Here is a 72,089-nt window from a genome sequence, read left to right as displayed (position 1 = left end):
TTTTTTATTTTACGACCGGGTTTCGATCTATTACATCATAATCAGGACCTGATGATGATGTAATAGATCGAAATCCGGTCGTAAAATAACAAAAATTTTATCAAGTGGAAAAGTGCTTCGATCAGTTATTCATTATGTTCGAATTCCACCACATCACGCCCGAAGTTACTCAATGGTTTGAAATATTGAAAACGGAGAGATAATTGATTTCCAGAGAAGATGAACCGTATAGAGCTCACTGCTCTAATTGTAAAAAATATTAAAAAGGCTGCTACCATTTTGGATGGGTCTGATAGCGTATGGATCATCCATAGGATAAGCGGGCAATGTGCCGACCACGCGCCGTTCAAACGGCACGGGGGCGTTCGCGCGCTGGTTTTTCCACGGTTGAAGTTGATGTCACAGTAACAAGATAAGGAGATTATTTTGAACACTATCACCGCAAACGAAACCTGTGTGCGTCATACACTGCCCTCGAGAGCAAGCAGCAAGCCTCTGCGAGGAAACCTCCGGCATCACTAACACCAAAAAATGCCAAAATGGTGGCTTCTGCTGGGATAGCGATAGTCATCTTTCGATAGTAGGGAATCATCAGGCCATACTAGCACATAGAAATGTAAACGGAGCATATGATAGGGATAAATTGTTTATTCTTTAACGTCACCTCAATCGAAAGATGCAAGGCAACTCCACATACACTTCAAGGCAAGAGGCTGGTTGCCCTGGACGATAGCCCACGGCTGCAAATCGCATTATGCTCTTGCTGAATGAATAACTTGTGAGAATTAATGTAAACTGTATCCCTCATCCTTTCTATAGTCCAGACCAATATTGAAACTGTATTCTATTGAGGATTCTCCTGACATTTCTTTTAGGAATCCGATTTTTCGTTGATTTCTAGAGATGACTTTTCTTTTTCAATTATCCTAGACATATTGAGATGCATACAATCGGTCAGGAAAAACACGGGTCACTCTTATGAAGGCATGGAGAATGAATAGACCAATGTATTGAGAATAATATGAATAACCCGATTGTATGCGAAGTGAAATGGCAGCAATGAGGGAATCATTCGAAATATTCCGGGAAGATTACAAAAATTTTAAAAATACTAGGTATTACTGCATCTAATTCATCTCGTATTTTGTAGTAAGTGGCAAAGATGTCGGTAGTATTCGTCATATGTCTCAACGAATTTTAATTGCTAAAAAATTGAAACTTAATAAATATGAGGGTAAAAAGAAGCTTAACATTTCCACCATAAATATTTAATATTTCACACGACCATGTTTTCCATGATGCACAGCATCGAAACCACGGTGGTGAAATATTAAATCCTTTTGGTGGAAATGTTAAGTTTTCTTTTACCCTCATAATGAAGAATTTCAACAAATTTAAACCTGAAACTGTTTTGATTACTTATTAACTAGTTTAATTAGGTACAATGAATAAAGTAATGATTTTTTACTACACAACTATAATGGAAAAGCTATCATAGGTAACCTGTTGAATGCACTTTGTTGCACTTATTCAAATTCCTCATTAAAAAGCGTCCAAATTCAACCCTTTCCCAGCTCTCTATTTCCTCCACCACTTTGTATCCCTTTTCTATTAACAATATTTTTAAAGGAAGCATTGGAAAACTTCCCCTCAAACTTGCCGTGGCGCAAGAGCTTGTGCGTACCAATGACCACGACAGATGCACTACCGGGAGACCCACGCCAGGTAGGTCGAAGGTTATGAGCCAGACGAAAGGTAGTCCACGCAGCATCTGTTCCTCTGTGAGGAGGTTGTAAAGGCGTATGACCCGAGTGGGGAGTTCATAGGATGATTGTGTCACGTTAAAAATACTACTGAGGAAGGCACGTCGGAAACCACCTCAATTATTATTTGTAAGGCTTTATGATGGACAGAATAGTAAATATGAGTCCTGGCAACTACAGGGCTCGCCCCAATCCGCCGTGCTTCGTGCCCGGCAGCGGAGGAGGCAAGGCTTCCGCGGTCGTCATCCCACGAAACTCTTGCGGGAGAAAACGACAGCAGCAGGACAGAAGACGCAAGAGAAGAAGACCAAATTAGTGATAAAAGGAATTTGGAATGCTGGGACAACATAGAGGTCTGGAAAATAAGAAAATATGAAGCAAGAGATGAAAAGAGGTGATGTGCAAGATGGTGGAGAGAGTTCATTCCTCGACTGAGGCTAGTGGACCATTAGCGAATCCCTGAGTCACTTTCCCTATCGTCTAGTATCATCGTCATATGACGGAGCAAGCGGAGTGAGTGGTTGGCCATGATAATGACGACGGAGTTAACTGCCGCCATCGACTCTTGAAGAATACCTGAGTCGCCAAACCTGCAATCGGACGTCATGATAATGATTAAGGAATGACTGAAACTCCCAGGGTTGAAGGAGGCAGTCGGGGACTCGCAACAGGGCGACACGGTCCCCTCACGGGGCAGCGCTAAATGTTTGTGTAATTGTTACATTTGCCCATTTCCTAATTAAAGTCTGGGGTTAAATCAGAGCATCGTTGGACTCTTTATTTTCCGATTTTCTTTCCAATACCCACCTAAATCAAGACCCTCAATTACCCGTGAGGCTGCCACATGACTCGTTGGGTAACTTCAAATTGTCGTCCATATCCCACGCGAGGATGCAGGGACAGAGGAAATACAAAGCAGTTTTGTCGGAATGACGTGATGTAGAATACATGTTTACGTAATTGAAGAGCAGCTTAATGTATACTGAGTCGTCGGTGTTTATCTTTTAACTCGAAAAATTAGAAATGAAGCGAAGATTACCTGTATTCCCCGTCCATCCAAGACCTACCTGAAGCTGTCCATAAAATACCAATTATAATCATCTACATATTTTATAATTCGTTAACCACTGGCATTGGCGTTCCAATGATGAAACACTGGTTTGGAAACACTTAATCTTGTGGAAGGGTAACACGTACGCACGAAGGAACACGTAATCGTGGAAGGGTACAATGATTATTCCCTCAATAACAGTTACCAAGTGTCGAAAACGGACAACAATTCTCCACAGGTTACCTCGATCCAATAGGCGGGCACCTTCTTAACAGACGCCTTCAAATTCTCCCTCTTGTCCGATACTCCCGGAAGAAAACACCCGATTCCCCACTCACCAAACACTCCCGCACCCCGCCGAACTCATGCCAAATACTCGCGTTACTCCCTCACCAGGTCAGTCCTCGCCCCTCACCAGGTCAGTCCCCGCCCGCGGAGCGGTCCGCAGAGAAGCTAGGCCAGTTTGGATTCGGATCCATGCGCATCAATTCATTCCCGATGATCGCATTATTTTTAGTCGCCGTAGCTACGGAAATAGCTGCGATACGCACGGGCGTTTAAGGATGCAGACCACGTCGTCTCCAGCGTGGAGTCGGCCCAATGTTTTCCCCGAGGAGCCGTCAGCTGCTCTCCCGGCGCGGTGAGTAATGCGCCCCGCCGACGCGCATTCGCCTCGAACTCACCCACCCCCTCGCCATTCATGCCCCGGGCTGCCATCGGCCGGGCGGAGGACCAGTCACTGACCCGCCGATCCCAATTCACGGGTTCGTGTCGAGGAGATGGCAAACCTCCCGTTCACTTGGTCCCGGCTCATTACTCATTATCGGACGTGGTGCCTAAATCTGGGATTTCAATGTTATGTGAGGCATGTACTGTGAACTGCAAAACAGGGATTCAGGGTACAGACAAAAAAATGGCATATGATATCAATGCACCTCCATGATTAATTAAAAAATTGGCATTTGACCCGTTTTAAAAATTAGATAGCAATGAAATGAATGGATAATTATTTTTATTCAAAATGCATCTGATGGTACTGATACATATTACATGGCAAAGGAATAAATTAGATATGTTTCTCTGAGATTTGGAAATATTGTGATAAAATGCAATGGCAGTGCAATTAACTAACTTATTAAACGCAACGCCAAATGAGCAAGCAGTGGCATTCCCGTATAGAAGTAAAGGGAAAAATAAAAACACGGTCGCTAATGAATAAGTAGCAGAGCATATATTTTGAACTGTCTAAAAGTATCAAGACACTCTAGAAGCCGTAACTGAAAAGAATAGAGCGAAATAACGTCTCCGCCAACGCCCTTGACGAGAACCAAGGGACTAATGCGCACTTGCTTTTAGACCAAAAACAAAATGACCTTCAGAAGCACTCCTGGTGGCATGTAGAGGTAACATTCCCCCTTAACACGCATGCGCATGTTTGATGTCGTTACATTCATCCAGTGTATTTCGAGAAGCGGAAGTATGGAGACGTGTTCTAGCGCTATGTCAACGCGAGTTAAAATGGCTGCTGTTATCGCATTCCGCCTTTAGAAGATGACGAATAACATCGGGGCGGTTTTGGATATCTATTCAAAAGGAATACATTTGACAAGAAGTCGACATATTTATCTAGGATCTTCAAAGAGAAATAAGTCACAGAAGTAGGCAAAGAAAATAGTTCGATTATTTTGACTATTCTAATGAAAAACACTGGCATCTTTCCAATTTTGCAAATTTATTATCAAATTACCATGACTGGCGAAGCATGAAAGCAGACATGAAAGCAGGCATGAAAGCAGACCCGAGGCGGACTTGTCGAGTTTTGAAACTCAAGATCCCATTATTTCCTTAATTATTATTTCATTATATATTATATTAATTATCATAATTGCCATCTGTTCATTCCCCAGACCCGGTTATGGCTTCCCATGCAGATGCGGCACCCGAAAAATCACACAGTTTGGATAAAGCTGAGGGTACCTAAAGCGGCGTGCTAAGGAATCGAACCCGGGTCCTCCGGTCAGTAGTGCACTCCCTATACTACCAAGTTCCCTTTTTATCTATATCATTAATTATTTGATTGAAGTTACCGAAAGAGTGCATCATTAAAAATAAAACAATTACTAAAGAAAAATTTCATTCCATACTATATCCGTGAATAATCCTTCTAACCGTGTACCAATTATTTAAAAAGAGGTTAAAGGTTTAAACTGAGTCCCCAAACAGTCGTAAGTAACTACCGCTGATTATCTGAATAGGTTATGTGCAAGTCGGCAGAGAATATGACAGTTGACTTTTAATTGAGAAAGAGTTCAGAATGAAGAGGATGTTCTGAATATTAATCATTCTGAGGAGTAGTCACAGAAGAAAGAAATCATCAGACTAAGATTGCAAAATAATAAAAGATTATGTTCAACTATAGTTTCAGCAAAAATGAGCTTTATTATATTACATTTCCTGCAGAAATTATCTAATTTTAAATTCACAGGATATCGTGATCGAAGGAAACGTAGGAGTTACTTGCGGGAGGAGGTCTAATGTCGTAAGATGAATTCCAAGAAGAGTATGCCTCATCTCAAGGATCTACAAAGGAAGGAAGAGCTTGCCTGTCAACAAGATATCTGCATAGCTGCCAAAAATCAATCCTTCAATTGATAAAAACACGAATGGTAGAATATTTACAATTTAGAACGAATATTTACAATTTCACCAAAAACTAGTAATAACGCGAAAGGAAAAATTTGCAATTCTTTATGCTTTGAGGCAATTATCTGATAAAAAGCTGCGGGTATTTCTTTAACGTTAATGAAGCCCAAACAAAGTACAAGACTATAGCATTTAAAGTGTTAGAATCCGAGGCGTTTTCACAAAGTCCCTTCGCTACGGTTGTGCACAAAACATGAACCGATGTACTTTCGATTGTTGAATCATTACAGATATAATATTTCAGGCGTAGATATTCCGGTCATGTATCATTTCTATTGGCCCAATCGAATGAATGAAAACTGTTGGCATCTACACCAATGAACCACAAAATTAAATTCTCTAAACTCGCGAAAAATGGCGAATTTCATTGCTTTAAACACGGGCGTAGTCCCGACTTCCGCTCCCAATTTATTTTTGAATCGAGAGCACTTGCCCTCTCTCCCTCAGACCCGTATTCCTTGGCTTCGCAATAAGGGTACCGAAGCCGAATTATTCTGAAAGAAACAAATATAGTCCACGCGTGTAAGCGGGAGGAGGGGAGGGAATGGGACGGATGGAAATAACGAAAGAAGAGGGAAGGAAATAACGGTGGGGACCACGTGCGCAAGCTCAGTGACTCAGGGACTGGAAGTGAAGAGCTGGCTTAAATTATGGCCGACGGAATAAGAGGTCGGAGACGGTGTTTCTCCCCCACATGCCTCGGAGGGGTGGATAACGTAGTGTCGGGGTGGAGGGCTCACGACTTCCTTAAAGTTGCGTGGGCGAAAGTTATTGGGTCTCTGGAGCAGACGAAACAAAAAAATAACACATTTGCCTTTCCCAATCATAATACCCGACGCCAGTGGGTGGATGTTTACGTTGCGTTCTGCTCCATTGAGTCTCCTTGAGAGCGTCTCCCCGGGCGACACGCGGGACGAGTTATCCCCGGCGATGGGGGTCTGCCTTGGGGTGGGGGGGGGGACCACGCACTTAGAATGGGCACCGGAATCGAAATCGCTGACACAGCTGCACGTGAGTATACGGGATGACTGATGAAATAATAATCATAAGATACCGCGATTTAATTTTCTCAATACAAAATACAATATCGTATCAAATTACGAGTATTATCAGTTGGCAACGTAGAATACGCCCAACTATTTTGATAGGATAGCTTTTTCATTACTGTGAAATACTTCAGCGAATAACGTAACATTTGTTTATTAGATTAATAATTTCATTTATTTAATGCTCATTTCAAATTTTTATAAACATTACCACGTGGACGGCAGGCAGAACCATTTAAGTACACTCGCATTATTTGTACAGTGCTATTTATATTATATTTATATTATTTATGCCATTTATAAACATTCTCCATAAAACGGTCCTCCCCCACTCACTCAAAAACCTTCCCTCTTGCCTCCGCTCTCCCTTCATCACCCGCCAGCCCTGCCAACAATCCCGACTGCGCTCCGGACCATTCCGACCCACGCATACCACTGCGGGGCGTGCCACCTTCATAAATTCTGTACCAAGTACTCCATGCCCACGAGAATGTTCCATTCGATTTCCTTTTATATACCAACTCGCTAATTGTGGTCTAATTGATGACTCGTAATCCGACAAAGGCATCCGCTGTGCACGCGTTATTATGTTAAATTATAACATTTGAAAGACTTGTACATCAAATTAAAAGCTGAAGCAAAATTGCGAGGTTTGACAGGTATAACAGGAAGAGAGACGAGGAGCGGGCGGGCGTGCGTTCGTTTGCAATCGTATACGCACGTGCTCGTTTAAAAAAGTTTGGCGTTCAATTCAAGCCAAATCCCGAATAAAATATCAAAATCAATTGATCAATGTTAATCGAGCATTCGAGTTGATAATTACCAGATTCTAATAGAATGAAAAATGCCTTTCCATGGGATTTCTATCGATTCTTATCGGATCTCCATAGTTCAGCTTCCGCCCCCCTCCCATAGACCCCACTCCACCACCCCGTGGAATCACTCAAAGACTAAGTTTCTTCGCCCCCGCCGAAGATACCCCCCCCCCGCTCCCCTCTCCGAGGCGGCGGGGGAGCAGGGACAGAGCCTAACCGCACCACCCGAACCCTAACCCTCTGCTCGGTTAATGGTGATCCACGGCTCGTCAGAGAAAATGATTACTGCCACGCCAGCGACAGAGAATACGTTCATTTTTGGTGGAAGTTTTACATATTTTCATAATACTACATTTTCTTACTCTTATTTTCTAATAAATACGTAAAAATAATTAAAATAGTACATGTAAATATTACTACAGGTAAATGCACAGTTATTTTATCCTTTATCAAAAATTCTCGTGGCTTAGCTGTAGTGTCGTCCGTATCAACTGGAATTATATTCATTTCATCGAATTGCTGTCTCGAGATGTGAACACTGATGAAGCAAATGAACCTCCACTCACTCCATTTCGTATGTCATCATATTTTGATGGCTCGATAAACTGAACCGTACGTTACAAGTAAATCTGTGGAAAAGTGCAAATTTGTTTTTCTCAAATTGCCATTTTATGCAAGACCTAGGTTCGTCAAACGGACCACCGGATTGAAAACTATTTTTTTTCCTGGGTGCACGTCACCAAATTGCTCTTTGGTATCTTAGAGCGGTAGTCGGTGGAATCTGAACCGTAAGGGATGCCCTGGCGGCGTTATATTGTCTGTGGAACGCGTGATTCGGGCGCAGGAAAGGCGTTGAAGGCGGCGCTTGCTAACAGTGAAAATAAGGTCGGAGGCCGAGTACGTATTTGATTGTTTTACATTTATGAGCTACATGGCGTGCTATTCAATGAATGGTATTTGCAATCATCACAATTGCACTAAACGTCATTTCTTTTTAACACTAATGGTATTTATTTATTAAATATACCCTGCAAGCCACCGCCAAGGAGTGTCGCAGGGGGTGAATACACACCAGAATAATTTTACCCGGAGATAACCCTACCGTTGTCGAACGGTAATAATACATTTTCAACATCACCGCTAAAGAGACCTCCTTCCACTTTACGCAAGAGATTTAATCTGTAATTTAACTTTCGCTTTGTGAGTGATTCCCAGCCTATGTGCTCTAATAATTTGCATAATCTGCTAATTTTATCAAAGAAAACGTTTTACAAAACTAGCTCCTCTACGATGTGTGCGATTCAATTCGGCAAATAACCCAACTTCGTGAGGGTCCCATGCACATGCACTCGCAGCATATTCTAAATGAGGCCAAACCAGCAACAGATAACATTCACACAAATAAATGAGGGATTCTGGCATAGCTTAATTGGGGTTGGGTACCGTTAAGGTCATGAGTTCATTGTTGAATGTGAGAGGGGATCACTGATTGATTCTTTTGAAGACGGCATAATTGTATAGAGTTTTGTGATTGGTTATTTACTAAACATACATCCTTCGAACCCAGTGATTGGCCAAAAATTAAGGAGACGCCATATCCCACAAATTACCGCAAGAGTTCCAGTTATTTCAGTGTAGGTTATTACAAGTAGGCGCTTGTCAAGGTTTTAGTCCATGGAATGATGAGAATTAATATGTTTTGGAAAATCTTATGTTTTCCGTTAGACTTCAGGGAAAAAAAGCCATGATAAAATCGAGAAAGGATGATTTTCAATCATAGCAGCCTCCAGCAGTGTGGAAGAGAGTTACGGGGTGGAAGTATGCGCCCTTCGTTAGCATTCAATGATTTTTTAACGGACATTTGTCCAGGTAACATCTTTTTAGAATATTTATGCCGTTTTATTTATTTTCCTTGTATAAGTGAAGTGTTAAAATAATACAATGGCTTAGGAATCCGCCATCTTGGCTTGTACGAAAACCTTGGTACAATCGAGCAAGAATAAAAAGCGACGTGGACACTGCAGCGGTGGTCATGGGCGGCCTAGCCTCGTGGTGACAGTGGATCTAACAGTGAAAATCAACGAAAATATTCGCAAAAATCGCCGATTTACGACTACGGATCTCTCGATAGACGTAGCTTGCAACACAGCGCTTTGGCAGTGGAGCAGAATTGCATGCTGGTTTAAACAAGTGGTCAAAATTTAAGGCTGTTGATTTCTTAAGAGACTGAATTGAAATGCTCGTGTATCGTTATGATAAATGCCTCAATTCGAATGGCGACTATGTAGAAAAACAGTTTAAAAAGGCGCTTTTTAAATGTATACAATAAAACTTTCTTTTGTCACTAGGCTTATATTTTTATTTCAAAACGTAAGTTACCTTCTAGACAGCTCTCCTGCATTAAGAGCGTCATGATTTTAACCATATGCACACATATCTGCACGTGCGCATAAAACTCTAAATCTGCCATGAGGGCGTGTTACTGCCTTGTTGCTGCCTTGGTCACCAGTCATTAGAAATATGTGTACATAGTAATTATTAAAGTTTCGTTCGGTTTATATGGGAGCTTGAATTTGAAATCCGCACGACGACGGAAGTATGGGGAAAGATCTAGAGAACAAGCTGATTAAAAGAATTAAGTTTAAAGTTAGTCTGGCTCTAAGAGAACGTTGGGTTAAGGAATTTCAATGAAGAGGGCAAATATCAATGGATGATAGAAGATGGGAGTGCCAATATTTTTGCAGACGGGACAATAGTGGTTGGTGGTTAGGAGTGGAAGACAAGAAGTGAAGAACGCATATTAGTGAGAGAAAGAGAGAGCCTGGAGCCCGGTCATCCGAGGAACTAACAGCTTTCCAAGCAAGCAATGCCAAGCGGAAGCCGTGACAGAGCAGGAGAGATTTCTAGGCATTTCAGCAATAGACACCATGGTCTCTTAAATGCTTACCTACTCATGTTTGCTCCGGAAAATAACGAAATATTTAGTAAACCTAAACCTACCAACTAATCCTAAATAAACCAACAAATCCACGATGAAAACATTTCCACTTATGATAATCACAATGGTAAATATAAACATGGGTTAATATACATTCTCAATACCGCAGACATTTGCGTTTTTACGACCTAGAATATTTTTGATAAAATATGAGTTTCAGTTTCATAAATGACAGTAAAAATCAACGGTATAGGGTGCAAGAACGCAAAGAATACGACCTAGCGTGTCAACTGGTGATAAAATCCTATCAGCAATCAATTAATTTAGAAATGAAATCAATTCAGCACGCACGCAAGGCAGGTGGTGACCTCGTGAATCCTACTCACTAACGAACTAAATTTAGCGGACACGGAAGCAATCCGCAAATACGACTACTATCAACTAGTAGTGCCCCGGGGGGACTTCGTTCGCCCTCCTTTCCTCGCCGAGTCTTTTTTATACCGAAGAGTAGTATTGTTCAATGCCGCAGAACACAGACGATCACCACAAGCACCAGCCAACGGGATGGGATTCTCAAACCCAACTCTGGGCGTGTCTCAAAGAGCGAAGAATGCCACGCTTTCCACTGTTCATCAGTTCGCCAAATTGGTGGAATACAAATTATGATGATGCCTAATGACATAATGAAAACTTCGTTGCAATTTTCCACAGTTAAAACTTTATTGCCGACCATGGTTTCGATACACTGTATCATCTTCAGGTATTGGTATAGGTATGTGGACGACATACTATGTTGTTGGTGTGGTAGTGAAAGGCAGTTGGGCCAATTTGTGCAGTTCCTAAACAACAGGCATAATTCAATTAATTTCACTATGGAAATGGGAGTGAACCAGTCAATAAATTTCTTGGACCTCGGGATTGAAATCAAAGAGAGCCAACATGTCTTTTCCATCTATAGGAAACCCACGTATACGGACCTAGTGATTCCTTCTGATTCTTGCCATCCCATTTCCCATAAGCTGGCAAGCTTCCACTGCATGCTTCACAGATTAATTAGCATTCCAATGCCTAAAACTTCCTTTGACCGAGAACTCACCACCATCAAGTTCATTGCAGAGAGGAATGGCTACAACGACGACCTCATTGATTCCCTATTAAGGAAAAAACTGAGAAAAAGTGCCGTCGAGCTCCACACAACCCTCCTGCCATACTCCAACCCCTCGAGTAAATGGTGCAAAATCCCCTTCTCAAACTCTTTGTCCTATAGAATTGCCAACATTCTACCCAAGGATAAATTCCGTGTTTCATTTTACACCCCTTTTTCCATATCCAAAGCACTCTGCTTAAACAAAGATAAATTTGACATCGAAAAACAGTGTGGTGTTTATGAATTAAAGTGCCAATGTAATGCGACTTATGTGGGACAGACTGGACGAAATTTCGCCACACGCATCAAGGAGCATCGGAAATGTTATACGTTAGGCAACACCACATCCATCTTTGCCACCCACCTCTTGGAGAAGAACCATTCCCCGGATTTTGAATTTAAGCCGTTGCACAAATTCCAAAAGAGCAAGAAATTGGACGCTCTCGAGAGTTTAGAGATTATCCAACGCAGAAACCAGAAGATAGAGCTACTTAACGACATTCAGTTCCTCTCTTGCCCCTCCCCACTTTTGTCCATTAACTTCCCTCAGAGCCCTTTATGACGACACCTTTCCCCCCCCCTCCTCCCCCCGAAGAGTGAGCTGCCCGCACTTCGGGGGTTCCATTGGTTTTTCCTGCCTTTCTTTTTATGACAACCCCCCCCTTCCCCCCCGCTCCCTCCTCCCCTACAAAAAAAAAAACACCTGAAGATGATACAGTGTATCGAAACCATGGTCGGCAATAAAGTTTTAACTGTGGAAAATTGCAACGAAGTTTTCATTATGTCTCGATTCCACAATATCACGCCTGACTCTTCACTTTTCGTATGCCTAATGACATATCGCAGGACATCGTTTCTACGTACTCCGACATATTTCTACTGCTAGACTGTAATCGGTCAGTTGTTTGGATATTTTCCATTTGGTGTTTAATATTGAACTCGTTGGCTCTCCTCCAGTCGATACTCTAGCCAACCAAAGGTATTTCTCTCGAGCGACCTAAAATCTTACACACTATTACGTAGCATACAAAGGACGACAATCAACCATCTATCACTGGAAACTCATTTCATTACATTTCAATATAAAAGTATTACTTGTAAATTAACTCGATAAAACCACATAAAAATAAGAAATTTATGAAAATTGCCAACCTCCGCTATCATTCATCTACATCTACATCTACATCTACATAATACCCCGCAAGCTGCCGCAAGGGCGTGTGGCGGGGGGTGCTAGGTCACCAACCGTAAAAAAGAAAAATACCACATGCAAAAAAAAAAAAACAACACGGAAAATTACACCCTCACATTCTAGTCTGTGATAACAAGTGTTATTCACGGTGATTCCCCAGTCTATAATTGGTGTTCTTTTCCAGATTACAGAACCAATATTTTCACAGATTTTATTCATTTTTTCGGTTTATATCACGAAAAAATTATTTTTTTGTAATTTAACAAAATTTACGGCTGTAAACTTAAAATATCAACGTCTGCTCCAGTAAATATTTGCGCTTTTTTGGAAAAATATCCCATTCCTTTTCTGTTATCATAGATTTTGATTTTTTTATAAGAATTCAATTTCCTCCTTCATTTTGAAATTCGAGAATGATTTCTTGAGTGACTATTTCTTGAGGTATGTGTTTTTCCATAAAGTGAAAGGCTAAGCTAAACATTAAAATAGGACAGTTTACGTATCTCGGTAGTGTTTTGGACCAACACGGTCAAAGTAGTAGGGACGTAAGGAGAAGAATTGCGCTAGGCAAAGAGGCTTTCACAAGGAGGAGGGAGGTGATGACAGGGACTTTGAGTAAGGATGTTAAGAAAAGACTCGTAAAAACTTGAAATGGAGCGTAGCTATGTACGGTGCGGAAACGTGGTCATTAAAGCAGGAGGATAGACGTAGACTGGAGGCTTTTGAAAAGTGCATGTGGAGAAGAATGGAGAAGGTGAAATGGACGGAAAGGAAAACAATTGAGGGCATTGCGGGGGAGGAGATATATCCAAAGGATGCAGTAAATATGAATTCGGAGTATTTGGATTGGCAATGGGATGTTGAAGATGGTAATAGAAGGGAGAATGTTATGAAAATACAAAAGTAATGGAATATTAAGAAAAAAACCCGGGCATTACACATCTGCACTGCTTATTTCGTTACAGCGCCAGCTAAAAAAATAATTTCTACGTTATGCAATGATGTCGACCGTTTTCCGAAGCACAGGCGCATCGACAACTTCGATTCTCGTCTCGCCCGGTTCTGAAGTGACGGAAGGTGGACCCGGCCCCTCCATCCCTCTCGCCTGCCCTCCTGCCTCCAATCGCGTGCACCACGCTCGCTCGGGTAACTCCATTCTCGCATGTGGTGCATGACGTGACCTTCCCGCATGCTCGAGAGCAGAGACACGAGTTCCCGGGGCCAAAATTCTTAATTTAACGGGAAAGGGAGGCGGATGTGGACACGCGGAGTTCCAGAGGCGATGGGCACCCGCTTGAATCATACGTGCCCATGAATATGTATGCACGGAATCGTGCACGTCTTCCGTCGATCATAAACCGCGAAGGAGAAGTGCAGACGGACATCAGCGAGTCCGTGCCCGACACACCCACGCCTGATAGGGTTCTCCGCGTGGGAGATCTCATTTATTGGGCAAAAGGTTGTCAACGCGGCCCGTTTTTTCGGGGGCGGATAGCATATTAGCGCCATGGCATATTTTTGGCACCAAGGATCTACTCGTCAAGGAACCATTGCATTCACTACCTAAGAAAATAATGTAGCGACGGTGATATCTACTTGATTCTGAAATACGTCCCCAGGAGACCATGTTGACGTAGAATTCATACCCGCAGAGTGTTTTATTTTCGATTTAAATGACGGATGACATTTGTATAAAAGTCATTCCATCAATAATTACACCTTGATGAGTGAGCATCCCTACTATCTTAAGGGAAAACAGTGCCCGGCTGCAATCACGTGAATCTTTTTTCCACTTTTTCTATTTTTGAAACTGCGTAAAACTCAAGTACTAGGATGCTCTGATATTTGGAACATGTGGTGATATGACCATGTAATTCGGTAGTTTGGTAACTGGCTGTGAAAAAGAATTATTTCGAGAATTATAAGCGGGGAAAAAGAATTCCTTTCGAAGGGGTTGTTCATGAGAGTACTCACTGATATCGTGGTCGCTCCTGCAGATGTCGCCATGCGACTAGAATCAGTCCCGTCAGTTGTCGACATTCAAGTCGTATGATTTTGACAAACATAATTTTTGTCAGACGGAGATGAAATCCTAAGAAAAGTAGGACCGATTGTAACATAAATATTTTTTTAAATTGCATCAAGTAGCAGAAGTCGTGAGTGAGAGAGGCAACTCTCGAATGAAGCGCAACAATTAGCAATTGTGAATCACTCGGCATGGTTCCAGAGCATCAGAAGAGGCCTCAGCTCCTTTCAATTGAAAGATCATGGAGATAAGATAGCGAGCATATTTCACAATCGAAACACACTCGAGGAACTTTGTGAATTAAGGAGACGGGATTGCTGCACTCGCTTGATGCATGGAGGGACGCGTGTGACAAAACTGCGGGAGAGCTGGGAAGGGTGGCGCGGATCCGTGCGCGCACGTACAGAGAGAATGGAAAAGAGGATAAAGCATTTTGAAATGAAGCATGCAGGCGAGATAATGCTCTTGATTGGCCTCGCTAAATGATACGAGTTGTTTGTTGGAGACTCACAAATAATAACTAACGATTGAAGGGATATTTTGAATGTTTTACTCGCCATATATGATATTTGGTACCAAATTGATAAATAATGCGTGATCCCGAACCCGAGGACTGAAAATAATTCAAGGGAGAAACATAGGCTTCCGGCGCATCCAAGCAACGAATTTACTAAAGCAAATAAAATCCCGAGAAAAGCTTTTGCGGGGAGGATCGTCACTTACTCAGCTAAAGACGGCTATGGCTCACACATGTGGAGAAGGTTTTGGGGAAAATGTTGGTGAAAATATTTTAGAGGGTATTCGTGACGCATGAAATACTTTGATACATTTCAAAAATATTAATACAAACGTCCAACCTGACTGGACTGACTCTCCTCAATTTGGATTCATAATTTCTTTCGTGCTGCGGACACAATATTCGGCCGTAGAGTCCAGTTTGTTCGCCCAAGGAAACGGAGGCTTATCGAGACGCAACGTGCACGTGGACGATGATTCTCCAGGCTTCAAAAAATGCTGCCCTCCTCCACTAATCTGTCGACCTATCAGACATTGGACATCCTCCTGAATCAATGTTACTTTTTCATCACATAATCCCAGTCTAATAAGAATCCTCGTTCACGCCATAGTTCATCTAAGCCAGGAAATTAATACTTCATCGCCGTCTATTATCCACGATGATAGATTGCAGTTTCTAATTAATCTCCTTTTTTTCTTTTTGGATGATTTTACAGCATATGGCAGATCTTGAACGAACACATTCAAATCAAATACGAATGTCAAAATCCGAGGGTCAGCAGTCATATATTCCCATCGCGAGCTTGCTTGAGTAACTGATTGAAGAATATAATAATCTGAGCAAATATCATTTGAATTATTTCTGAACGTGACCATTCCAAAAGAATTATTGATAAGATTTAAGAAACACTTTATTTGCGAAATACATCTAAGAATTCCCCTATGGAATAGGAAGGTGAGGGGGTGAAATCCGATGCTTTCAGGGTTACTATAGAGAGAGGGGAACCAGGTTTATCCCCTTGGAAATATCCCCTTAAAGATGCCCACAAACAATCTTACGAGGGGGAATTTCATCCCTCTCCCTAATGCGTGCAAATTTCGAATGTTGGATTTTCGATAGAGGATTACGCCTACTATTACTCTCGAGCCGCGCCCACTGCATATCGTAAACAAATAGGAATATTGGTCGCTCGAGTGTACTTCTCACAGCAGTAGTTCTTATAACAAACGCAGGTGCGGAAGATAGGAATTACCCGGCCCAGGACACTAAATCCTATTTATCGCGGGTTAGAAGCCACTGCTGTATCATTCAAACTACGGTTTATAGTCCAAGGACCTCAGTCATACAATGCCATGATAATTAGGTCTCCTATTGCTAGAGGTAGCCTTTTGAAATAAGTTGAAAAGATTAGGTTTTCCCGTGTAGCTATAAAACACTTTTATGCAGGCTAAACTCCTCATCCCCTCGCGTCATTTTTTCTCCATCTACCCAAGCGTCCAACCACCTCCAATTCATTAGGAGTGCCTTTTCTTCACATACAATTTATGCGCTTACAAATGCAACAATTTCCCAATCGCATCCTTGATACATTGATTTTAAGAGAAAAATAACTAACCACAGGATACATAAGACTCACACAATAACCACAGTTCTATAATTAACATAAATGATTGTATGAGGATAGGAAAAGATCGTTGTAAAGCCAAAACATCAAACATCGGTGAATTTTCCAACCGCAAACACCGAGAGAAGAGGTTTGGGGAGAGAGAAGCAGGATTCATTATTTTTTGGAATCAATGTTTGCAATAATTTTTCCGACCAAATTCAATTTAAACTCTTAAACAGTTTCAACTCGTCTTTCTTCTCATTTTAAAAATCGAATTTAAAGTATTTCGAAATTTCTTTTGATCTGGATAAAGCATTTGGAAACCTGGCCCGAAATAGAATGTATTTTTTCAAATTAAATTCGAATAAACTATGAGAGCACAAAATCCAATTTTAATATAAAGATGTCGAATTCACGCACAAGCATTGGATAAAGCCGCCTATTCGTTCCCATACTCCTTAAACAAATACACGGGTCGTATTCGAAAGTACGACAGCGAACACAACTTAGCTCTCCTGGTTCTCCTTTAACGTCATCCCTCTTGTTTCCTCGCGGTTAATCCTCATCTCAATATAACTGCATTCCCGTGGCTGCGTCTTGATTCACTATTGCTTGATCATAAGCAACCCTGATTTAATGTCGCCTACACCTTTTATTCCCAGGTCAAACCCTTCCCATGCCACCCTAATATTTCCCTGGCTTATATACCATTCAAGTACCAGAAATAACGGGTAACCCCACCCCACACCGCCGACAATCACTTTCCCCCCATCTCCATCTCGTCCGTCACACTTACTCCTTTTTCTCTTCACGTGCCAGATTCGAACAAGGATTTAGACATATTACCATAGGAGAGCATAATGGAGTACTAAATCTATTGAGGTTTCCTTTAAAATATACTATTGTTTCTCTCTCATGTATTTCTCTATTGCTGTATTTCCTATCCATGAGAAAGCAGTTGTTATGCGTCCTGCAATACCTCTTGGTATCCCTCCAGTCCGCTCTAATCACATGACATGGGCTCTCGCCCATCGCCCCGGTGTCGGCGGGGTGACGTCCACCCAGAGGTCGTGGGTTCGATTCCCACCTAGATGGATTTTCCTCCATCTAGGGTTTTGGTTGTGTGTAATGTCCAAGGGTTAGGTGGAAGGAGGGACTTCCAGTCTCAACCTCGCTCAATTAAGTCGATAAATAAAATAAATAGAAATCACATCTCGCAATATTTCCCTGGAGTTCGTCCACTCTACGAAGCATTCGAATGCCTTTTTAAAACCCACCAATCACGCCAACACATGCTTATTATATTCGCTAATTCTAATACTCTCATCACTGCCATGGCAACGCGCCTTACTTCTCCGAACTCAACATGGCCTTCGCCTTCGCGGTTGTTTTTACTCTTCCGTCGATCGCGAAGAGCACGCTAGCCTATATCAAGTCTGGTATGAAAGAGTTTAACCTCAAAATAAGCAGATTTAAAATAAGAAAATGGCCTTTGGGTGAACTTAGGAAGGTTAGATAGTAGAACTGCAGCACGCACTGAAAATATACCTACGCCAAAGTGGCACGGTGTACTTAAATGTTTCGGCTTTGCTGATTAGAGGTCCTTGGGATGAATTGATTCCCAAAGTATACCTTGCTACTTTGGCCGATAGAATTAAAATGCAAAAAGTCAATTTGGTTACAAAGCGTCTCATGCCTATTTCACAACATTTGATCTTTTAAAATTCTTTCCGTCCATGAGAGAGGGTGAATTTCCGTCAATTTATCAGTGGAAGCCGATAGGATTTCATAGTTAAAGATTAATGCAGCAGATTTTTTTCAAATATCATATGGCATATGCTGGTTTATTAGTTTTATTAAATAAAGTTTTCTTAGTAGAACTGTGTGTTCTGTGCCCTTCGTGATTGGCATGTTGAAATGAATGCCTTCTGCATTCGCAAGACTTCCTTCGACCATATGTGTATGTATATGGCAAAATTCTGGCAAGAACTGCGCCTGTAGTTCTACGGTTTCTAGCATTTGAAATTTAACTAGTTGGTTTTAGAAATGGATGGCTGTTTCTTAAAGTTTCCAACTCACCAATAGCGCTGGTAACGTTCCCTTAGTCATTACTTTGTAAATCAACTTTGCCTTTAACTTCTTATCAATATTATTACCTGATTTTAAATACAATAAAGCTCTTATCTAATAAACGCGAATTATTATACACTACCTTTGCAGTTGCTATATTTGCGGTGGTGACATAGACAGCTGGAAAACTGTTTTTTTATTACCGATGCATTATTCCTTTAACCTCTGCTCTTTAACTATAATAATGGAAATAACATATTTCCGACGCCTTTACTTCACGAGTAGACTCACGTGGAGGTAGATACTAGAACGACGGTTATTATAACGGAGAGAATTCATTAGCACCGGAGCAAAATTAAAACATTGTCCAGAGCTAATGATTGGTCACGGTGGCCTTCAATAAAAGTGACGTACAAGATCTGTGAGACAAGTGTACATCATGACGCACACAGTCATTAGGTCGGATGAGAGGCATCGAAACCAGCATCACAATTCAATATGAATATTTTCGTTACAAAGTAATTGTTCTGTGTTTCATTAAAATAGCACCCTTCCGTGCTGTGCATCGATGAAGTATACCTCCCGTTGATGCATAGTAGGCGCATAGCTCATTTCTCCCGTTGTGACGCCTATCCGATTCATCGTGACGCGAGTACGAAGGTGAGCAGGGAGTCTGGAGGAGGGGCGTGGGAGGGATGGGGGAGGAGGGGTGGGAGAAAAGGGGTCGGGGGAGAAGTATGGAGAGCCAATCATATCGCGGCGGCGAAATTGGTTCTTGCATATGTGACATGGTTTGCGATCGCCTTCCTCTCTTTCGACATTCATCGGGATTCGCGATGCGGCTTCTCTCGATGGCGGCCCGCCACCGCGACGACGTGCCGCACCCCCGTCCCCCATACCGCAAGCCAAGCGCCTCCACCCCTCTACACCCAGGGGACATGGAGTGGACACATCATTTCAAGGACTCCCCCCCTCACACCGTGACCGTTGACTGATCAGCGTTTTTCGGGACGGGACTCTTGGAGAGGCCGAGCGATAGAGCGGGTGGCTGTTGCCACGAAGAGACGGCGATTATAAGGATGAGTCCAGTCGATAACATGTATGGGCGCATGGCGTCCGGGCCGACATTGGGGCCTCGGAATCAAGGGAAAAAATATTTTACCATGCAATGTAAGTTAAAGAGAGGTGTTACTTCACTCTGGTTAGGCCACATTTAGAATCCGCCGTAAGTATTTGGATCCTTGGGAGATAATGCTGATAGAAGAATTAGATTAAGTCCTGAAAAAATCCGCCAGATTCGCTAAAACTTTTTTAATACGAAGGCAGGTGCGAGAGGCCTTTTAGAGGAAATAGGCTGGGAGATGCGAAGGGAACAAGCGAGACATATGACTTTTGAAAAGGTTCAGAACAAACGAGTCTAACGATGACACTAATTAAGGAATTATTATGGCCCACACTACTTTGGATCGATGAGATAACAAAAATAATATATAAGGGAGATAGACTCCAGTACCGATAGATTCAAATACTCGTCTTTTCCTCGAACAATCAGAAATCATAATAGCAAGAAACTATAGTCACCATAGGCATTTTAAATACATTTAATTTTTAATACAGGACAAGATTAAACGTTGTATAGAGATAAGGAATATTCGTTGGCGCATGTGTATGTCAGTTGATTGAATATATATTTGAGTGTCTGAAACCATTGTTTTCGCATGAATACACATATTCGCCTCTGTGTGTGTCTGTGACTTGGTATGAATTTGCTATTTTTGCATGTGGTTTTTTTTCGATTTACGGGTGGTGACCTAACATACCCAGCCAAACACCTTCACGGCGGCTTATTGGGTAGAGTGCAGTTGTAGAGCATTAATTTCTAACTCAGCCCATCGTGTTGCCTATTTTTTTAACATCGCGTCTTTGTAGGTCAGTCACCAAGTTAAGCTACTAAACATTAAACAATAGTCTCAAATACTTCCCTCAACCTATGTATTAGACAATACCAAATTGTTCGCCTGTAGAATTAACAGCAAAATCATCCAGAGGCGGATAAATACAATATCGCGTACATATTTAATGTTGTCAGTATCCTAATATCCCTCATTCCTAACATCCCTATAATAATGCCTCATTCACACTATCCTAATATCCCTCATTCCTAACATCCCTATAATAATGCCTCATTCACAGTATCCTAATATCCCTCATTCCTAACATCCCTATAATAATGCCTCATTCACAATATCCTAATATCCCTTGTCACGTGCAGTAGCGCCAGGCAACAGACCAATTTATATTTAGCCACAAAAAGATTACAGGAATTCAATTTTCAATAAATGGGAACACATAAGTCAATTACGGGGATGGAGATGGTGCGGTGGCTATCATACTGTCTTCTCACCTAGAGGGCCCGGGTTCATATCCCGGCGGTGTTGAATATTTTTCAGTGGTATCTTGATCCCTACTTGAGGTGCTTTGTGGAGGGCACTTTGAGTGAGCACGCCGTCCGTCGGATGGGACGTAAAGCTGCGGACCCCTTGGTGCCTTTCGTAAAGATTAGGCTAATGCCGACGCCGGGTTTCTCTCCACCCTTCATCTTATCCTGTCCATCCCTAACGGCGCAAATGACCTCAGCTGGCGGTCGCCTCCCCTAAATACTACTACTACTAGATCTAGACTACCGTTGGTTGAAATACAGATTTAATTCACTGGGTAAATTTGCGGCAGGTTACTCATCTGAGGATGTTTAAGACTTATCACAGGCGTCGACTTACTCGTGCAGATCAGATCTCCAACGTAAAATCAGGGAGATAGATAGTAGAACGGTTTGGTTTCAAGTAGCGCTTTTTCTCGTACCATTAGAGATCAAAATAGATATAACCGCAGGTGCAAAGGAGATAATTAGCAGTGGTAGTACTTATATTTCGTCGATATCCTGCATTTTTTATTATAACCCTTCTTCCGTGTGACTTCAATATACGTATTTCTCCGGAAACAGTCTCAGAAGAGGTTCGTGTTTTTGGTGTCGTAAACATACATAAGATATGTACTGTGTCTCGATGTCGCAATCAAATGCAGAAAGCATCATATTTGATCCATGCACTTACGAAAAGGGATACGGATTTTGCTGAATATATTGAACCAAATGACGCCATATACTCGCTATTGACTCTCCGTTGTTTCTATCAACCATTAAGCCAACATTATGTTCGGTAATCATGTTATAAAAACAGGCCAGATGGTATTTGATCCTAGATTTTAATTGGTATGTCCGAAGCTTTCCACCCTGCTATGGCATAGCAACCGTGTTGCGGCATGCGTAGAGCCTCCATCATCCTCTTAACATATTTCTGCTTAGCTGTGAGAGGGTCTTTTTACCCTTAATCCTACACCTGTTCCCGAAGGGTTTTACGACGATGGACACACTAGAACAATTCGAAATTGTCATCAGAGGATCATAATATATTTTTCAATACATTATGATCCTCTGATAATATATACGTCAATATATGCCGCGAAAAAATATTTCCTCACCCCTCCCCATTACTTCCAGCGAAACCAAGAGCATAGCGCAAACAGAAACACCCCTCAACCTTCCACTCACTGCCCTTCCAACAATTCCCCTCTATGGACCCTCCTGCTTACCCGACTATCTAGACCCTAATTGCGTCTTCCCAAAATATCTGTGAAAAAATAGATCTTTTTTTATATTTTGATACGAATATTCAAACATTTCACTACCTAAAGCCTGAAAGAGTGGAGTTTATTTTGATAATTTTTAAGTTCTTCTTCTTCCACATGAATTATTTCATTCACTGACGAACATGCTTTAGAGATAACTATTTTTCCTCATATTCCGGTGAGAGCGCCATCAAAATTATGATCGAAGACAGTGGATTCGCATCAGAGCGCCCTGCACGGTTTGAATTGATTCGATGTCGCTGAATTGTGTCAGCTTATGTTATAACTCGAGGCGAGGGTACACCAGAGCTAACGTGTCTGCCTATGGAGCCGAAGGTCGCTGGTTCGATCCCCGTTAACGGTGAAAATCAGCTGCCACAGCTGCGGACGAGAGTGAAGTTCATGGTATCGGCCATAATACTGCGATGTGGAAGGCAACGGGAAACCACCACATTATTCTCCTCCCTAGAATATGCAGCCTTGCAGAATGTAGTAGCTGCAGTAAACCAGTTTACACACTGATGATGATATTATAACTCACCAGTTCGCAGAAACCCTTTACGCATAGCATGGACTCCGGTGGAAACTTACCTGAAAAGAGAAGAAGCACATCATATTAATAACTGTCACGATAAAATAATGTTTGAAGGTAGTGTTTTCCTAGACTTTACAATCTAATCTAGTAATAATTTAAGTCTAATAGCTAATAGCTCACAGAGTTATAAACCTGCAGAATTGATAAAAATATCCTCGGCTGAATGAAAGCCTTTTGGATTGGTCGAGTGCAAAGGGTGGCCATAGCTGGCGATGTCTAGTGCAACGTAAGCCTCTTCATGGGTTACCCAGAGAATGACCACTTTCATTCCATCTTAAGGCAGAACACATTAAAACCGTGGTTAACAGTAAAATGGGCTTAATAGCCGAAGGCGCAGGGATTTTCAGAGATATCCGAAATCCTGAAGAAAAAGTAGCAGGAGCCGACGACCTTGAAAGAAATACTTGAACTGCAAATGAAATACAAAGTTGTGCGACACTTGGCAATCAGGATACAGCGTAAAAAAGTGTGCGGTGATGAAGTTTTGGAATAGTTTCCTCTTTTCGAACTAGCGTGCCAGGAAGAGGAAAGACTAGAGGAATCAGGTTGCCAAGATTATAACAGACTCTAGGTCGGGAAACACTCATGGCACCAAGGTTTAGATTACGAAATAAATCTCTTGCATAAATTTTGAAACAGATGCCTCCAGCGCTTATAACGAAAATGCATTAACAGTCCCATCTTACTACCGCACGAGAGATCATGTCTCTGGAATGCAGAGATTTAGTACAGAACCGCCAGATTTAAGACGTCATTTTTTTCAATAAAGATAAAGGATCAGAATTTGTACAAACGACCGCGATAGGAATAAGAAGTATTTTCACCCTAATTATCCGAGTATGTTTTCATTTTTTATTTGATCACTTTTTTAGTTCTCTATTAGTTTACAACGGGTAATCTCACATGCGTCGAGAAGAGTTTCACTCTTAAATACCGCAGTTCATGCATTTGTAATTGACATCGTCTCGATTATTAGAAATATCGTACCTTTATATTTCAACTAATAAATAATTAAAGCTATATTTGTTGTTTTTGATATTGATTCTTGAATATTTTTCATCTTTCTCACGCAACCTAACGCCAGCTTGCAGGATATCATGTAGAATAGCATTTTAAAAGGGGCATAACTAGGGCCGGTACATCTCAAACTAATCTTTGTAATGGACTTGATATTAATTACCCATTAGTTTACAATCATAAGATTAGAAAGATAGACTGCAAGGCTGACCGGTTTAACATGTCATTTTTTCAAAAACAACACGAGACCAGAATGCATGAGGTCGAATCCCCCAGAGTCACAGTTCGACACAATAAGTATCATCCTACAAGGTAAGGGCCTGCGCATGGTTTATATATATATATATATATATATATATATATATATATATATATATATATATATATATATACATATATATATATATCCAGCATCAACTCACCCACTGAACGAATCTCCGCATTAATAGACTACCACATTCAACCAATAGCCACGCACTCCCTTCTTACATCAGTGATTCGCACCCCTTTCTGAAACGCCTACACTCAATCCCAATTCCATACAACACGACCATTCTCATTGGCCACGATAGACGTCACATCTCTGTACACCTCCATTCCCCGCAAAGAAGGCTTAGAAGCCCTGAAATATTACCTCTCCCTACGATCCACACCACACACCCCATCCACAGATTTCCTCATCGAACTGAGCCAAATAGATCTCACCAAAAAAGCTTTTCAATTCAACGACAAAATATATTTACAAATAAAAGGTCCTGCAATGGGCACGCGTATGGCTCCTGTATACGCCAATCTTTTTATGGGTAAACTAGAATATGATTTTCTGCATCAACAAACCCTCAAACCATTCTTCTGGGCCCGCTATATCGATGACATTTTCCTCCTTTGGTCCCACGGACGCGAAACTTAATCATCCTTTATTTCCTCTCTCAACTCCTCCTCCTCGGTATCTTTCACTTCTTCTATATCTTACTCGAATATCACTTTCCTGGATATTGACATTCACCTCCAGAACAATACTTTTTACACCTCAGTCCACATTAAACAAACTAATAAGCAACATTATCTTCATTTCGACAGCTGCCATTCACCTCATACAAAGCGCTCCATCCCATTCTCACTCTCAGTCCGTGGCTTCCGTCTCTGCAACAACACCCCCTCCCAACAGAAATACTTGGACCAGCTGCATGACTCTCTCAGAAAATGTGGGTACCCTGAAAAACTACTGAACAGTAAAATCCTCAAACCGTCAACCCAATACACTCCCCTCCCCAAAACAAACCGCCCAAAATGCCCTAATCTTATCACCACTTTCTTCCCCGGAACACACAAAATTAAACGTTTGATCCGTGACCTCTTCCCAATTATTAATAACACTCAGTCCACACCACTTTTATTCCCACACTGTCCCTCTGTTTCATTTAAACGCCCGCCGAACGTGCGAGACATTTTCAAGTTCACAAAACCAACTACGAACACCCCCGTCTCTCCCCCGCCCTTATCCACACCATGCAACCGCCCCAGCTACAAATGTTGTCATCTTCTATGACCCTCCCCTTCGCTCAGTACAAAACTCCCAACCGGTCGCCACCCGTACCTCAAAAAATATTATTTACCGCCTCTCCTGAAAATTCTGCCCTGTCTTCTACGTGGGCGAATGCACGACCGCACTTTCCCTCTACATGCATAACCACCGATATTCCACCAAATCTGCCACCTTCCTCAATTATCCCATCCCTACTCACACTGCTTCCCGCGATCAATCTTTTGATGACTGATTTTTTTTATATTTGATATATATATATACATATATATATATATATATATATATATATATATATATATATATATATATATATATATATATATATGTAAAGAATTCCCTCCCCGGACTACAACCTTGACGTGGTGGGAGGGCTTATGCGTTCCGATGACCCCTAGAGCTGTGCTGGCGGGGGTAATAAAAATTGCTCCTGGTAGGGTCACGCATGCCAGATAGGTCGAAGGTTAGGAGCCAGACGAAATGTAGTCCACGCAGCGTCTGTTCTTCAGTGAGGCGGCTGCAATGGCGTCTGACCCCAGTGGGGCGGCCAGTAAGTGATGGTGTCACGTTAAGAACACTATTGAGGAAGGCAACGGGAAACCACCTCAATTATCATTCCCAAGAAAAATATGATGGACAATAGAGATATTTTGAGTCCTGGCAACCACGGGGCTCGGCCAAATCGGCCGTGTGTCGTGCCCGGCAGCGGGGGAGGCAACGCGTCCGCGGTCGTCATCCCACGAAACCCTTGCAAGGGAAAACCAGCAGCAGCAGGACAGAAGACGCAGGAGAAGAAGACCAAATTAGTTAGAATAGGAACGTGGAATGTTAGGACAGTGATGAGGACGGAAATTGGAGAATGTTAAGCGAGACATGGAAAAGGGAAATATAGTATAGATATTTTAGGTCTATGCGAGGTGAGATGGAAAGATAGCGGGGATTACTGGAGTGATAAGTATAGAATAATATACAGCGGTGGGGACGAGAGCCAACGAGGGGTTGCCATAGTATTAAATGAAGAGGTAGGAAGAAGCGTAGTCAACATAGAGCAGGTAACGGATAGAATACTACTAGTGGAGATAAAACAGAACCGACGAACTTAGTTATTATTCAGGTATACATGCCACCGAGCAACCATAAGGAAGAAGAGGTCGATAGGATATACGACCAGTTAGAGGACATGATCACGTGTGTTCCTGCAGGGAAACATTTGATAGTGATGGGGGATTGGAATGCGACGGTAGGCGAAGTAAGAGATGGTGATGAGGTGGGGGACTACGGTTTAGGCACGAGGAATGACCGCGGGGAGAAAGCAGTTGAGTTCTGCTGGAGACAGGGGTTGGTCATCACCTTTATACGAGGTGTGTTCAAAACGAAAGGTGACTTTAAATTTAAATGAAAGAATATTTATTTATTCTTCAATATTCAAGTTGTACCCTTCAAAGTAATCCTCCCCAGATATAATACACTTATGCCAACGCTTTGTCCGTCCTTTCATAGGTCTCTTCAGTTTTGGAAAGAGGAAAAAGCCACAGGGGGCCAAATCCGGTGAATATGGTGGCCGAGGCATCATTGTAGTGTTGTTTTTGGCCAAAAAAACCTCTAAAAAACTTTCTCTCATGCTGCGGTTCTTCCGGTCAAAATTAAGTCGTTTCGGAACGAAGTTCGTTGACACACGTCTCATGCCCAAACCATCCGAAAACATTGCTAGGCACGAGCCAACAAATGTGCCAACATCCTCCGCAACTTCTTTAGTAGTGATTTGTCGTTTTTTCAAAACAATTTTCTTTACTGCTTCAACGTTTTCATCTGTTTTTGACGTGCTGGGGCGTCCAGAGCGAGGCCCTTCATTGGAATCTTCTCGGCCATCTTGGAAGAGCTTGTCCCACTTATAAGCATTTTTGTTACTCAAAGCAGACTCGCCGCATGTCACTTAACACTATTTTTTGCACAAATGTTGATGCGAATTCTTTGATCCATTTTTTATAGCAGAAAATCGCCGAGTATACAAAAACACGTCTTAAATGTGCATATATCAAAAACAAACTAAACACGCTATACTATTGACACTGTAAACAGATATTTGAGACATGTGTACCAATAAAAACAAACAAAAAAATCGAATGTATGTTGCCCGCAAGATTTGAGAATTTACCTTAATTTTTGAACACACGTCGTATAACATAACGGAGTTCACTATCTGCACAGCCATCGAACACACACTTACTTTTGTTAACTATAACTTTTAACGGAGTCGTCCGCTAAATGTGTATTACGATTCGATAATTTCATAGTGTAAAACCAATCGCCTTGACCGGGAATCGAACCCAGATCCCTCGACTTCCGGCCGTGTGCTTTAGACAGTTAAGCTATCAAAGCGTCCTGTTGCACTTAGAAATTTTGGCGGCTTCAATGGAGCAAGAAATTGTGACGAAATACCGTGCTCACAATATCACGGGCATTCGCAGTCGTGCGAGATGCGCCACAGTCCACGAGGTTAAAGCCAACCTAAAAGACTTAGGCAGTTTTTACCTTTGACAAATTCCAAGAAACTGCGGCAGATTTCGCGACAGTAACTTTTAACGAGGTCATCTGCTAACCTTACATTACTATGCGACAATTTCAGAGGCAGTCAAGGCGAATAATTTTTACGCCATGGAATTGTTGCATTGTATTGTTGATAAATTATTTCAAACCTTTAGTTTTGCGCCCCTAAAATAGTACACTGGTGGATATCAATAGAATAGTACGGTCAGTATCCTTGTGGGTCGCGGTCCTTCAGGGAGTAGAGATTTGGACTGCTGAACGGAGGGTCCCGGGTTCGATTCCCGGGTAAGTCACTCTGGGCACCTACAGCTTCACCCAAGCTGAAGTGATTTTTCGGGTACCAGATCTTCCTGGGAAACCATAACCGGTAAAGGAAAAGGAACTGGCCCCCCTACCCCGATGTGTGAATTTCACACGCCGTCGGGCTTAGTACTGGGTGATCTCTACCATCACCTACCAAACCGACCTTCGGGTTGATTACTGAGTTCATGATATTTTTTATTAGTTCACTTATCGAAAATTCGTGGTAACTTTAAAGGCTACCATCGATTCATCTATTCCTTGGTCCTGGAACGCATTTTCTAAAGGGAACGCGTTTCATTCATCGAATCTCCAACTCGGAAATGGATGCTTATAGTATAGTTTCGGACAAAGCGAACGACACCCCGCGATATCAGTGACGTCCGAGCCACGGACACTTGCTTCCCCCCTCCCTTGCGCGGACGGACGGAATGCCTTTCGACGTGGGAAGGGTGTCATATCCGTCAATATCTGCGGCCTGGTCTTTGGCGCCTGGTCATCTCCGGCTACCCCTTTGTCGCAGGGAAAAAACACCTCCCGGAAGTGTCTTCAGATGGGCGTTCTCTCGGGGGAGGGGGAGGAGAGGCGTTGGTCGGAAGGGTCCAGCACACCCACAGCGCTTCGCCCCCAATCGCTTGCTCTCTGCCCGCCAATGGTCTCTCCAGCAGGAAGGAGCGGAGGAGGGGAAGGGGGGGCGGGTAAGTCGAAGGTCAGCGTTTCCCACCCCCCTTCGTCCCATATCGAGAGAGCAGGCATTTTTCGGAAGAGATTCCCGCCTGCCCTCCCTTTCCCTCGGCGCTCCGTTCGCAGGTTTTGCACCCCATTCAATTCGGGTCCCGCCCGACGAAAATTATGTAGTGCGGAGGATATTGGCCTCCTAAAGTCCGTAGGAAGAAACGACGCCAAATCATCGATTGCGTAAAGGAACCCCAGAGGACAGAGGGAATTCAAAGGGAATCTGGGTGAGTTTGAATGGAAGGTGCGGACGGTTTCCTGCTACAAAAAAATGGCGTTCATTGAAGCAAAAGGAATTTCTTTATACGATTTCAAACTTATGGGTTGCTGAGACAGGGAAGATTTATCGTGTGGTCCAGACTTAGGCGCGAGGGATTAAATATGCGAGTGGAATACCGCAAGGGTAAGTGGATTATAAAGCACCTTTTGAATTCAGTACTATTAGAATTTGCGTCTGACCTCTCGCAGGCGACGGAATCATTCCACATTAAAAAGTAAGAGTGTCAACTCCGCCCACTTTCGTCAAATATGAGAGATCATAACGCAAGCGGGCTCCAAATGGATATGCATGTATGCATCATTCTTCGGGAATTCCACCGCCTACGAGTCTGCACGCGCATCTATGGATTCAGCGTGGATTCAACCGGAGCCTCCTTCCCTCCCGCGCTCCAAAATTAGCGCTTTTTAATCAGAGCCGCGCGAGCCAAGCACTTGGGTCTCCGATACGTGCGATGCTTTTGAGATCCCTTGTGTGTTCTACGCCGCTCTAGTTCGGAGAGATTTATTTCCTCAAGCTTCCTGGATTCCGAACGATAACCAGCCAATAAAAGACTTATCGCAGCGCGGTGAGATGGAAAAAACGAAAAAGGGAAACGAAGGTGATAAATCACGGCGAGTCAATTTCTCGCCCCTTGGCCGCCGATGGAAATCCGGCGATGGGCGTCCGTCGCCGCGGGGACGGAGGCCAATTGCCGACGACGCGACGCGGTTCGCACCTCCGCTCATTACCGCCTCGCGGCCATTATTAGACGAGAATTAATCGAAATGAAATAAAAACACACCCGCACACTTCGATCGGACGATACCATTCCGCTGCCCTCGTGCATATCAATCAACAGGTTCGGATTATCTAACATGATTTATTGCTCCCCAATCATTTCCCCCTTGCCACTCACCACAGTAATCCTCACGATCTCCACTCGCCTCCTCCCGTTATGCTCCGTCCATCTTCTCCGAGAGGACGGACAGAGTCGGTCGCATGGGACGTAATTCGTATTATCTAGAGTTTTAACCGACTTTTCGAACGGTTGAGACTCGTAGCTGATAAAAGTCGTGAATATTTTGCGGCCGATGATGAATTATCAATCTGAAATTGCTGGCGGCCTCAAATCATTATGTATTCATTTGGCAATGTATTACCCGGATGAAAGAGTGAAATAATTAACGTTGATCTCCCTTTATTCAGTTCACTTTTTTTCTTAAAGCGTCGACTCACTCCGAGGTTTAAGCGTATTAGTTTAATATTTTTCTTAGTCTAAATGCAACACTTATTTCAGTTAAATGTCCAGTCGCAAGTAATCAGAGTTAAAACTTTATAGCGATTAAACGCAAATTTTAACTGCATAATTTTGACCCACATATTGCTATCCAATAATTGAGGCAAGATACTTAGTGCAGAGTGATCATTGCTCTTTTACACCCTTGGGAAGAGGAAACATAATTGTATAATGTCACATGCGTGTCTCTTCAATCACAATTTGCGTCTACTGCTTTTACGAGAGCATTTCTAAGTAATTCACAGGATTGGTTACTTTGCTTTTTATAATAGCAATACAGTTAGTATGAAAAAGATACTGCGGCTATGAAAAAAGGGCTCCCATGATTGTTCATGTAAAAGAAGAATCATTGGTGATGTTTTTGGAGAACAAACTCTTTGAATGCGTTTCATTGTATCATTATTGTACCTACGTTAATCGTGCATGATTTTTATGAATTGAAGATACTATTCATAGCAATGATACCATAAATGTGTGCAATTAGTTACTTCTTGAAACAGCGCCAAAGGCGACTACGTCGAGTTCATTCTTCAGGCTAATTATTTATCTCGTTCGCAACAGTGATCCCTCTCAGAACGGAAGCATTTATTTATATTAACATGAGGGTAGTTTAAATTTATAGCACTACTGCAGTTCTTGAGATATCATTATCTCTATAAGACCTATAGCCTGGTGGCTAATAAATCTTCACCGACCGCCCGCTTCCAGCGCCCCCTGCTGCTTTCCCTTGCCTCCCGAACAAACCACCAAACTATTTTCAACGAAGCATCTCTCCCTTGCTTGTAAATATACATCCGGCCCCCTACTTTGGTGCGTCTACGCCCAACACCCGTACCTGAAACATTTACGGCGAGTACCGTGCGTTGGTGCACGGCTGTGCATGCATGCGTGCGTGCGTGTGTGTGGGAGAGAGGGAGGGAGTGTATCCTCTCGGCTCAGTCTCTCCCAGAGTTCAAGTGCCAACATCATAAGGAGTGGAGAAGCAAGGGTTTTCATATGACTGGCAAGTTTTCGCATAGGCGTTCGCAAAACAGGAACCAACGAAACATTTCTACCCTTGTAATTTCACTTCAAGATCGGTTGGCTGCGATCTGAGGCGGCAGAATTTCATGCCGAAGGAATTTGAAACCTAGTTCTGACATATGACAAATATTTAAATCTATTTAGCGAATATGTATGAAAATAGTAGAGATATGCAGTTTTGAGATGAAAATAATAGAGTTTCTGCATTTATTCCTGCGTATTTTTCATAGCATAACGAAGGTCACTTTCTGCACAGCCATCAAATATACACTTAATTTTGTTAACTATAACTTTTAACGTATTCGTCCGCTGAATGTGTATTACAATTCGATAATTTCATAGTGTAAAACCATTCGTCTTGACCGGAATTCGAACCCGGATCCATCAATGTCCGGCCGAGTGCTTTAGCCAGCTGAGCTCTGGGATTCCGGCGGCTTTAAAGGAACAAGATTTTGTGACGAAATACCGTGCATACAGTGTCGCAGGCATTCGTAATCGTGCACCACAGTCCACGAGATTAAAACCAACTTAATTACACTAAGGCTGTTTTTCACCTCCGAAATACTCCAAGAAGCTGCGGGAGATGTCGCAACAGTAACTTGCAGCGATATCAGAGGTGGTTATGGAAAATGATTTTATACCATGAAATTTTTGCATTGTACATTTGATAAATTGCTTCAAACACAAAACAAAACACGTAATCAAAAAATATTTATTTCAATGTTTACGTTATATAGATTTTAAATGACAGCTCTTACGATGGAAAACACTTATTCGAGAATGCGTCTAATCTGCACGACTGAAAAAAACATTAAATACGTAATCTACAACGGCACCTAAATGTTTGATTGCTTACTCTTCCTTGAGATAATAAGCGAACTGAAAAAAACCGAGTGCGCGCACCACAGCGTTCGTAATGGAGAAACCTTCTCGTTTTCCTCCGGTGAGCGATTTCCCCAAATGAGATTGGTGCACGTGCATCCCAGGCCTAATGAGCGCCGCCACGCTTTTTCGGATTCATTTCCTTCAAGGCACTAATTAAGAGAAAGTGGCGACTGAGTGCTCCCACTTCGAAGCCTGGGATATGAAATGTCTTTAAAAATCCATACAAGTTCCCCAGGATGAAATTGACGTCCTATTTTAGTTCAACCCTTCCCTTGCCACCAATCCACTTTCCTGATTCCCACCCTTCACCTCTATTTCACAACAAATCGAACTCTCTCATATTCTGCGGATAGAAAAGTCACCGCATTAAAAATATTGTATTGAAAAAGAAAAAATTACCCACGTGTAAACTTAGTGTCTCTGTCAAACACAGCTCGCCGAAAAATTCATTCTGACACTTTGCTTAACCCCCTACCGCCTTCGTTTTATCTTAATATACCGGTTAAAGTAAAATAATGGCAGTTAATTGAAAGGTTTTATGCACTGTGGGTACAACGTTTTCCTTTTCATTCTATTATTATCTAGAAAATTATTATTTCAAATGAAGTGGAAGATTTTAAATGTCAATTCAATTAATTTTCCATGGATGTTTACCTGAAGGAGCAGATTATGAGATATTCTTCACTCGACTTGGAATTTGAAGTGCAGTGATTTACTATTTATGTTATTCGTCAATGGAAGACCCCATTCATCCGTTATCACGCTCGCACGCCCAGTGGATACTTATCAGTGAAAAATAAAATTACCATCAGCCCTATTGAGTTTGTTAAATTTCTTATAAACATAAAGAGGAAGGAAATGAATCGTGGGAACAAGAAACAGATAATATTGACTTAAGTTTTATTTTTAAATTAATGAGCGAATTTCATTAAATCTTCAAGAAAAATGCTATCCAATTTAATTTTGCACTGAATATGTCCCATGCTGATTCAGAAAATATTATCCTTTTCAGTGAAAATATTTTAACACTCAATTTCTTTTCAGCACGCTGTACCATAGATATACTATATGTACACGCCTTGTGCGGATGTATGAAAAACTGGAAAAGGTGCAAAGAAAGGCTGCCCGATATGTACTGGGGAAGCATAGGAGGATGGAGAGTGTGTCTGACATGCTAGAAACGCTGGGCTGGGAACCTCTAGAATCTAGAAGAAAAGTAAGCAGACTTTGTGGAATGTTCCGAATTTTGAAGGGGGAGAAAGCTTGGGCAGATCTTAGGAAAGAGGCGGGAAATCCAAATTTTATCGGCAGAAATGATCACAAATATAAGATAAAATGCCGGGCACAGAGGACAATTAAAAAAAAATTTTCTTTTCTAAATAGAACAATTGTTGAGTGGAACACCTTACCTGCAAAAATATTCGAGCCCTTTCCTAACAGAGTGTATACTTTTAAGAATAGATGTAAGGCATATATGTAATAATTTGATTGATGTGTGGTGTATTGTATTAGATGTAATAGCTTAATTTTTTTTTTTTAATTTATCTTTTTTTTTCTTGCTGATAAATGGTTGTAAATGGGATGGGGATTCACTTGTTTTGTTAAAGAGATTTGTGTTTTGAAGTCTAGTTTTATGTATTATCTTTTGCAATTATTTGGGACTTGTGTGCCACCTGACAATGTCTATCAGCACATGTGTATTTTTAATAATAATAATAATAATAAACCACATTTAGTTAATTATTACAAAGTGTAACACGACAAACATGACACCTTCAGGTTTAACTTTGTGGGATTCCTTCACTATGAGGGTAAAAAGAAACTTAACATTTCCACCAAAAGTATTCAATATTTCTCCCCCCCCTCCCCTTGCCCACTAATAGGCTGCTGCACCTGAACTCAACTTACCCCTTCTCCCTTACTCCCCCTACATTACCCCCTCTCCTCTCCCCTACTCCCCCCTCTTGTAGCCAGACTGTATAAGTTGAAAACATGTTGATGTACGTTACCTGATTGATGATGCGCACCATCGAAACCATGGTCGTGAAATATTAAATCCTTTTGGTGGAAATGTTTCCTTTTACCCTCATAGTGTAGCACGATGTTTACTCGAAGACCCACACGAAAACTTCCGTTTTACGCACATCTGTGAACGTAATGAATTACAGGAGCTCCATTGTAGTGTTTGCTCGTACTTAATATGCGTTTAGCTACTCCGAACTGGATGATGTTTTGCCGACAAAATCCTCGAGTCTAAACTTGTAACACCATCAAACATTGTATATTTTGTGAATCAGTAATATATCAATACTATGCATAGTATGATTCGGAGATATTTTACACCAGCCGTATGTTCTGATGATAACACTTTGACCGTCTGCAAATACAGCTCCTACAGCTCTGACTGACGTGAAATAATTGCAGCATTGCTCTAAGGTAATTAAGTAAAATAAAAATTATTTCTTTTTCGGCTGTAGATGAATCAGCAATAGGTCTGACGTGGGTGCGATGGGACGCCGATGGTGGCAATTTGCAAACGCACGAATTAAAATGGCAAATGACATAAGAGTGCAAAATCACGGCATCAAGAGCGTTTTCAAAATAGCACTCTTAGGAGAGAAGGGGAGAAAGCGCCCTTCTGTTGCAATCGACTCCAGTCTCCAATCTCCCGGAGAGAGAAGCATTTGACGGAGCGATGGACCACATCAGATTAAGAAAAAGGAAATAGCGAGGGAGTGGCGATGCACGGAAAATATTACCAAGAGCACGAGAAGAAAAAACAAAAAGCAACAACGGGCCAAGGTAATTGGTTCCCTCCGATTCGAACCCGATACCGCGAGCAGCCCCTTCCCCCCCCTCATATGAGTGGGGTACGTACAATGGCGATATCTGCGATCCGGCAATTAAGATGTGGCTATTTTTAAACCAAAGAGAGAATCCCATCATCCACTTCCTTGCAGTCAATCGAGGCGTTTCGAGAGCGCCACGCCTCTTCTTCCATCTTCTCTCTCTCTCTCTATCCCTCCCCCCGCCCCACCCACGCACTCAGCCTCGGAGAGGATCCAGCTTTCTCTCTCACGTCCCCCGGGGCCCCGCCGCGCCCTCTCCCCCTCCTCCTGGAGGCACGCGAACGGAGGAGGGCTCACATACCACGACGAACAGCGTCCACGCGACCTACGTCTCCCGGCGAACATTTAAAAAAATCAAAGGGCCATTCAATATTTCCACTCAACCCTCAACCAATACAGGTAGATAAACGAAAAAGAATAATTTGCGCCTTGCACTTCAAAACATAATTTTCCAAAAAAAATCATTACCCAAATGCAGGTTACAGTCAGGCACGACCCGGGTTTCATAAGCCTTAGCGATATGACTGTGACGTCATTATTATGATATTTTAGCATTGAAGTCCTGGGCGCGGCTGATTAAAATCTTTAATTTTGTAAAAGTTCCTGCAAATAGGTAAATAGTAAATTTTGGAATGCCGCAAAGTTACCCAGATGTTTCCGTTCATTGCATGTGAATGCCTGAATTCGCTGGTCTTCGGCGTGTGAAAAACTCACTTCACATCTGAACACTAAAAGATCTATCCATCCTATTGAGGAGAGAGACGAAATAAAAAAATGAGGGGAGGGAAGAGAGAAAAGAATGTCAGTCCGCCTCGGAAAACCGCATACGTGTAACGTAACGGCTGAGAGACATAGCAAAAACGTCTGCTGGCGAATTACGAAAGAGAGCATAAAATCGGGGAGGAATTGAAAGGAACCGTTCATCAAAGCGTTTTCTTGGGCCTATAATAAGAGCTTTACCAATAAAATTATTCATTTCCAGGGAAGGTAGGATTTGAGGACATTTGTTCCCCGATGTAAATGCAGCTATCATATGCTTAAAATCCCATTGCTACTGTAATACATTGCTGTATATGTCCATTACGTATTCTCTTCTCTAAAGTTTAGCATTCCGATTCATTAAAATAGAATAATTTATTCCCATTAGTTGATATAACTTATTTCTACATAAGTACGAATACCTTTATGTTGATTATTTATTAGTAAAATGTCTTGGCTCCAAAATGCCACCCAATATTTTCCAAATTTACGCGGGAGCTAAATTCAGAGTCAACTGTGTTCCTGAAATACGCACGTACGTACACCATTTACACCTTCAATTGAACTTGTGATATCCCAAAAAAACTGAATATTCTTGTCAACGGTTAGTTTTTATATTAACACATTTATTTAATAAAAAATTAATTTATCCGAAATATTGATCATTTTTATTTTGGATTGCATATATGACACACTGAGAAAAATTAAACGAATTTAACCTAGTAAAGTACATCCATTCACAACATGCATATGTAAATGTGGAGTATTTCCCACGGCTTTAAAATTAGACTATAAATGCTAATGTAGAACCTTAACGTACACTGTTTCTATTTGGTTAAGTCAAATGTTATTATAACCTAATTTATGAAAAGCTAACGTCGATATTCCGTAAATTTAACCTAATCAATCCTACTCATCCACATACTCCATTTTGCTCCAGATAGTTATAGACGTTCATAGTTTGCGTACAAAGTATCGGGTAATGTTCCGGAAAAATATATGTAAATCAGATTTTGCTACAGTGCCTCTAAATTCTTCAAAGTACATCCCTTGAAAGCGCCGACACACATTTGCCCAAGCGGCTTTTCCACAACTCAAAGGCTCCCTGGTGGTTGGCGGATTCCGGAAGGTCCTTGAGGGTACGCGTGCAAGCTTCTTTGACGGAACTTAGGGTCAAATGGTGGTGTCCTTTAAGGGAGGAGTTCACTTTTGGGAATAAGAAATGGCCTATTGGTGCCAAGTCGCAGGGATTGTAAGGATGTAGGGGGAATCGTCGCGATGCCATTGCAGAAGGTCTTCGCAAGTAGACACTCAACTCCGCTCTCTTTGACGTCCATCCAAATACCTTTGGGAGGACGAGTTGAGCGCAGATTTCTTGCACCGCTAAGTTTTAAGTGATTATGGTTTGCCCTATCATCTCATCAAAACCAATACAATCTGCGATCATACGCACACTTAACCAACAGTCTGAATTTAGCACTTCACGCACACGCAAGGAAAAACTGCTATCGATATTTTTTACACAAACCTTGCAATCTTCCGGAGTTGGGACATGCAATCACGAAGGGGATGATGTTGATTGGGGATGTGTTTTCTTCAACTTCTCCGCCTTGCATATAAACACAAACGTTTTTATAAATGTAAACGCAAACAGAAATCGCGAGGGTAGATTCCTTTAAATACTTGGGTGTAACAATTACTCACGATCTGTCCTGGGGAAAGCACATACGGGAAATATGCGGTCGTGCTGATAAAAAATTGGGATTTGTAAAAAGAGTGCTGGGTAAATGTGACAAAAAGTGAAGGAACGATGTTTTCTTGCCCTAGTTAGGCCCCACCTAGAGTATGCTGCCAGTACATGGGATCCTCAAGAGATAAATTTAATTTCGGAATTGAATCGAGTTCAGCGGAGGGGGGCTAGATTTGTCAAAAATTGTTATGACCAACGCAGTAGCGTAAGCAGCCAGACGAAAGGTAGTCCACGCAGCGTCTGTTCCTCAGTGAGGTGGCTGCAATGGCATCTGACCCCAGTGGGGCGGCCAATAAGTGATGGTGTCACGCTAAGAACACTCTTGAGGAAGGCAACTGGAAACCACCTCAATTATCATTCCCAAGATTTACATGATGGACAAAAAAGAGATTTTGACTCCTGGCAACTACGGGGCTCGGCCCACTCGGCTGTGTGTCGTGCCCGGCAGCGGGGGAGGCAAGGCTTCCGCGGTCGTCATCCCACGAAACCCTTGAAAGGGAAAACCAGCAGCAGCAGGACAGAAGACGCAGGAGAAGAAGACCAAATTAATTAGAATTGGAACGTGGAATGTAAGGACGATGATGTGGATGGGGAAATTGGAGAATATTAAGCGAGAGATGGAAAGGGGAAAAAAAGATACTTTAGGTCTATGCGAGGTTAGATGGAAAGATAGCGGGGATTACTGGAGTGATAAGTATAGAATAATATACAGCGGCGGGGACGAAAGCCAACGAAGGGTTGTCGGAGTATTAAATGAAGAAGCAGGAAGAAGCGTAGTCAACATAGAGCAGGTAACGGATAGATTATCAATAGTAGAGATAAAAGCAGAACCAACGAACTTGATTATCATTCAGGTATACTTGCCACCGAGCAACAATACGGAGGAAGAGGTCGATAGGATATACGACCAGTTAGAGGACATAATCGCGTGTGTTCCCACAGGGAAACATTTGATAGTGATGGGGGTTTGGAATGCAACGGTAGGCGAAGGAAAAGATGGTGATGAGGTCAAGGACTACGGTTTAGGCACGAGGAATGACCGCGGGGAGAAAGCAGTTGAGTCCTGCAGAAGACAGGGGTTGGTCATCACCAACAATTGGTTTAGACACCACAAAGGACGCATGTATACATGGAAAATGCCAGGTGACTCATAAAAGTATCAGCTAGATTATATCCTGGTTAGACACAGGTTTAGGAACAGTGTTATAAATTCGCACAGCTTCCCGGGAACGGATACGGACTCTGACCACAATTTAGTTGTTATGAAATGTAGCGTCCGTTTCAAAAAGATAAGGCGGAGGCGGCGGGTTAGAAAATGCAATGTAGAAGCATTTATTGGTTTGAAAATGAAGGAATACAAACAGGCGGTAGAGGAAATCATGGAGGATGGTAAAGAGCTAAGCACTATCGAAGAAAAATGAGAAAGTATCAAGAAAGGGTTATCGAAAGCCGCAATAGACACTATTGGAACCGTTAACGCTAAAAGGACTAGGAAACCATGGATCACGCATGAGATGATTACAAAAATGGATGAGAGGAGAAAATGGAAGAATGAAAATGCAGAGTTAGGCAAAATGAAATACGAAGAATAAAACAATAAATTTAGGTAGGCAACAAATAGGGCAAGGGAATCTTGGTGGAAGACGCAGTGCGGGGATATGCAAAGTCTGCAGAGGAAGTTTGAAATCGGTGCGCTATACAGCAAAGTTAAATCTTTATCGGGAAGTAAGAAAGGGAGGTCCATACAAACAGTTAGAGATGAGTCGGGTAAGATAATAGTTGACATAGGAAAGATCCAAGAGAGTTGGAAAGAGTATATAGAAGAAATGTATAGAAAAGAACTTCGACCAACAAAGTTAGAAACTGAAAAGGAACATGACGTAGAGGAAGATAACTTAAAACTTAGCAAATAAAAAATTGGGATTCATTAGACGCATTGTCGGCAAAAGTGACTCGAAGGTCAAGGAACGTTGTTACCACGCTCTTGTAAGGCCTCATTTAGAATACGCATGCAGCGTGTGGGATCCGAGTGAAAAAGGTCTCATTCGGGAAATTGAGAAGGTTCAACGCCGGACAGCCCGTTTTGTAAAAAATTCCTACGATAAAACGCAAAGCGTTACCGAAATGCTCATGGATTTGGGGTGGGAATCATTAGAAGAGAGACGATTCAATGCAAGACTGAAATTATTAAATAAATTCAGATCCGCATGTTTCAGCACCGAGGTCTCGCAGATTACATCTACATCTACATCTACATAATACCCCGCAAGCCGCCGCAAGGGCGTGTGGCGGGGGGTGTTAGGTCACCAACCGTAAAAACGAAAAATACCACATGCAAAAAACAACACGGAAAATTACACCCCAGCAGCGCACACACTCATGCAAAACTCCCTCCATCCAATACTCATGCAAACACATACACCGCCAAACAACAAAAAACTGCACCCCAGGATACAGCACGAAAGCCATCCTAAAACACGCAAGCCAGGACACAACAAGCAAGAATGTGAAACATCACTACCACATGAAAATGCACCACAAAACACTCAACCCCCCAAAGAGACAGTAAAAGGAAGGGAATTCGACCCAACGTTGCAGGTAGCAGGAATTTCCCCCCGCCGGGAGGGAAGAGGGACTGAAAGGGAAACTTAAAAACAGATGAACAGAACACGAATGATATCATGCGGAAAGAATGGGTTATTATAACAAAACACATAAGGTTAGTGGAGGAGCATGCATTTAAGTAGAACTAATTATTTTTTAGACACTGAGGGTGGCAAGTGGAATTTTTACTATCTATAATCCTACAGTTGCTATCCCGTATTGTCCGTGGGAAGAAGGAGTCCTTGAGTCGGCTAGTCCTGGCATCTATTTCCCGAATTTTATATGCATGATCCAAGCGACCAATGTATGTAGGAGTACGAATAATCTGCGAGACCTCGGTGCTGAAACATGCGGATCTGAATTTATTTAATAATTTCAGTCTTGCATTGAATCGTCTCTCTTCTAATGATTCCCACCCCAAATCCATGAGCATTTCGGTAACGCTTTGCGTTTTATCGTAGGAATTTTTTACAAAACGGGCTGCCCGGCGTTGAACCTTCTCAATTTCCCGAATGAGACCTTTTTCACTCGGGTCCCACACGCTGCATGCGTATTCTAAATGAGGCCTTACAAGAGCGTGGTAACAGCGTTCCTTGACCTTTGAGTCACTTTTGCCGACAATGCGTCTAATGAATCCCAATTTTTTATTTGCTTGACCGCAGACTTTACGTATGTGAGTCCCCCAAGTTAAGTCTTTTGTGAATGTGACACCTAGGTATTTTACCGTATCAACTACTGCTAGGTCACCTCCAGCTAATTTGTAAGCAAATCCCGTTGATCTTTTAAAGAAATTTACCACTGAACATTTATTATAATTTAGAGTCAATCCCCAGTTAGAACACCATTTAGTAATGCAATCTAAATCCTGCGCTAGAATAAAACGATCCTCATCCCCAGATATCTCCCGATAGATCACCGTGTCATCCGCAAACATCCTAATGTTACTTTTCACTTCGCGGTTCAAATCGTTAACAAAAATCAAGAAAAGTAACGGCCCGATCACACTTCCCTGAGGTACCCCCGACGTGACTCGAACGCTGTCGGAACTAGCGCCATCAAGGACTACCCTCTGTTCCCGCTCTGAAAGAAAATCTTTAACCCAACTTATAGCGCCCTTGTTTATACCCGCGACCTTTAATTTATGAATGAGTTTACCATGTGGGACCTTATCAAATGCCTTTTGAAAATCTAAGAAGATGGCATCCACTTGCCTACCTCTCTCACCAGATACAAGTAAATCATGTGTAAATAATCCTAATTGGGTTTCGCAGGAGCGGGTTTTCCTGAATCCGTGTTGATTGTCACTTAAAAAGTTAATGTTGTCAAGGTGTCTCATTATTGAACTGACAATTATGTGCTCTAATATTTTACAACAGATAGAAGTGAGAGATATAGGTCTGTAATTACTGGGATCCTCCCTGTCACCACTTTTAAAAATAGGCGTTATTTGCGCGGTTTTCCAAATCTTAGGTACTTTGCACTCTGTGAGGGATTTGTTAAATATAAATTCAAGGTACGGGGCAATGTTTGGAGCTAAATGTTTTATCACCCTAGCTGGTATATTTTCGGGACCCGGGGATTTGTTGGGTTTAATCTCATTAAGTAATTTTAGAATTCCTTGTTGGTCCACTGTTATTTTTTCCATGGGTGGAGTATGTATTGTTTCTTGGAGATATGCGGTGGCAACATCATTCGAGAAAACGCTTTGGAAGAATGAATTTAAGATGTTAGCTTTAACCTCGCTGTCTGTATGAATTACATTGCTACAATCCCTTAAGCAAGCCACGGTTTGTTTACTCCCATTTACTTCCCTAACATATGACCAGAAAGCTTTGGGGTCAGTGTCCAAGTGCTCGCAAAGTACTTTGCGTTTAAATTCCAGTAAGGCGCTACGTAATTGTTTTTTGGTTTCAATTTTAGAGGATCTATATGTGTCCCATAATTGTGTATTCTCAGGAGATGATGTGTTCACGCCTGCCCTCTTTACCCTAGAGTGTAGCATTCTCTGCTTTCGAAGGGCTTTTCTAACGTCTTTATTGTACCACCTGGGGTCGCGATTTGCTTTAACGTATTTTATAGGTATGAAATCTACGATTCCTTTTTGCATGATATTGACAAATTCTGTCCAAGTTTCTTCCACGTTGGCATGACTTAAGCGGGTTTTGAACTCGGGTAGTGAAGAGTTTAATTGATTGGCAAAAGATTCAAAGTCTGCTTTATGGTAATTATAAATTTTTCTTTTTGGTTTAACAATCTTTTTTATTGCTATGTCCAAATGGACATTAATTGCTTTATGGTCACTCAAGCCCTCATCAGTTGATACACTAATAATACGTTCCGGCGTGTTTGTAAGAAATAGATCCAATATGTTTTTTCCACGGGTGGGCATGCGTACTGCTTGATGGAGGGAGTTTCTTTGAACCAATTTTATCATGGAATTGCAAGATTCGCGATCGCGGGTCCCAGATTTAACGATATTGCTGTCCCAATCTATACCAGGGAGGTTAAAGTCGCCACCAATTATGTTTATGCTGTTATTATATTTACGTGTAAACTTGTGAATTTGATCGTTGAGGGTGTGAAGTGTTTTCAAATCTGAGTCTGGAGGTCTGTAGAAAGAGCATAAATTTATGTTGGGTTGATTGGTCCGTAGTAAGGTGCACCAAACACTTTCTATGTTATTATTTTCAAATGAAACTTGCCTGCTTTCAAAATGACTTTTAACTGCCACGAAAACCCCTCCTCCGGGTCTTGTATCTCTATCGTGTCGGTAAACTTTGAAATCTATTGGGAAAATTTCTTGGTCATTAATATCATTGCACAGCCAACTCTCTGTGCCTAATACTATAATAGCGGAATGAGTTTGGATTATGTGTTCTAGATCCGCTGATTTGTTCTTGAGGCTTCTGCAATTTATAACAAGTATAGTTAAATTATTTTGATGTTGAATAACGTCCTTATTAGTGTCTGACTGTAATTTAGGACGCCTTTGTGGGGAAGTGCGTGTCACATGTCTTTCTAAATCATTGCCAGTGTTGTCAATGACTTTTATATTTTTATTAATAATATTATACGCGCTATCCCCAGATGTTATTGACCCACTAAGTGACCTGCTCTCTATCCTAAAAAAGGCCTACAGTGGTCGAGTATCCTATCCGCTACCTTACTCGCCGCTTCCGCCGTGTAATGGACCCCAGATCGGTTAAGGGGAGTCCTGCAAGATCGGAGGGTTGGTCTGAGGTCGACGAAGGAGGCTCCTATGTCCGAGCAGAATCTCGATAGTCTCTGGTTTATGCCTTCCACTCGGCTCCAAACCAGAGACCCGCGATCCTCCCTCGGAACGATGCTGCAGACCGTTAGTCCCAGCCGAACCCCCTCGACGCCCTGGACGCGCTTCACCTCGGAGCTCAGTTCCCTAAGGGAACGGAGGACCTCCTCGGATCCACGGTCCGTGACGTCGTTGGTGCCCACATGGGCCACGACCTGCAGCCTAGAGCACTTCGTGCCTTTGACCGCCGCCTCGATCGCCTTCGTCACCTGAGGGACTCCTCCGCCTGGTTTACACCAGGCGGTCACCCGTTGATCGGCGCCTACGCGGCGCGCCCTCTCCCTCAATGGGACCATTACACGACGGACATTCGAGCTACAACTTATGTGCAACACTAACCTTATGTGTTTTGTTATAATAACCCATTCTTTCCGCATGATATCATTCGTGTTCTGTTCATCTGTTTTTAAGTTTCCCTTTCAGTCCCTCTTCCCTCCCGGCGGGGGGAAATTCCTGCTACCTGCAACGTTGGGTCGAATTCCCTTCCTTTTACTGTCTCTTTGGGGGGTTGAGTGTTTTGTGGTGCATTTTCATGTGGTAGTGATGTTTCACATTCTTGCTTGTTGTGTCCTGGCTTGCGTGTTTTAGGATGGCTTTCGTGCTGTATCCTGGGGTGCAGTTTTTTGTTGTTTTGCGGTGTATGTGTTTGCATGAGTATTGGATGGAGGGAGTTTTGCATGAGTGTGTGCGCTGCTGGGGTGTAATTTTCCGTGTTGTTTTTTGCATGTGGTATTTTTCGTTTTTACGGTTGGTGACCTAACACCCCCCGCCACACGCCCTTGCGGCGGCTTGCGGGGTATTATGTAGATGTAGATGTAGAAGTGAGACTGCATCCCCGCAGCACATGAGCCCAAACACGTCCCACCCTATTACCTCATCACACCCCCTCCCGCCCTCGTCGAGCAGGAGGCCAACAGGCCAAACCCGTTGAGAAAGTCGACTCGACGCCGAGCGGACGCGAAATCTGCTGCGACGGACGAGGTGTCGTTCGACCATTAGAGAGAGTCTCGGGGGGTGGAGGGGGGGTGTGGGGGGTGCGTGGGGTGAGGAGGACGAGGGGGTTGACGAACGACGGGGGGAGGGGGGGCGACGGCGCACACGACGAGTGCGCCGAGCACACTCAAATGAGATGGGCCCGAGATCGGAGTTTCTCGAACCTTTCCACTCCGGGAGACCCCCAAGACGGGGCGAGGATGGAGGGGATGGAATTCAGCAACCGGTGATCAGTGCGTTTTCTTAACTCAAGGTCATTGGGTCAAAATGCTCGTCCATTCTCTTTCACCCTCACGTTCTCATCAGAATAATACCACGGCCTAATACGACTACATTCTTAAGGGAGATAATATTATGATAACCCATGTAGACCGCTGTTTACTGCAAACAAATTTAACTCACCGGTTTAAATCAAAAATATTAATGTGTGCTATTGTTATGCTGCATCTTATCAGGTAAAAAACACAATAAGGATTCCACAAACTAATATACGGTCAGAGTTAACCGCTGGAAGTACTATTTAGAATGTTTCCCCGTCACCTGACATCTCCAAAATAGTTTTAGAGTTCAAACCTGACTGCCTTTTCTCGGAATTTTTAATGCTTAGTCAACCCTCGTGATTGATCGATTGCAAAAGCAACCACCTTTAAATCTGATTTTTTAAATAAAAAGAACAATGAATTATGAATCCACATTATCCGTCATTTCTCTGGACCGAAAGGAAATAAGCTCATTTCGAAGTTCTTCCTTCCACATGCATAATCATAGATCTGGATGGAATAGATTAGAAATCAAAGTACGCAGTCGCGTATTTAAAATATAAAGCAAACTAAGCTAAATTAAATGGGTACACAAACCTACGTCTGTTACCTTGTGTGCCTTGAAAATCATACGAACTACGATAAAAAATGAAGATCGTATTTTTCCTGTGTCAATCCACATCTTGGAAATGGACCGTGTTCTTGGTTCCAGTTGCGAGTGAAATCATTTCGACAACGCGAAAGGATGGAATAGAAAGCAGCTTCCAGAAGGTGAAATGCCTAATAAAAAGAAACCAGTACTTGTAAATTACTAAAAAGCTAACAAATAGTGCTCGTAAAGGGCGGAATTGACTTGGGTGTACGAAGGAGCGAATAATGATAAAGTTGTCGTTCAAAAACTCATAACTATAAAGATCGCACACTCCGGGTTGGAAAACGCGCTTCGGCCGTGATTGGAAATGCAATTAATCGCCGTCAAACCTTAACTTGGCATTAAAAACACCTTAAAACTGACATCTATTCTTACTTGGTGTAACCCAATATTGCAGGCATCTAATTAAGTTAATGAACTAATAATAATATTAAATCGCTAAACACATCATGATCCGAGATGATTGGTCCCAGGTTGCGCTCACTATGAGAATATTTTCCATTGAGTGTAATTGGATCTCACATTTTCTCGATTGTTTACGGATTTTGACGGGATATTTTTACTGACTGCTCTTCCCCTCTGAACCCCAACAACGAGTATTCAAGTCGGAATCCAACCAAACAGTCCTTTCAACTTCCGGTTGCATTATTAATGCTAATCCACTTCCTTATCGTCTTCTATTTGCCAAAACATTCCCTCTTGACGCTTTGCTTGCAGCTGCCCGATGATTTAATCATTCAGCTGCTGTGTTTGCGGCTTCTTAGCCCGTCGATGAAGGAGGGTCCAATCAACTCCTTTTCCTTTTCAATGGTGGTTGGTCGTCGTCCCGTCCCGTTGCTGCTCTTGGGCGTTTGTGCCTTTCCCAGGAGACAGGTTTTAAGCCGCCGATCGACCCCAAGTGCTCTTCTTTTTTGCCTTCAAGCTCCTCATAAAAGGCCGTCGCGCGAGTCTTGATGACATCTCCGATGGGCGCAGTTTCAGTTAAGGCGTGGAGAATTTCTGCGGTATAGTTCGAGCCAAGCCCAAGTATACTGTCGAGTGCCCCTTTTTCCGACACCTCCAAGTGGTGGAAGGCCGTCTGAGTCATTCTGCCACTCCATGCCGGTGAAGCGTACATCAAGATTGGGCGAATTACCGCCACGTATAGATACGTCTTTGTCTTGATAGAGAGGGACGGTGAACGCAGCAGCGGCGAGAGTTGCAGTCGTCTTCCTCTTGCCTTCCTGGTGGCAGCGAGGGCGTGACTTTTGAATGTCAATCTTTTATCCAATATGACGCCTAAACGGGTCACCTCTTCCTTCCATGGCGCCTCCTCGGTACCCACGAGGATTTCTCCTGATTTTCGCAGTCCTCCTGGTGAAAAAAGATTCGTCTGCGTCTTTGCGTTGTTGACGCTGATTCGCCACAGGGCATACCGCTCCAGCAGTTTGTCTACTGCTCGCTGCAGGTATGTTGCCGCCATGGGTGCTCTCCGCGAAGTGGTCACTATTGCTGCGTCATCCGCATACAGGGTAACCATGGTATGTTGTCCATGGTCCACCGGGAGGTCCGCCGTGTATAGATTAAAAAGTATCGGTCCGAGCACCGATCCTTGCGGCACGCCTGCGTGGACCTGTTTCGGCTGTGACAGCGCGCATCCCCAGGCAACACGGAAAGTCCTTCCTGTCAGGTATTATGTTAGCTAGCGGCGCTGCCAATTTGTAAACCGCTGTTTTGCAAGTTTTCGCCTGAGACCAGCGTGCCATTACCGGACGAAGGCTTTCCTGGTGTCAAAGAACGCCGCCGTTGAGCAGCATCGCCGATTGAATCCGGCCGTCACCTGTTCCACGAGAAGGACGAGATGGTGTGTGGTGGAGTGTTCCTCTCGAAAATCGTACTGTGATGCCGGCAAGATTGAGTAGGCCGCAATGTGCCTCAGGAGATGTGGCAGCAGTACTCTCTTAAGCAGCTTTCCCAGGGTCGCTAGCAGGGCGATCGGGCGGTAGTTCTCTACGTTCCGAGCGGACTTCGGCGGCTTCGGCAATAGAATAACTTTTTCCGATTTCCAGATGGCCGTAAAATGCCCCATGGAGAAGCAGGCCGTAAAGAGCGTAATAAGATGAGTCGCGAGCGAGACAGGCATCTGTCGAAGGGTCTCGTTCGGGATATTGTCCTCTCCTGGTGCTTTCTTGGAGCGTAGTCGTCCAAGGGCTGCTCTCAGGCCGTTTTCGGTAACCCTCGTTACCGTCATGGTGCCCTCCTCCGTTGTTTCATCCTCTTCAGGAAAGTCATTACGATTATCTGGTACCAGTGGATCCGGTGTCGACGTGAAAGTGGCCTCCAGCATAGTTGCTGCAAATTCAGCCTTTTCCTCTTCCGTGATAAGAGGGCCACCTGGTGAGTCGATCGGTGGGTCGATCCGAATGTTGTGGCGAAGAGAAGCTGCCATTCTCCAGATGCTCCCATCTTCGGTTCGGAGGGAAGCAACCTTCCTTTCCCACGTCGTCTGCCGGTGGTCCTCGATGAGCTGCCTCACTTCGGCTCGTTTTCTTCTAAACCGTGCCCCATCCGCGGGACATTTGGTTCTTTGAAATCGTCGTGGAAGCCGATTTCTTTCGTGGATGCGGCGAAGCATGGAATGCGGAAGCGTAAGATGCCCAGAAGGGCGGGTCACTTTTATTGGCACGGTGTTTTGCAATACTTGGTCCACGCCAGCTGTTATGACAGAAGCATATTCGTCCAGCACAGCTTGTGACGTCATTGATGGCGGCTGTTCCGGTAAAATGTCGGACAGGATCTGCCTGTACCCTGTCCAGTCTGTTTTGTCCAGGCATCGCACCGGCCGTGGGGGAAGTAACGTTGGGCAGCATCTCAGATAGGCGCAGACTGGGTAGTGGTCGCTGTAAAACGGCGGTGTCACCACGAGAGAAAGCGAACTCGTGAGCCTACGGTGCAGCGAATATATCTAAGACGTCTTCGCTCCTGCCGTGGTGCTGATGCGTAGGCCCATGTGGACCCGCGACGCGTACTCCGTTGTTCTGAGTCCAAGTAAGCAGCGCTTCACCCCGAGGGTTCGGTGCAATTGAATGCCATGCAGCATTCTTTGCATTTAGATCCCCTGAGAAAAAGCGACGGAATCCACTTCCCCGTCGGCTACGCGTCATGGCACTCGTTCCCGCGCGGATAACTCGTACTAGACTCTCGGCTGCCTAAGTCCGGAGGGGATGAGAAGCGGATGCCCTCGAAGAATACATTTTGAGATCAGAGGAGGGCAATCGATTACGACCGAAGAAGTCGAATTACTAGTAATCACCGCGGCGCAGCCCCGTGGAATCTTTGATACCATTCATGTCCCATATCATACTATCGAGTGCCATCTGGCGGCCAACAGATTCACTCCAACGCGTGAGTTCCACGTCATAAATCACTCTCGAATGACAAAGCGAGCATAGGTTTGACGACTAAAGAGAAATGAATAAATGAAACGGTAGGCGATAATGAGATCGTCTCAGTATTTCGCCAAAGGTGTGTTGGGGATATGTATTTCGTTTGTGGAGTCTACAGCACACGATCAATCAGTGTGAATCCAATTTCCCTAAGCTTTCTGATATCTTACTACAAGCACCTAGAAAGAAAAAACAACAAACAGTGTAGCACCTAAAGTTAGGCATAAAAACGTGAAGATATCAACGAAGAAACAAGGAGGAGTCACTAAACTTAGCATCACAACAGATTGAAATGTGACAGCGATGATTACTGCTTTACCAAAAAGTTAAGACAACGGTTTTATATGTATATATATATATATATATATATATATATATATATATATATATATATATATATATATTCCGCCCATTGAGCGGAATATATATATATATATATATATATATATATATATATATATATTCCGCTCAATGGGGGCAGAAAGTCAAAGGGCAGGATCATTTTTGAATATTTGGTGGTCCGCGCAACATAGACTCACAAGGCGGAAGTAGACAGGCTGGATAGCGTAGAGCGACAAGTCCTTGGGATTATGTAAACATGAATGATTTCGATCATGGAGGAATTAAATAATATTGATCAAGAGGTGTCGCATTTTATTTTCACAGCTTATATTTAGGAAAGTAAAGCAATCACGCGCCATTCAAAATAGGGATCGCCCACCGTATGTTTCCTCAAACGAAGGAAGGTGAAGTGAATGATGGGATTCCACGGCATATCTCCCCTTTAATTTAGACCAGCCCTATTTTCTGGAACGTTTAAATAGGGGAGAATATTGCCTTATCTACCCGAGGACCTGAAATGTGCCAGTGGTGGGGCGGCTGATACCGTAGAATTCGCCTACGTCCTTGTGCCTTTTCCTCTATTTGGATCGAGTGACCCTCACATGAACCCACGTAAAAGGGCATTGAATGATGATGCATACCTAGTTATCAGTTTAGACGCTGGTTCTATTCTTTCAAGTGACGCAGCATACCCAAAGTGACGATTTTTATATATTATGTATTTTTTATGAAGTTTCGATAGTGAAAATGAAAAGATGACAAAATGGTTCGTTCTTCGAAAGGTTCGGGTTCTTAGCCCACAATTTTTGAACGATTCTAGTCGTTAGCAGGGGCCATAAGAATTGACGCATTTGGCGTTCACTTCACCGCTCCTCCTGCTGCAGTTCTTATCGCCCGCGGCTGGACGAGCTTCCTTAAGTCCATTCGGGCGCCGGAGAATTTCGGGCGCTTCCAACTTGGGAGACGGTTGACGCAGTTATAAAGAAGTGAAACGCACCGTGGGGTTTTTTGAGGAACCAAAGGAAATTAAATATGGGACCATGGTTCGGGGCAGGAGAGCGAATAAGATGAAGAACAGATTGTCGTTTGCAGAACAGGGCATTCGATTTGAACATTAACACAATTAGATCGCAATCCGATGCAATTGAAAATTCCGGCTACTAAACCTTCCTGGAGTCTCAGAAAGGTTTAGTAGCTCGAATATCACTGAGACTTTATGGCGGAGAACTAGTCCTTGAGTCGTCGCTAATACACAAAACGCATAGTTTCTTCCGATAAGTAGCACAGGTCGAGCGTACTCGATATTTGCTTCAGATCGATCGAGCTGATGTGTATTCCGGGACAAACTGGAGATAGCCGAGTGTGAAAAACAACTTTTACGGGTTATTTCAGTTCTTTTTATGACTTCGCTGCAAAAACAAACATCCTTTGATTCCATCATGAGTATAAAAGGGCTGCTTCAATTAGGTGGATGCAGTGACGGTTATTTATTCAAAAGATATTGTTTTCAATTTTACAATTACTAATTCATTTTGTATTGAATTACGACATTCCAATACCAATACAAAATATCTTTGCCTACAATCTTAATCATACACAATAGTAGTTTAATGTTCATCACATACCATAGCAGTATGATCTTCGTCATACAGTATGCATTAGTAACTATATAGTAATATGCATTGCGAAGCAATAGTAGTATGTATTGAATACTATAAATGCAATACTCATCCTGGTCCTGATAAGCCAGTCAGTTCTGGCTTGAAAGTAAGTGCCACTAACCATCAGCAATACCTACACCATACAAGCTGTCATCATCAACACACGAAACGCTCGATTCCTAACTCTCTCTCTATCCGAGGACACCGAATTTGCAACACCACAGCCACTCTCAACAAATACCTTGCCAATCTACACCTTGCACTCCTCAAACGCGGTTACCCAGAAAAGTTACTACGAAATAAAATCCACCGTTCCACCCGACCACACACACCACACAATAACAAGCCCACATCTGACACAGGACTCAACCTTTGCACCACCCATTACCCCGGATCACACAGACTGAAAACACTCCTTAAAGAACTGTTTCCAATTTTACATGATAATGACGCGACCTCATCCTTACTACCCCAATGCCCATCTATCGCATACAGACGACCCGCCAATCTCAAAAACCTTCTGAGATCCACCAACCCTTTGGCGCCCCCCCGTGACAAATTTCCCAATATTTCCCCAACTTGAAACCGCCCCCGATGTAAAACCTGTCCTCTTATCATGCCTACTCCCCTCTCCCTACATCCCCTCATAGCCCCCTCACCTCGTTCCCACGCTAATTGCCTCTCAAAAAATATTATTTAACTTTTATCATGCAAGCATTGCACTTCCTTTTACATAGGTGAATGCATTACCCCCTTATCCATCCGAATGAATAATCACCGGTACTCCTGCAATTCTGCCTCACTCTCTTCTCTTCCTATCCCTTCACACGCCAATTCCCACAACCTTTCATTCGACCAGTGTTTTGCTCTAAGCATCCTAGAATCCCTACCTGATTCAGCCGCCAACATAGAGGTGAGAACTCGTGAATCCGCCTACATACTATCCTTCCGTTCCTTTAAAATTCCCACCCTAAACCGCCATATTTAATTTCCCTCCCAGCATTCCCTCCACACCTCCCCTCCACGCCCATAGCTCTTTCCCATCTCCTCTGCAATAGCATATTTTCAGTCTCTCATGAAGAAGGCCTCTGAGAGGGCCGAAAGTTTGAACAATTTACCGTGTGAGTGTTCTTTTAAATGTGTCTATTCTTTTTCTATTTGTGTTATATTGTGTCAGCCCATTATTGTGCCGATCGTGTGAGTTTTTCCGTACAATCGTGGTGTATATATATATATATATATATATTATATATATATATATATATATATATATATATATATATATATATATATATATATATATATATATATATATATATATATATATATATATATATATATATATATATATATCTATTATATATATATATAGATGACTTCGTCGACGTAACAAATAATAAATTGACGAACAAACGAACGAACAAACAATATCGAAACACATAAAAAGATCACTTAAACGTTATTTCTTTTTATATATATATATATTATATATATATATATATATATATTATATATATATATATATATATATTTATATATAACGATTGTACGGAAAAACTCACACGAATGGTACAATAATGGGACGGCACAATAGGACACAAATAGATTAGCAACATTTAAAGGATACTCACACGGTAAATTGTTCGAGCTTTCGGCCCTCTCATAGGCCTTCTTCAAGTGAGACTCCGACAAATAAGTATATATATACATATATATACAGGGATCATCCGGAAAATAAGTGTACTGATTTTTTCCCGCCGCTCCAGGCGCGCCAAGCACCGCTCTGACGGGCTGCGATTGGAGGGGGGTATGTTGGCGAGCGACGCTGGAAAAGGCAGTCAGCTCTGAGCTGTGGTGTAGTGAGGAGCTCTGTTAACGCGAACCTCCACGCTCGACCCACGTCTCGGAACGCGATGCCGAAGTTTTTGGAGCAGCGTTATTCCATCAAATTTGCGGTAAAGCTTGGGAAATCGTCTACCGAAACTGTCGGTATGGACTATCCAGGCTTACGGGGAGTCAGCCATGTCCAGAAACATGATCTTTCGGTGGCACAAGATGTTCGTGGAGGGCAGAGAAGAGGTCGACGACGAACCCACGGCCTGGACGCCCATCAACGACACTCAACGACGGAAATGTGCGAAAGGTTCGCGATGTACTAAACCCTGATCGTCGTCTTAGTGTTCGGATGATAGCAGAGCAGTGTAATGTGCCAAAAACAATAGTGCACGAGATTATTAGGGAGCATTTAGAGATGCGAAAAATTTGTGCAAAGTTGGTGTCGAAAGTGCTCAGTGATAATCAAAGACTCAATCGTTTGGAAATCGCGACACAACTTGCGGATCACAGCAAAAATGATCCACGTTTTTTAAAGAACGTTGTTTCGGGTGACGAGACGTGGATCTTTGAGTGCGACCCGGAGTCGAAGAGACAAAGTGCGGAGTGGCACACCCCATCATCACCCCGTCAAAAGAAAGCTCGCTTGAGCAAATCTCGGATCAAGGCGATGCTCATTGTCTTTTTTGACAAAAGGGGAGTCGTCCACTACGAATTTTTACCTGAACGAGAAACTGTAAATGCTGCATTTTACGTCCAAGTGCTCGACAGGCTTCGAAAACGAGTCGCCCGCGTCCGGCCAGCGATCAAAAACATCTGGCGGCTGCATCACGACAATGCGCCGTCTCACACCGCGCTTGTCGTGTCGGACTTCTTGGCAAAGCACGGCGTGGCAACGCTGCCGCACCCGCCCTACAGCCCGGACTTGGCACCACCGGACTTCTTTCTTTTCCCGAAGAAAAAGAGGAGTTTGAAAGGAACGCGATACGGGACTTTGGACGCCGTCAAAGAGGCCGTGACGACGTGTCTTCGAGATGTTCCCGATGATGCCTTCGCGGGAGCGTTCCAGGAATGGGAACGCCGCTGGAATAAGTGTATCGACTCACAAGGGTCCTATTTTTAGGAATATTAGCTTAAGATATGTAAAAGTGTATTAATTTTTTTTCCTGAGCTCAGTACACTTATTTTCCAGACGAGCCCTGTATATATATATATATATATATATATATATATATATATATATATATATTATATTATATATATTAAGGTAATCTACCGGTTAAGGTAGGTTTTTGGATGGACAAACTACCAAACAAATATTTTATTACTCCTAACAAAACACAAAATCCATCATCCTACTCTATATCAGGTCCCTCTTCATCTCTGAGTACTTTCTTCCTCCCTTCATCCCGTCCAACATCCCTATCCTGTTCCTTCCCTTTCCTCTTTTGTCCAACATTCTACCCTCTATCACAGTCTTCAACATCCCACTGCCGGTAAACACCCCATTCATCCACTTTTCCTGCCTCCATAGGATTGCTCCAAAAAACCCCTCTCTTCGCCCCACCATACCAAGTACTTCCTCATTTGTTTTCTTCTCTGTCCATTTCACTTTCTCCATTCTTCTCCACACCCACATTTCAAAAGCCTCCAATCTACGTCTATCCTCCTGCTTCAATGACCACGTTTCAGCACCGTACATAGCTACGCTCCATATCAAAGTTTTTACGAGAATTTTCTTAAAATCCTTACTCAAAGTCCCTGTCATCAACTCACTCCTCCTTGTGAAAGCCTCTTTGCCTAGCGCAATTCTTCTCCTTACGTCCCTCCTACTTTGACCGTATTGGTCCAAAACACTTCCGAGATACGTAAACTGTTCTACCTGCTCTAGTTTTTGCCCTCCTATTTTAATGTTAAGCTTTCCCTTTTTCTTTCTAGAAAATCGCATAACCTTTGTTTTATTAATGTTGATTCTCATCCCATACACGTCGCACTGAATTTCCAATTCACTCAGCAATGCTTGCAGCCCCTTGGCTGACTGACAAACTAAAGCTTGGTCATCAGCAAACCTAACTGATTTTACGAATTCCCCGCCCACTTTCATTCCTACCTCGAGTTCTTCCCATGCCTCTTTGATCATTTCGACCTGCATGAATCGCTCAAATCAATCCGCTTAAGAATTCCTTGCATTTATTTATCAAACTTTGACATTTCGTTCTTTATATTCTGTTCCTTTCCATTTGTAGTGGTAGTGGTGGTGACGGGATCCACTAACACGAACGTTTTGAAACTCATAATTTTTTTTATCAAACTAGCTATTCAGCAGCTGATTAGTGGGAATATTGCACCAAGAGGAGTTGATAAAAACCCCCCTTGATTACTAAGTAACACACGTTTTCTTTCGAGGGGTGCTCTATAGACCCCTGTCTCTCTGTTTGCTTTTTTGCATCTGAGCGATTCTATTCTAAACGTTGGACTAATCTTACAATTACCGTTTAGTACGTTCCGGCAACATTCGCTCAAAGATTTGACGACATCTGAACCAGCTGTCTTTATGATTGGTCTTCTCTTCGTAGCCGAGGCCCTCTTTATCTTTTTTTTAAAATGTTAATATTTCGCTTTAATCTGGCTAATTTCATTCTCTTCATCTTGGGTTAACTTTGAAGGTGGTTTAGTAAATTTTGGTGGGACGAAAATTTCACCGATTTCATGGGAAAATATGTTCCTTCTGAACCTCAAACAATCGTCCGTTTCTTGAGTAAAGTCAAGTTCCAAGTAAGTGAATGGCTTCGAAGCCACCCGCCTATATACCTCGGTGAGCGCAGCAGCATTTTCAGGATACACCTGACAGGCCAAATGTCTAAATTGTGACCGATCACGGAGATTTCTAAAACATACGATGTATTTTGCGTTAATTGATATAGTACGTGCAAAAAGTGACTGATAAAAAACATTTTGACTAATGAGAATTACGGAGATATTTGAATGATGGGTTCTAATCAGAGACATCGATCTGAATCCTGGAGTATTTTTATGTAAGCAGGTGACAGTCTTCGAATGTGATCGTTTTGCTGATCGTTACTTTTTTTACGCCTTTTGCACGTTAGCTCACACATCCTCCCTGCACACGGTATGAATATTATTTGCTTCGTAATCCGATGAAATGCGTCATTATCTTTCCGGCACACTCGTCCTTCATTTTACCGATTCCTTTCTCGTTAGTTTTCGAATGGCAAGGATGGTCGGGAGTATAATTGGATGTATCGTAAAGAGACCTGTTCCGTTTAATATCATCGTAAAAATTTATCGGCATTTCCATTATGAAGCTGTTGGTATCCATGTAACACAAAACATGTGAATCCTTACGGCCATTGGAGTTTTCTTCCCCTTTCTTCTTCATGTAACACAAGTTTACATTTTTTCTTTTCATGTGCTCGTAAAAGAAATCGAACGTGAATACTTTCGAAATATCTAAAATGGCTTGCCCAATATAAACCGGTTTTTTCATTTTGATCGATGTTTATCTCAAGTGAGCGGCTACGAGATTTTCCGCCAAGATCGTTCTATCGAGAAACATAGAACTCGAAAACAATTTGTCTAATCGCTTTTCATTGTTGACGAGTTCGATTTTTTTCGATTTCATACGTTTTCGCATGTTTTCCCGAATACGCTGTTTGTTGCATATTTCATGAATTCCTTATTAAAATCGGATTTTGCTGATTTACGCCTTTCCGCATTGGAATCAATGTACGGTTTCATCCATCGAGATTGCTCGAATTCGATTATATTGTGTATTTTCGTAACTCGTAAACCGACATCGCCTGTTTCATTGCTCGGTAGTGAACAAAATAATGCTCCTTATCGGAAAGCGTCGTTAATAATTTTGGGTGTTTACTTCCCGGCTGCTCGCAACAAAATGGCAAATCAGTGTGAATCGTGAAGTTCGGTTGGATATTCCAGATCGACTTCCAAAAGCTAGCCCTTGGGGGAGTCATCGGGGATTGTCGTAACGTCCACCGCCTCCCCCACATCAACCCAGTTGAAGCCTCCGATCGGAAGTGATTCCGATAAGCAATACGCATATACGTTGTTGGCATCGATATACGCCTGGTAATTCGACTCCTTTTCGGGATCGAACTGATTCATATATTCGTTATTTGCTCCGGCATACCGTTTAATGCATTGACTTATGCCACCTCAAATACCTTTTTCGTACATTAGAAATATATCATAATTTGTTAACAAGTCGAGTTTGACTCCGGTGTGCTTAAGCATAGCATCGAAAGAAAGGCCCGGCATAGTGAAATACGATGCAGGGTCCAGCTCATACATCTATATCATCGAATTTCTGAAGTTTTCGAAAACATCGGCTGGTAAAAGTACATCGGTTTTTAAGTAAAGATCGGAATAGGCTCCCAGGGTATCGCAATTGAATTTATCCCACACCTTTCCGGCAAATACATAATCGTCTTCGGTAATTGTATTATCCGTCAGTGTGCTATAAAAATTTTCAATCGGTGGCAAGCATGTTTCATCGAGTTTTTCCTATGAATCTACATATTCATACGGGAAAACACCTTTTCGTGTGACGAATTCTAGTTTATATAGGAATATTTACGAATTCTAGTTTATATCGCAGTTTGCCTAAATTTTTCGGCTGGAAGAATATCAACCAATTTCGAAAGTAATTCGAAATTCGAACTCATAAATCTATAGGTGTCAATAAATCGGCATGAGAATAACGAATCTACATATTTCGAAAATGAAATGTATTTTTCCTCATTGTTCCGTATGCATGTAATTTTAAAATTGTCTGAGCCGAGATGCGGCACGATGAGATTTGCGTCATAATTTGACAGAAAATTGGGAGGAATTGGGTTTCTGATAGTTTTCATTACACACATAATGGGCTGCTCCACGAAATTTGCTAGAGAGATGATCGTTGTCTCTTACGCGGTCCGCGCCAATCTCGACGCCGCATATATGGCAAAAAGAGCATGTGTTCAATGGAATCATCTCATCTTCGCTCATTTCTTGTATCGGTACTACATTTCGGTGTTTGTCTCGAACAAAAAGCACAATTTCTTTGAGTTTTTCTAGAAAGACCTGGATCGCATCTTTCCCGCGCTAAAGAACGAGATCAAAAAATTCTCCCGTACTGGAAACCAGCATGCAAAATGACTTCGCTTCGTGATGCTGTCGCATTTGCGTGCACGAATGCTCATTCAACGGCTGACAAGACAAAACGCACAATAGCAAACACTCAAAGTCGGCGTAAACAACGAATGGAACTCGAGTTGTATGCGAGCAATCCTTAAACTGCGGATGCGGATTAAAGCTTCGTGGTCGGTTGGAAGGATTATTTTCGATGGCGAATTTCGGTTGCAATCTGCCTTGTGAACCTCGAAAGATTTTTTCGAATGACAACGTTTAAAAACTCTTTTGCATATATAGCAGGATCCCGTATGTTTCGTCGCTTGATGTTTCACTAGTCGGTTAAAGTTCTTAATCTAGCAGAAATGGCTTTTTTTCATTTTCGGACAAAAATAATAAATCTCGATGAACTTCAAGCTCTCGATCGGCTACTTTCATCGGATACACATTTTGCTTTTCATCCAAACCGAAAACATTAATCGAAATATTGTTGGTTTTTTCGAATTTTGTTATTGCTCGGATTTCTACCGGATAGCTAATACATTCCCAATCGTAACCGGTTTTGAATGTTTCGGTATTATATTTGGAAACTCTTATCGAATCTCGGCATATGTTCTTCGACCAAATTGCATATTTAAAACAAAACAAGTCGGTATTTTTTACGTTAATTACAGCCTTGGTGTTTTTGATTTTTTCCGGAAGTTCAATATATGTAGACCCCCTCAGAGGGATGCATTTATTTATTCGGAGTTCTAACCCTTCAACTATCGATAAAATGCATCCACTCCCTCTCGCGCTATGCTCACTTTTTTCTTTTAATAATTTCGAATACAATAAATCTAATATCTCATCCACATTGTCGGCATGAAACACCCTAACGTTCTTAGTTTTGAAACATCGATCATCGAATTGGTCATCTTTCACAAATCGGCATCTTAAAATTAAATTAATTTTTAATGCTCAGTTTCGCAATTGTTCGGTTAATTTTTCCCTGAGTATGCTTTTGATCGTTCCCAAAAATGTTACATCGGATAATTCTTCGAAACCACTCACCCAATGTTTTCAATCGAGCTCGTGCTGCTGATTCAATTTCGATTATTGGTCGAATTTCGTCGCCCAGTTGTCGTACTGCGTGTCTTCGGTGCACATCAGTTGTTTGGTGGCTTTGAAAATTGCTATCATATGTGTAGCAGACGTCACAAAATTGCTCCATTGCTTCACAAACACTCACTACTCTCACGTGAAAGGCTGGCAAGCAACTGAAAGGGTCGTGTTAAGTTCGCATATGAAAAATGCTTCAGCTTCGCGCTAATGGCGGGCAGCACGAGTCGGGAGCCGATGGAAAATATGTTTGAACAGCGCCAAGTGTGCCGAGTGGGAGCTATACTACCTTGATCAAAAATTTCCCGGAATTTATTCAGAAAATTAAAAATACAAGTTTATTCGGAAAGAATGTAAAACCCAATGTACATTCTTTATCTATTTATTTATCTATTTAACAAGTTTATTCATCTAAATCTATATTGTCCCCTTCAAAGTAATCCCCATCGACTGCAACACAATTATGCCAGCGCTTGATCCAATCCTCGAAACATTTTTTATATTCGGTTTTCGGTATGTCCATCAGTGCTTCCTGCGATTTTTCCATTACTTCCTCTCGGCTGCTAAAACGCGTTCCCCGTAATGGTTTTTTAACTCGATTGAACAGAAAGAAGTCACAGGGAGCCAAATCAGGTGAATTCGGTGGCTGTTGGATGGTATTTGTTGAATTTTTCGTCAAAAAATTACGAATAATGATAGCACTGTGCGACGGTGCGTTATCATGGTGCAAAATCCACGAGTTTTCTGCCCACATTTCTGGTCTCTTTCGGCGAATTGCTTCACGCAAACGTCTCATAACGCCCAAATAATACTCTTTGTTTACTGTCTGGCCTTCTGGCAAAAATTCATGATGCACTACACCGTTGTAATCCATGAAAACCGTCAGCATTGCCTTCTTTTTTGACTGAAAACGACGTGGTTTTTTTGGTCTCGGCTCATTTGGTGAACGCCATTCACTTGCCTGATGTCTGGATTGCGTGTCGTACTCATAAACCCACGTCTCGTCTCCAGTAATGATCCTTTTGATGAATGTGGGATCGGATTCAGCCTCGCAAATCATGTCTTTTGCGACGTCAACACGGTCTCTTTTTTGCATGAAATTGAGGTACTTTGCTGCTACACGACGGAAACCCAAATCATTAACCACAATGTCTTGGGCGGATCCATAGGCAATTTTCAAGTCCTCCGCTATTTCTCTGATGGTTAATTTGCGGTTATTGACCAACATTTCTTTTACTTTATCAATTTTTTCACCGACTTTCGATGTCGATGGTCTGCCACTGCGTTCATCATCTTCGATTGACTCACGACCACTTCTGAACCGCTCGTGCCACTGGTAAACGACCGTTTTTTTTAGAGAATCGTTGCCGAAACACTTTTCCAACATTTCCAACGTCCGTGCGCCACTAAATCCGTTTTTTACGCAAAATTTAATACAAGTTCGTTGTTGCAAATTTAAATCCATTTCTGAAATTGTAAAAAATCGCCAACACACACAGAGATAGATGTACTCTTGGCTACGTAACTTTTGCAAATGTCAAGTTATGACACTAAGATTTAAAGGGAATATCAACAACAGATGTACCAATTTAACAAAAAAACAGAACTCAAATCGGAACGATGGGAGCGCCACACGGTGGTTATTCCGGGAACTTTTTGATCAAGGTAGTATATGTATGTTCGGCTTAACACTTCTGGCGGCAGCATAAGAAGGGAGTCGATGGAAAATATGTTTTCCATGAACGGAGCGGGCTCGCCGGGCGGTTTCCTCTAGAGGGAGATAATTTCCAAGAACGGCGCGGGGTCGCCGGGCGGTCACCTATAGAAGGAGATAAGATTTGAGCGAGTTGGGAAGTCGCTTGGGACGCACGCTTTTAAGAAGGTTAAAATTTTAGCATAGCTGTTTTTATTTTTTTCCTGAAAAGAAATATTACTACGTATAAAGGGCTACGTATATATAACGTATTATATACACGTATTATAACGTATTACTTCATAATGTACCGGGTTTTTTAAGGGGTGACCATTTCGAGGCCACATTATTTAATATATATATCGTTTATGTTTATCGGTTTTGCTTATCAATCGATTATATGCATGTGTTTTTATATTCATTATATCGTATCATTTTGTTTATACGCTATAAATCGTTTGTATGCCAAATAAAGTTTTACAACGTCAACCAGGATGCCAGCCACACCCAGTGGTTTTGGGCGGAGTAGCACAACAGATCGTATTTTAAGGACATCTACGATCAATTGTTTTTGACGCCATAGAAAGAGCGTTTGGGTAGGGCCAGAGTGGATTTGCAGTAAAAAAGCAACCCATTCTTCGTCTGTTAAATAATCTAAGTAGAATTGCTTGCCTCAACACAACATCGGGTGATGATAGGAATTGCGACAGAAGAACATTACCTCTCCCCTCCATTTGCTTTCTCTCAGATACCTCTTCAACTGAACCAACCCCAACAAATGGCCTTTGCCGCCAAGCGAGCGTTCATTAAGGAAAGACAACACAGAGTCTCTGCGGCTCCTATGTTGTCGACTGCCCGGGTTTTAAATTATATATCCCTTTCAATTCATTGATTGTAAAAGATTTTTTTCCTTTCTTCTTTATTTCATTTGCGGCTTGGAATCAGAGTGAAGTCACACCTGAAGTGGTAAAAAATATATATATAATAAAAAAAATTTAAAGTAAAAAATGTAAAAATGTGATAATGCGTTTTATTTCTTAATCCTGCTCTCCCGTTCCAGTTCATATAAGAACCCCTTGTGTTACAAGTATTTTAAGGTTAGTTTTCAGTTTTGTTAATTATTCTGTTTTGATAAAAATGGAATTTTATTAATTAATATCATTAATGTTTTCACCTATAGTGTTTGCTTAAATTGATCATCTTTTTTTGTAATGTATATTTTTTTAAATTGTTTATATAGAATAAATTGGTTGCATAAAAATTGTTCTTTTTTCCTAATTCGTTTTCCTGCACCTTTCATTGTAAAATTATTTTTCTGGAATATAATAATACAGTAATGATAAAATTTAGCCTCCTTAAAAGTGCGGGCATCTAAGAAGAGTTTAAGGCAGCTGCGGTTAATAAGTTTCGCCGCGTCTATATATATATATATATATATATATATATATATATATATATATATATATATATATATATATATATATACTAACGATCTGTGATTAATGAGTCCAGAAAAGGACTTTTTTCTTTCGTGCAATACTATCAATCAGAGTAACCATATCTCGATAATAATAATCGAATTTTTCGTTAATATGATATTTCAACCTTTCAATTATTAACGGCTTTAATGCATCTTTTTCTTTCGTGAAATACTAGGAATCACTGCAACCATATCTCGATAAAGAATAACTGATTTTTTCGTTACTAAGATATTTCAACCTTTCAATTATTAATGGCTTTAATGCATCATCCAGCACTTTCAGGAAAACGTCGCATTCATAATCCCATTCGTATTGCATACAAATGTTTTCCATAGCAGTGGGATCCGGATTTTTCTTGGCATTTTCTAAAATTTCCTCAAATATCATGTCCCCCGTTTCTTTCATTATTCGTAAATGCTCTTCAAGCACTTTCCAGAGGGTAATCGAGCCCACAGGTCTGGAGCAAATGGCATCCATAGCGCTATTACCATCCGCCGGACCTTACTGCTTAGCTTACTGGATATGTATGAAGGTGGGATCGTTCCAAACAAATCTGAACACTCCCCTCGCCGCGATAAAGTTCGCGGAGGGGAGGGAGGGAAGGGGTCCGGCTTCGACCCGATTGGAAATCCCGCCGCTTTTTCGTTGCGCTTTTGTTTTCCAAGATGGCCGCTGGCCTGCGGCACTGCTGCGCCAAACCCGCCCGAATCCTACTACTTAGACCTAAAATCGCTGGTCCTTGGTCGCTTGGATCATGCATATAAAATTCGGGAAATAGATGCCAGGACTAGCCGACTCAAGGACTCCTTCTTCCCACGGACAATACGGGATAGCAACTGTAGGATTATAGATAGTAAAAATTCCACTTGCCACCCTCAGTGTCTAAAAAATAATTAGTTCTACTTAAATGCATGCTCCTCCACTAACCTTATGTGTTTTGTTATAATAACCCATTCTTTCCGCATGACATCATTCGTGTTCTGTTCATCTGTTTTTAAGTTTCCCTTTCAGTCACTCTTCCCTCTCCGCGGGGGGAAATTCCTGCTACCTGCAACGTTGGGTCGAATTCCCTTCCTTTTACTGTCTCTTTGGGGGGTTGAGTGTTTTGTGGTGCATTTTCATGTGGTAGTGATGTTTCACATTCTTGCTTGTTGTGTCCTGGCTTGCGTGTTTTAGGATGGCTTTGGTGCTGTATCCTGGGGTGCAGTTTTTTGTTGTTTTGCGGTGTATGTGTTTGCATGAGTATTGGATGGAGGGAGTTTTGCATGAGTGTGTGCGCTGCTGGGGTGTAATTTTCCGTGTTGTTTTTTGCATGTGGTATTTTTCGTTTTTACGGTTGGTGACCTAACACCCCCCGCCACACGCCCTTGCGGCGGCTTGCGGGGTATTATGTAGATGTAGATGTAGAAAATATCTTTTTCCCCCTTTTCATCTCTTGCTTAATATTCTCCAATTTCCTCGTCCACATCATCGTCCTTACATTCCACGTTCCTATTCTAACTAATTTGGTCTTCTTTTTCTGCGTCTTCTCTTCTGCTGCTGCTGGTTTTCCCTTGCAAGGGTTTCGTGAGATTACGACCGCGGAAACCTTGCCTCCCCCGCTGCCGGGCACGACACACGGCCGATTGGGCCGAGCCCCGTGGTTGCCAGGACTCAAAATATCTCTATTGTCCATCATATTTTTCTCGGGAATGATAATTGAGGTGGTTTCCCGTTGCCTTCCTCAAAAGTGTTTTTAACGTGACACCATCACTTACTGGCCGCCCCACTGGGGTCAGACGCCATTGCAGCCGCCTACTGAGGAACAGACGCTGCGTGGACTACCTTTCGTCTGGCTCCTAACCTTCGAACTATCTGTAATGGGTGACCCTAACAGGAGCAATTATTATTACTCCCGCCAGCACAGCTCTAGGGGTCATCAGCTTTTAGTTTTAAAAATCAAACATTTCACTACGAATTCACCTCTATTATAAATGTGATCTAGGGTGCTTCGACAAATCGAGTCTTCTGCAACACATTCCCTAGTTTACCCTGTTTTGACCTCACGGAACCCTTTATTGGCCATCATATCTCTAAAACTAATGGCATCATTATTATTTTTATTCTTAAGATTCATATTTATATCTACTTTAAAAATGAATTCCTTTAGATTTTCACTATCAACAACATTGTTTACAAATCCTACCAAATCTTCGATACTTAACCTCCGACTTAACATGGGTACTTTTAGGACATTTTTTAGATACATAAGACATTTTTTCTGAAATTGTTGAGGTCGGAAACTATTCAGACCACCGTCGTAGATCCAATTAAGGAAACACATATATTTGTCAAATGCCAGTTCACCATGCAATAGCTCACATGCATGTGAGGTTAATTTCTTTCATTTTAAGTAACTTTATTGTTTACAAATAACGTAATGCCACCTCCTCTCGTTCTGGTTCTCAATTTTCGGTATTTTTTTATCCTGTCAAGATCGTTTTCCGTTTTGCTTATATCACTCAGTTATATACCTCAGTAAGAATCACATAATCAAACTGGAGATATACTTGCGGATGGTTTTGAGTTACATTCAATTCGCACCTATTTTTTCACAAGGATTGGTCAATGCACAATTGAAAATTTATTATTTATTATTTTTCCAAATTTAACCCATATCTATTTGCATCCCCTTTCCTTTCCCTTTTCTTTTGCTTTCCATTACAAGTTTTCATGATATCCCATTAGTGCCCCATTACTATATACAGGTATTTTTCCAGATGATTTCTCATCATTACTATCTCTATTATTCATGATTTTCCTTTCGGCAAACCATTTCTCTTTTATATTTTTTTATGAAGGACACCACTGGTTTTATCTTCATATCGGTAGACTTGATTTTAATGAAGAATGCATCATCGACCATATTTTCACAGTACTAGTCTTCTATGCCCTTTTCTTTGAAAATCTTTGACGACCAAGATTAGTGAGATATCAGCGTTTTTTTAACTCAAGCCTCACAATTTCCACCTCGTTCCCCATAAAATTTTGCTCAAGTTCATTTACCTTATTTTGTAAAGCAATAATTTGTCTGATTTTCATGGAAAGGAACAAACTATGCAAAATTTCACTATTTAAAAAAATTTATTCACGACCCGGGTTTCAACAGTTTATGTCATCCTGACCTGAAGATGTCATAAACTGTTGAAACCCGGGTCGTCAATAAATTTTTTTAAATAGTGAAATTTTGCATAGTTTGTTCCTTTCCATGATGGATCAATTTCACATAATTATCCCTGAAACCGTTCGGTTTGTCTGATTTTATTATGTAGCTCCTCCTTTAAAAATTCATTGTCTTTTAGGTCCTTCACCACTTTTATATTCTACCATAGTTCATCATATACATATATCGCACATAAAAGATACTCTTAGACATATCACTTACAGTCTTGTCAAGGGAATCAAATCGTTGACTTATTTTGCAACGCCCATACACATGTATATATCTGTTGTTTATGCCCCCAGCTTCATGTTCCAGAGTGACCCGACCAAGGCTAATTGGTTGTCCACTTGACGTGCTCAACTTCTATGCAGACGTTTCATCACCACGCGTTAAGGACATATTCACTCCTGTCTCTTCTTCTAAGGCATGTTCCTACGAGTGACTTGAGATAGTTCAGAACTGGAGAAATGAGTTCCTTTATCATCACACACAGGGCGAGCGACACAGGAACCGTCTTTCAGAACTGATTCACAAAAAAGTTACAAAACAAATTTATAAATTTACAAAATATAGAACGGTATTTAATAAGATTAGAAAAGTGAAGAGGCGGAGTTTCTTTTGGCATAAACTAGAATGCGATGGAAAGAATGTCTTAGTAGTGGAAGTGAACAATGGAACCCAAGAGTTAAAGAAGGAAACCGAGCATGATCGAGAAATGGCAACAATTGCGCGCCCTCCTTTCCGATAGGAGGGAAGAAGAGGATAATGCACGGATTCGAGTACATTTGGATGACGTCAACAGGGTGAGGAGAAATATTTTCCGACTTTATACACTTCGGGTCTATTTTTTATTTGACTCAGCAATTTAAAATATTTTATACACCATGGCAAGCTACCTATTACTCTTGATAAATTAAATTTACATGAATAAAATCCAAATACTACTTAAACAATTAATTATAAATACGACCTTGGACTAATTTAAGTTAACATAAGTCAAATTACTAAAACGATTTGGTTTTAGTAATAGGTCGGCATTCTGCGTCAGAAAAAACGCAAACTGAGCCTAAGCACTAGTTTCAAGACATATTTCATTGCTCGTGCTCCTGAAATATGGCGAAAGGGATGGAAAATAGAATACCTAGATGGGAGAAGCAGAGCCGAGGCGTGGATGGAGTTTCCGCTCGGAGGACCAAGAGCGGCGACGGGCATCGGCCCGAATCCCCAAGTGAACGGGGCCTCCACACATCGCCCCGTGGGTGGAGTCGTGTCTCTTTCTCGGAGGAAGAGAAAAAGGAGTCTTCCTTCCGAATTGGAGGGATACCTTCGCGGGAGGAAGCACTTCCCCACGGCAACCCCCCCCCCCTCCGTTTCATTCCTGTTCCCACCTCCCTCTGCTCCGGTGCTCCCCACCACACCCCCTCGCTGTTCATTGCCCTCTCAACCCCCACCCTCTACCCCCTCTCTCTATTTCTCTACAGAGTCCGCCATCATTTGCCATTTCTGTTACACGACCTTCATTTATGTATGTGAACTCAGCAAATCGAAAGTTTAATACTTATTCCTCGATATTTACTCGATGATCCAGTTCATCGACAAAATTTATTGTTGTTACATCCTGTGTGTTGTATTTAGGGATGGAATTTTTCTTTCGTGTTTTGTTATTTTTTAATTTCCAGAAATGTTGTTCATGAGAAGTGTCAGTTATTCCATCCAACGGTTGGCTCTCCGCGGTCGTCGGCTCATGTCTTCTTCTCACTTGGCCTCACTTAATTCCCTCCCAATCCCTGCCATCCACACCCTCGCTCCCAACCAACACTCCGCCGTCCCGAAGCAGAACACGTCCAGCGGCTCTGTTTGTCTTATCCGCCTCCCAGTCTTTCGACGCACGACTTTCCTCCCACATCCCGAGTGATTCTCTCCGTTTCCTAAATCCTCAACATTCCTCTGCAATTCCGCATTCCATTCGCTATTGTTTGCAGTCTCGGAAAATTAAGCCCAAACGCATTCGTAAACTTGTTCATGCTCAAGGGAACATTGTTTCCGATGAACAACAATAAAAGTTATGATTATTACTCGATATTCCCGAGCCAAGGAGAGCTCTCCTCTCTCCCCCTAGTCACCGCTGCCCCCTTCCATCTCTCCCTCCCTCCCACCCCACCAAGATCCTCCTAAAGAGGCGTTCCAGCGACCACGCCCCGGCTCCATTGTCTGCTCTCCCCCGCGAAGATTCTTCCGCAGCATCACCTCCACCCCAATGCCTCCTTAACTGCGCCCTCCTCTCCTTTCAGACTCTTCCTCGCCCCCCCCCATCCCGACAACAAAAGCCAGGAGGCTTATTGTTTCGGGAGCGGAGGTCGGAGGGTGGGGCGGGGGATCTTCATCGGGAGGGATGAAGGGAGAGGCGGGGGCGCAACGGGGGAGGGGGGGCAGAGGGGACGCGGGAGAAAACACGAGAGCGGAAAACTCCCTTTTGAAGTACGTGCTGTGATGATTCATTGTAGAGGACAAAGCGGGGGCGGGAAAGCCCCACCGGTCCAATCAAACAGCTCCGACGCTCTTTTCCTTTGAGAGGACAAGGCCCCAATAAAAGACTCATTACGCCTTTTCGGAGAGGAGAAGGTTTTTGCGCCGCTGTGCAAATGCCGTAAAGCATTGCTCTCCATAAATGGAAACAAGCGACGAGCCAACGGTCTTTCTTTCTCCGCGGGGAATATGGCTTCGCTTTCGACGCGCAGTTGGCGGCGATAAACATGTTGCCATCCCTGAGTGCTCTTGATGTTTTGTCCCGAGAGCCATTTCACTGGGATCAAACAAGGGGGCGATCATCTGCAACGCTGCTGGGTCAACAAACGACGGAAAACAAACGGATCGAGTGTGAATTTCAAAAACTTGTCATCCGCGTAATTTAAACCTGGGGTTATCCTTTCTTTTTTTTCAAAATCATGATATCCCGAAATAATCTGAATGAAAAACAATAATTTTTGGCTCTGCTCGAAGTTGGTGTCAAACTTGCAGGGAACCAGTCGTATTTGAACGAGTCATTCACGCCAAAAGGAGGCGCTTTTTAAATTTTAACAATCCCTACGACAACATCTACATTTATATAACACTCCGAAAGCCGTCACAAGGGCTTGTGGCAGGGGGTGTTAAGTCATCAGCCATGAATGTACAATGGCAATCATTGCATCTCCACACAAATATTAGTTCGATCATGCACACGAACAAAGTTAATCACACGAAATAAAGCACTTACATGCAAGAATATTCAATGGCAGGATATTATCCAATCATATAGGAACAACGTTATGGGTCCATTCAAATTCACACAGGATATCGACAAAATGTTTTATTCTAACATTACTATCTCCTTTGTGACTTCGAGAATATCTATTTTGAAATGAAATCGTCCGAGGAAAAAACGACATTTTATGTCAATCAATTCTACTAGCCATCATCTCCCTTGGGGTGGCTTGCGGGATATAATGCAGGTGCACTCGACCGAAATACCCCAGAGGACGGGGAAGGACGCGAGGGGAGGGCGCGCGATTCCTTCAAGTCCTAGGAACCCCGTGCAAAGCGTGTCCTTCCTTTAATCGCCACCCCTCCCTCCCCACAGCCGTCCATTACTCGCAACGGTCCACTCGCGGTAAATCTCTCACGAATGTCTTAGTCCCACTTACCTCCCCTCTAACTGTAAAATTATTCTAAATTTGCCCTGTCCCTAGGGACCCGAAATGGGTGTCTTTGATTAATCAAAACTGAATGTTAGAAATAAATTGAAATTCTAATTTTACAATTTCGAAATCTGGACGGCTAATGCATTTATGAAAAAGTCAGCATTATACATATGTGACAATGCTCACCTTGCAAAATAACCAAAAATTCAAAGCGTAGATATATAATCTTGAGCTTCCCTGACAAGTAGATAAAACAACTGCTGGCTCTAGTATCAGTACTCAAACTGACTCACAACCCTCGGGCTCTGTTTAAACCGCCAATTTATCCAAATTGTAAACTATATTATTTAGATAGCGTGCGAAATAGATAGGAATGAAGGAGGTGTGCTTCGCAAGCGAGATCATAACGGAAGGAAGTTGAGTTGAATCGCCGAAGAGATATTATGTGCTGCGAGAGAGGAGCGAATGGAAGGGGAAGAGGAGGTGAGTGGTGCGCGGGTGTACGCGGCGGGAGAGGTCACACGCGAGGCGCGGCGAGTATTTAGAGTTTCGGAAGGGGCTGTGGTATTGATGCGATACATACATGGAAAGACAAGGGCAGTACACATATAGAGGAAGAAATTAATGAGAAGGTTTAATTAGCCTGGAATAACTAAATAACAGGCTGACGTGAACTCTCCTGGTCCCGGCATGTTAAGGGATGTTGGCAAACCCTATCTCCTGGTCCACGATGACGAACGATAACCAGCTCTCGCCTCTTACGATTACATCGGCTTCGACACGATCGAAATACCTTTGACTCACATCCCTTTAAACGTAATAAAAAGCAAAGGCACAAAAACCATTATAAAAAACCTTATTAATAGCTACATTTTGGCACAGGAAGTCATGTCTTGAGAAAGATAAACGCTATAGACCCAAGGTAAGAAAATTCTACACACAATCAAAATCAGCCTGAGATGTGATCACGAAACAGGATTTAGGATATGATTCTTTGACGCACACATAATTAGCCGCACAAAGTGAAATTTACAAAAGAGATCTTTTCAGATTGTTTCAATTGCATTGACACATTTTGCAACCAAACTATGAAACGATGTCACAGCAGAAAGTGCGATTCAAATTAAGAATCAGAATTGTGCTTCCGCTAACTATCGAGGGAAACCCGCAAATTAAATTGATGAGAAGATATTGAGCGCCATTCCGTGCGCGATGTCCTTCTTATGCGTCAAAATTCAAAACGAGAACGGATTGTGATACTGGCCGAGTAGGGAGCAGGCTGGAAAAGAAAGAATGAATGTATTGGACTGTTTCTGCGAGTGGGTGTGGTCAGCTAACCTTTGCTCTCCACAATCGAACGTGGATAATGAATTATTTACGTGATGACTCCATGGGTTATCGCAAGGAAGCGTAGTGCCAAAGGGGCCGGGAGGAAACCGCCAATTTGAATAAATCACGCTGGTTTGTATGCTGATATGAGCGATAAGCAGTATCATGAGCTTTATTTCGAACTAAGACTAAGTCGTAGTTATAGTATTATCCCTCGCGACGGATGGCCTAAGGACATCAGCGACGGAAAGAAAATTAAACAATTGAGAAAGCACTAAAAGTATGAATTCATCCTCATCCTCATGAATTCATACGCATAGACCACTCCTTCTAAGTTCATACGGATGCCTATCCACATCCGAAAAAAGATGCAACGCAGCCGAAGGTGGACCGATAGCAAGAAATCCGCAAAGTGCAGTCGAGTTAGTATATTTCTTGCAATAAATATGTGTCGATTGGAATCGCACCATCTGCACCAATAATAAATCTTCCTTACGTAGAATACCAATGGGTGATTTATTATGTTTTTCATCTTCGCCGATATTTATTGCCTCTCTTCTTCCTAAAAGCGAGCGAAAGGAAGCGAGCGAAGGAGGAGAAACATAAATTACGCGATTGTCCGCCGACTGCACTATTATTTAATGCATGATATACGTTTCACGGACTCATTGCAGCCGCCCAAAATATTTACTTTCACTTCTGTCCTAAGCTTTCTCACACACTCTCTCGAGGATGAACAAAATAACATCCGAACCGAAATCTCCCGAAGGAACTGCAAAAGTGCATGGACAGCCGATGCTCCGAGGCTAGCTTCCAAAATGGGAAAACCCGACATGTTGCCGTAATATAAATACAAAGCAGTTTCGAAACGGAAGAGTCGCTTTCTTACACATAAGTATTGGCAAGTTAGAACATAGTTGTACGCATGACGTATGCCATCTATCGATTGTTTTCGAAGTCACTTGAGTTATTTTTTTGATTCAGTAATCGTTTGCCTTCCAGTGAAAATCGTTGCGCCTGCCAATTGCGAAGTGAGAGCTGTGATTCCATTTTTGTGTGCAAAATGAGCAGCCCAAATTCTTCATCGGGAGGCGTGCCTATTTTACGAAACTGCAGCAATGAGTGAAGGAAAAGTTAAAAATCAAAGGGTTGCCGAGAGTTCAAAAATGGCTGCACAAGATGTGCGTGATGAAGAACATCGGAGTGGCGGGCCGCATGACATCCAGAATTCGAT

This window comes from Hetaerina americana, unplaced genomic scaffold (genome assembly GCF_022747635.1).
Source record: "Hetaerina americana unplaced genomic scaffold, ioHetAmer1.1.p SCAF_47, whole genome shotgun sequence".
Classification (NCBI taxonomy): Eukaryota; Metazoa; Arthropoda; class Insecta; order Odonata; family Calopterygidae; genus Hetaerina; species Hetaerina americana.
Note: the sequence above shows the minus strand (reverse complement) of the source record.